Here is a 72089-nt window from a genome sequence, read left to right as displayed (position 1 = left end):
ATCTCCCACATAGGTCGGGCAGTGCAGGCGTTGAGCCCATGGAGGTTTTTTTTTCCTCAACATCATTGCATGTGGGTATTGAGCAGCACCTTGTACCTCCCCCTTCCTGGTTGCCCCCCTCGGGTCGTATGTAGCCATTTTTTATTTTTATTTTAGTTTAGTTAGTTAAGTTTCTATTTGATAGTTAGTTTAATTAGGTAATGTAGGTTTTTCATAGTTAGTGTAATTAGTTAATATAGTTTTAAAATTGCTTGTCTATTGTGCTTTTATGTGACGGTGTGGTGCTTTGTGGCTTTTGAAAGCATCCACTGTCTGTTCCAGCTGGGCCCTTCAAGCTTGTCTTGTGTATGTGTTTGCAGCTTGGGGTCCTTGACTCACATATGCCACTCCTGCTTCCCTTATCCATGGGCTCGCAAGGATGGTTCGGTGTAACAGCCTATTACACAAGGGCTTTGGACTGTCATATCTGTGGCATGACTGCTGCTGTCCAACTTGTGTTAACACCCCTAGTGGGGATGATAGGGGTGTTATTGACCACTGTTCCTCTTTCGCTAGATGTGGAGTTTCATGATTCATGTGTACATTCATTGCTATTAATTGTGTAGTATGTTTCTTATCTTTACTGTACATGTGCTTGTTGCAATTTATGCCGTAGATAGTGTGTTCCACACTTTGCCTGTGAAAGACGGACTGATGGTGTGATTTCTGATGTAAGTCTCTGACATGGTCCAGTAATGAGATGCCTGAAGAGACACACACAGATGAATTTAAAGCATTAATCATGTGTTTCATGCCCTTTCTGCAGGGGGATGAGCCTCCAGACCACCTTTGCCAGCAGACATGGGCCATTGGACATCTGGAAGCTGGACACGTTTGGTGGTGCCGACATGCGTGCGCAAGCAGAGGCACAGGGATTGCGCTCATACATCCAAAAACAGCTGACATGTTTCAAGGGACTCCAGGCAAGGTGAACAGCACAGGGTGGTCACATGACAGCAAACCTTCCACCAGGCCAGTTGCACATTAGTTGCAGCACTGACGGTGAGCTTGGACAAATATTGGTGATGAAGCGCACAATACAGCTGAGATGTGTTGGTGGACTAATGGCTAGTTGATGGGAAAGTTGTCTGGGGCACCTGCAGGGGCAGTGGCACATACCCTCTGGTCCACCATGGTCCATTGAGGCACTTGTATTAGCCATGTAGCGTTGCGAGACATGGAAAGAAGCAGATCACAGGGACAGACAACAAGGGACAGACTCGTGTGCAGTGCATTTCATTTCCATGTAGAATTTGACACATGCACTACCTACTTTATTTCGGTCATGGTGGAACACGACTTGTTCTAAAGTCATACCTTGCTATATGCGTCTGGCTGCTTACCCAGGGAACATTGCATGTTGTGTAAATCGTGGCACATTGGTCTTCGATTTGCCACGCACCCACCAGCGCCTGACTTACTGCATTGACTGTGTATGAACCATCACAGTGGTAATGTTACGTATGGGTACGAAGCATCCACACCAGATTGTTTTTTTGTAGAGTAGTTTGTTAGTTTGGGGCATATATGGTGGTGTGTTTGTGTGTTATGGGCATGCACAGATTATTAACTGTGGCTCTCTTTGCAGCATTGAACTGCTCCTGTTACCGGACCTGAGAGTGCGCAGGCAGGAAGCCAGCACTCACCCCAGAGATAAGTTTCTCTTTGTCTTCCATTTGAGTAATTTGTTACTATATGCATGATGATCAAGTTTGGTGTACTTGTGTATGTGTTTATGTGAGTAGTACAGTTTTGTGCATTTCCTACTTTACCGTGTCAATCCTACTCCCCTCTCCTGCCCCGCATTCCAGTTATCCAGTATAGCAATGCCTGTCCCGACTGCATATCCCTGACTCTCCTTCCCCACCAGGGTCTCAGAGGCCTGTGTGAGTTTGACCTTGCAGGCACCCAGACTACGGTGGGGATGGTTGGTTTGTGTCACTCCTGCGCCTGTACACAGGAGCTGTGACAGTACACATCAGTTCATGGTGCATCATTCTGTGTTATGTACCACACATGGTACACATCCTGTTGTGACATTGTTTTACTGTGCTACCTTGGTTGTTACATCATTGTGGTAGTACTTGGGCTTTGTGACGTACTGCTACTTAACACCAATGCGTCATCTACTGGAGGCTCTTCTGGTTTGTTTTGCTGCCTGCAGGTTTTTTGCTTGGCTTCTGTGTTGGCCTGCTTTGAGTTCTCTTTGATGTGGTGTTTTTGCAAGTCAAGGTGGCCTCTGAGGGTGCTGGATGCTTTTTGCACACAAGGTGGGAGATGGTGACAAAGGGGAAGGGTGATCCTGTGGCCAGGTGAAATTAAAGGATGAGGCTGAATAACCCAGGTGCAGTTGTTCAGTGGGTCGTGGTGATTTGTGAGGGAGGGGGGTGTTTTGTTGTTGACAGTTGCCTTGCCCTACAGTGTGATGCGCACCTTGACATTGTAATTGCGGTATCCTATGTACATGATGTATTCTGCTGATCAATGCCTGTTCATGTGTTGTGTTTACCTTTCAGGTGTGAGGGAATAGTTGTGGCTTGACATGCTGGGGTGTACATATGGTGAATGTTTACATGTGATGTGTAGAGGAAACTGATGGTCACTTGATTGCACATGCATATATTGAGTGCATGTCCCTACTGACCCACACACTCGCACTATGATCCAATACATGTACAACCACCCTTCCATGTCCACATGTACACTATGTTTGCCTTCTGGTGCCCACTGTGTCCCTGCAGAACATGATCTATGACCAATTGTGGATCCTGTACATGCATAATTTGCTTTTTAATGTAGTTTGTCGCTTAGATGTGATGCTCAGGGTGTGCGTCACACACAATGGCTGTTCACTATGCTGTGCGCTGAGCAATGTGTTGCAGGAGGTGGGCACGGCACACAGAAGCTGCAGTGTTGATGTAATGTAGACAGGCATTCATTGTTATGTTACAACTACAACTGTTGGAATGCAATTGGGTATGACTTCTTTTGGGTGGGAGATTGTTGGTCAGTCATTTCATCTAATTCCATGTCAGGCATCATTGTCTGATGCCACTTTACATTTTTCACATATCAATGTGTACCTTATTGGTACTGTGTTGGTGTATAGCTATTGCTTGCCATGTCATGTTGTGGTTTGGGAGGGTTTGGGTGACATATCAGTGATAGTCATGGCCTGTTTTGCAGGTCTGTGCGATTCACACCTTGCATGTGTGCCTTTTGGTCACACAGGATTGCTTATGTTTAAGTAGCTAGGGATGCACACAATGTGGCACTTCCATGGCAACATTCTCAGGGTGGTAAGGTTGTGACAGTTGACTGTCTCTTTGTCATCATCGATTGTCACCTGGTATGTGCCAGGCCTGTGTGCACTCCGCAGGGGTGGGAGTTTAGGTGAGAAATGTGGCCACAAGCTGGGTCCGGGCTTCCTCGCCACGTGCCCTGTCGCCTCCCATGGGCAGTGCCTGTGGTTGGGGATGTGGGGGCACCACCATGTCCACCAGTACACCCTGCCGTGTTGCAACATTGTGCAGGACACATGCTGCCACAATGATCCTGCACACTACTGGGGATGCATAGAGTAGCAGCCCGCCAGAGCGGTCAAGGGAGCGGAAGCGTGACTTGAGCACTCAGAATGTGCGCTCCACTATGGCCCTGGTTGCAATATGGGCTGCGTTGTATCTTACCTGGGGTGGTGTGGCGGGGTGCCGATTGGCATCATCATGTGGTTGCTCAGAGGGTAGGCACTGTCCCCTGGAGAGGTGATGATGGTTGTGATTATTGGGGTTTGTGTATTTGTGTGTGTGTGTGACATGCCTGCATGTGAACAGGCATTTGTACTCACCTAGGAGCCATGTGTCACCATGCTACCCAGCTTCCAGGGCCCGGCTCAGGGCGGACATTCTGTATATGAAACTGTCATAGGTGGAGCCAGGGTAGTTTGCATAGACAGAGATGATGATTCCCTTTGCATCGCATACGACCTGCACGTTGATGGAATGCCAGTGCTTGCGGTTTCGGTAGATGTGCTCAGTGGCCCTAGGTGGACGTAGGGCCACATGGGTGCAATCTATGGCACCGTGCACTTTGGGGAAGTGTGCCACCCTGTAAAAGTCCTGGACAACGGCCTGCCTTTCTGCGGGTGTTCTGGGCATGTATATGTGCCTGCGGACTGAGGGGCGCGCTGTCATGATTGCCAAGACTCGGTGTAGGCAGCGTGACTGCGCGGCCTATGAGACCCCCCCACTACGGCAGTAGTCCGCTGAAATGACCCAGTGGCCAGAAAATGCAGGACATTGAGCACCTTCTCCAAGGGGCTCAATGCTTGGGAGCAGAGGGTGGGGGATGTAAGGTCATCTTCCCACTCCCTGACCAGGTCTAGGATGATACGGGTGGAAACCTTTACCTGCCGTAGACCTGGTCGTTAGGCATCCCAAAAAGGCTTGTCTGGGGTATAAAAATGCATGCCCTGGCTCTTCTCCTCCTCCTGCGGTGTCCCACGATCAGTGCTGCGACAAATGGGGCATTCATCGTAGCTGTATATACGTGTTTGTTGTTTGTGCACACTTTTATACTGTGTGCGGGGACGCTTCCGCCTGCCTTCCTGCGGCAGATGCGTTGACGCCTATGCGCGTCTTTTGCCTTGCGCAGGTTTCCCGTATTCGAATCCATGAATATGGGTTGTATGCGTGCGTGTGGCCGTTCCGTGTAGTTCCCTGCAGTACTTCCCCAGTTACGCCTTCTTTTTCACGCGTTGTTCCCCATTCCGCGTGTTATGCCCACTGTTCCGCCCACTTTTGTGTGCGCTGCACTATGTGTGATTTCGCTGTGCGCGTAGCGCACGCCGTTTGATGACGTGTGCGCCCGGGTGCACAACGCACGGATCTGACGCACAACCAGTGGAAAACACGCGCAGCGCCTTCCTTGAATCGCACGTGTGCGTGTGCGCTTGCTTTCTCACGCTTTTGCCGCCTTGCGCCTGCTTGTGCTGGGATTTTCGGTGCACGTTTGTTCCATGAATCGGCCCCTCAATGACTTGCTTCCAAAGCTACTTCATAAAAATCAGACTGGGTTTGTAAGTGGAAAGAATAGTAGTGATAGTCTACGGGAATTGCTAGACGTTATTTACTTAAAGAGACATTCTGCCGAGGCGTATGCGTCAATCAGTACAGATGCAGAAAAAGCTTTTGATAGGGTAAGCTGGAATTTCTTGCGTCAGGTCTTGATTAAAGTAAATTGTGGACCACTTTTCCTTAGACTTTTTAGAGCCTTGTATGGAGGTGCAAAAGCATCCATAGCTGTTAATGGTTGTCGTTCAGCGTGTTTTCGAATTCTGAATGGAACTCGACAAGGTTGCCCTTTGTCCCCGTGCTGTTTGATTTCTTTATGGAGCCTCTTGCCATTATGCTTAGGAATCATCAGAATATAATAGTTATTCCATATGGGGAGTACGTGTCAAAAGTCCTTTTATATGCAGATGACGCTTTGGTGCTAATCTCAGACCCAGAGCGATCTTACCCAGAACTTTTAACAGCACTCCAGGAATTTGGTAAATTCTCTAATTATAAAGTTAATGTTACAAATACTTAGATTACTCCGATTTCCGCTTTACGCCATACGGGGCTATTTGATGTAGAACGGGAAATGTGGGCTGCTTCAGGTCTTAAATATTTGGGTATCCAAGTAAACAGAGATATTGAATCTTTGCTTGCATATGACATTCGCCTGAACATTACTGCTGTAAATTGGAGAAGTTAAAGTTGTCCCTATGGGGTAAATCGAATGTGGTGAAGATGTCCCTTCTTCCAAAACTTTTATACGTGTTTAGTGTGCTCCCGTTGCCACTTTCTAATAATGTATTATTGAGTAATAATAGGTCCATGAATAAATGTATGTGGGGGAAGGAGGTTGTGCACAAATTCCAAAAGAGGTTATTTATAAATCTGTGCATTTGCGTGGTTTTGGCTATCCCGACATAAAACATTATCCCACTGCATTTACGTTGCGCACACTACACCATTGGTTGACAGCTGATCAAATTAATTGTGCAGGTTGGATTGAAATTGAGAAAGAAACTGTTTCGCCCATTCCCCTAGATGTTCTTTTGTTCATGGACAAAAGGTTGTTGTTTCGTACAACTCTGCCTTTTATAAAACATGTTGTGAAAGAATGGCGTAAATGTAATGAGGTTCGGGATGAGAACTATTTAGTGGGTGCAGATTCTAGTCTATGGAAAAACCAGGCTGTGAAGCAGAATAACCATGCTTTATCATGTACTTCATGGCAAAGGGCAGGTATCTGGAGAATTGGACAGGTCCATGATGGACAGAATATGGTTGATTTTGAGTTTTTGCGCTTTAAATATAAGCTGAAAACAACTGAGATTTGTCATTATAATGCACTAAGGGAATTTTTTGATGTAATCTTTTCACCATTGAATGCTACAATTCATGCACCGCCTACTATATTAGTTCTATCCAAGAGCGTGCCCTTGTCTGCATCTACTTTGTATACATTGATTACACCTCCTACATCTCAGTTAATATCATAATTCGGTATAGGGAATTGGGATTCAGATCTGGGTTACTCGTTCTCAGATACTGATGGAACCGCATATGTACAGGTCCATTTAAATACAAAGTGAATTTAGACCTGAGGTTCATGCAACAAAGAATTAATCATTATTTATACTGGCCTCCATGGAAGATGAAGTTGTGTAATGTGGATGTTTGTTGGAACTGTTAAAGAGAGGTAGGCACCACACTTCATATGTTGTCGTTGTGTGGAAAGATACAGCTTTTCTGGGATGGTGGCTTTCAGAGAATGGACCTAGTTTTGGTTTCATCGCTGCCAAGAGTCCCGCTTCTTGGTGTGTTGGGTTACACCATTTAAATATTGCATTGTCTAATAGTAAAATGTTCTGGGTATATAGAGCTCTCTTGCTAGCTAAGAAGAACATTCAGAAATTCTGGAAAGGTGACACTTCCTCCAATGTTGATGATTTGTTGCAGAGTTTGTCCCTTCTGTCTAGGAGAGAGAAAATATCCTTTAACGCCAAGGACCAACTTGATAAATATGAAAGGACTTGGGGTGTGTTTAATGATCTTTATGCTTAATTAGTTATTCACATTCTAGGTTTCTTATAAAAAAATTGAGTTTTTTTTTGGTTTATTTTGCTTTCTTCTCTCTCTTCTTCTCTCTTTCTTTACTCTTTTGTCCATCTGGATTTCTATCTTTCTCTACATTTGAATAAGTATTATTCTGTACATTTATAATATTGTATTTTGTTTTATTGTTTATGTAAAAGGTAAAATTAATAAATAAAACTTTGAAGAAAAAAATAAATCAAATAAGTTGCAAGAATCAATCTAATTAGTGGCACTTTCATATGTAGGACAGCAGAGGAGGAACCCTCGGGCAATACTTATTTATTTATTTTAATTCTTAATAGAGCGCCAAATTGCCCGCAGGCCTCACAGCGCACACAAAACAGACAGACAGTCAGAAATAGACAGAGAAACTCCAAAATCAGAAATGAGCAAAGCTAAGGAGCGGTGAAAAGGAAGGTCTTCAGGTCCTTTTTGAAGTCACCCAAAGAAGTGGAGGACTTAAGGTGAAGTGGAATAGAGTTCCACATGACTGGGACGATGACATCAAGCTTGGTTTTCCCAAATATGGCAAGACGAAAAGGAGGCTGGCAGAGTCGACTGACCTGAGAGGTCGTGCTGGGACGTATCGCTGAATGCGTTCCATGAGGTAACTGGGTGAAATGGCGTTCAGACACTTAAGCCAAGTAGCCATTAAGGCATGTTATGTACCTCACTTTGTATACAATGCATACATCTGTACTGAGGAATCTTAGTAATGTAAGAGAAAACCCAAATTATTACAGACATATCCAAGGGTCCAGGAAAAGAAATGATATGGTCATTGCCAGGCTAAGAAACAGAAGCCTGGTAAATATTAATGCATAACTAGGACCTAGTATATACTATGCTTTGAAGTTTGAACCAAAAATATCATTTTTGAAAACTGTTCATATCATTTATTGCACATAGTCGTTTTGTTTAGAAATTGTCCCTGAGGTAGGAGGATGGTCACAAAGACCGAAATGCATTTGACCCAAATTTTACAGGCCTCTTCTTCACCTTATTTGAAATAAAGCACCTTAGAGACTTTTGCATCTATTCAAATTGCAGTATCATTTTTTCAAATGAAACAATGCAACACACCCAAATAATAAATAAAGAACTTAGAGTGGAAATCCACACAGGTCCTTCCAGCCGTCCGGGTTACCATACCCAGACAATATTTGTCAGTATACCAGTTGTACCTTTGCGTCGGCCTACCTGTCCTTTCTAGAGTTAAGCCAGAGGGTTCTGCTTCGCCACTTATCTGAAGAGAGGTTTGGCTTCCCTTTAGGGCTGTATGCTCTGCCACACCATAAGGTTAGCCACTGTATATCCCTTACCAGAGGCCAGTGCAAAGAAAAGCCTTACCACAGCAGGTTCTTTTTATTGCAAAGTGAGGGAGAGCTGCCAAATAAAACTGGGTTTAAAGTAAAATCCATACAGGCCAAGTGGGCAAAGGACACATCAGACATTTAGGCAATGTAGGACATATAAGTTAAAGGAATTGCAGATGGAAGGACACATAGGGTTTGGAGATGTAGGACATAGAGAACATGGCGGCTAAAGGAAATTTAGAACAGTTAGGGTAAAGACCAAGTAGGTCATATATGCTAAAGGACTTATAGGGCATATAGGACAAAGGACATGGAGGTGATAGGAATCATATGACACGTCGACTAGTGGATATCAAAGTCATGAAGGGCTTGTATGCTAAAGGCCATGTTGGATATGTAGGCTGAAGGCTATGCAAGACATGCAGGCAAAAGGACATACAAAGCATACAGGGCACTTATTGCATGTATCCAAAAGGACACAAACGACATGTAGGCTATAGGACACATATGATATGTAGGTTACTATGTTACTATGTACATCTATAAAGCTCCTATGGCCACAGCATCTAAGCGCTAAGACAATGCAGGATTTTCAGGCTAATCAGTATGCAGGGCATGTAGGTCAAAAGGACATGCGTTAGGTAAGATTTTCATATTTATGATAACTCTTCCTGACCTGTGTCAACCCCAGAACTCGTTGCTTAGATTTGGTAACTATTTTACCTTGTCCCTAGGTGAAAGGGAATATTTTTCACCTCTCACCTAGTCTTTTACTCTATTTCTATTTATGGGTGACCTTGTTATGTGTCTCCATAGTGTATGGTTGCAGTTATAGTTTCCTATAACTTTTGGGTTTAGGCTGGGTTGCCCCTTTGGGCTCCCCTGTTAATTTCTCTTTCATGTACTTGGGTCAGCTGCTGTTCCCAAGTAGTAAAGAGAGATTTTCATCCCCTTTACATTTAAGTGATCCAGCACCCACCACCTTATGTGGAGTGCTGGCGGGATACAATGTATCCCCTTTCTTAGTTACCTGGTAACATTTTGTTACAAGTGCGAGTTTACATGAATGGCTGGTAGCAGTGGTTTTACCTTTATGACGTTTACTCTTTATTGCTCACAGGTTGTTAATTCAGCCTCAGTTATGCACAGAAAGGCCACCATATTGCTAAAATGGTGGACTCCTCCTTCTTTCGCCACTTCTTGTTTGCTTGCAGTTTCTGAGGTCTTCCCCTTCTATTCTAGGTGCAAACGACCTGAATGGAATTTCTGTCTTCGGCAGGAATCCTTTGGAATCCCCACCCAGGCTCCAGAGTGTCTGAGAAGGCAGGAAGTGAGGGAGGAGTCCAAACCTCTGCAGCCCTTTGTCTTTCACCTTGCCTGAAAGGAACCACCTCCCATTGGGGGGCTGACTGTCCTGATTAGACAGCCAGACCACCCCTTGCTGTAAATTGCAGGGAGAGAATGCAGAAGTTTTGCTGTGGTTCCTCATAAATACTCTGACAAGTCGACCACCAGAGCTGAAACCAAAGAAGAAGATGAAGAAAAGATGATTTCCAACTACCGAGCCTGCACTGTAACAACGTCCTCGACCCAGAGCCTGGTGATATTCACTAAACTCCATAATACTGAATTTTGAGCCATCTCAAGTCATGCTACGACCTTGCAGGCCTGCAATATCCCAATACCCGGGGACCTCAAGCCACTGTGGTTCACGGTCTTCTCAATTCCAAATCGAGCTGAAACTTTGGTGGTTTTCTGCTGGAACTCCAGAGACTGGATGTGAGTCCAAAAAGTCCCCTCACCAGAGTACTGGACCCGATAAATGACGAGAATCTGACCGGCGATATTCAGTCTTCTCCTGGCTCCTGAAAAGGGCACCAAACCCACAGCCACAAATAAACTTCTTTCCTAGAGCCTTCCCCATTGACCCCTGCTGCAAATACCCGTCCAGTGTCCTGTCTTGAGTCTTCATGACAAGGAATTAATCGACCAAGTTTTGGCTGCAGATCCTGAAGATGTCCTGCAGCAAACTCTTCTTCTGTGCTGAGGTACTGTGTTGGCTGGGGTTTTACTTAACTTAAGCCTTTGTGATTCCTGTGTAGCTTTTAGGTTTTTTCATGTGATTGGGAGTCCTCTCATCCGGTTCAGCCAGGGCCACTGTTAGAATCCTTCTCGGAAGTCCCTGGGCCTTAACTAACTCTAAAGAGAACTACTTACTTGTTTTGAAGAGACTTCCCAGGAAGTCTGACTTTTTCTGCAACTGAACCCTATCTCAACCTGCCTACAGCTGGCTCCTAGACCACAAGGGTCCCTCTTCTGCCTCTGAGAACTCCTGCAATAGACTAGGGAAGGACTGGATAAGAATAGGATTCTGCCTTGAAAAGTATAACCAGTGTTTAAAAGTTACTTACTTGTGAAAGAGTTGGTTTGATAACTGTCTCTCTAAAATATGAACAGTTACCAAAGTTCATACTATCCTTTAAATGTGTTTTGTCATTCTGAAAGGTATACATAAGGATATTTTACTCACCTGTGAATTGAGTCCCCCTCTTCCTAAAGGTAATGCTGTTTGCTTCACCTAATTATTTCTTACAGAATATACGCGTCAAAGTTCCTCAACTAGGGCTTGCTTCCCATAACTTGCTATATAGCCTGGTTAGAATGAGTCTGTCTTAGGTGTTACTTACATTGAATAGCTGTGTGCAGTTCTTAATAAGTGTATTGTGGGTTTTACTAACCTTGGTCTGGCTTGTGCCATCCTAAAATAAGTTAGAGTTATTGTTACCGTACTGTGTTCCACTGATCTGAAAAGCAATTGTAATACTTTATTACACATGTAGTTGTAGGTTCATACTGTTCCATGAATTTGTGTTTGACTATTCAGAAAAGTATACTTTTAACACTGGGTTGTGCCTCCCCTGAATTTGTTTAGAATATTTAAAAAAAATAGTCACAGGGTCCATTACTTACCTTGAAATACTGCTATCTTTCTTAAAAGTGGAATAGGGTTTTTACTGTCCCTGATGTGCTGAGTGCATTCTAAAATAGTTGGTGTGTGTTAATTCTTGCCACTGAGTAGCTTAAGGCCCCGCCAGAAAGTAGAGGAGTTGATTTACTAACTCTGAACTGAGTTCTAAAAACGTTAGGCTGCAAGGAATACTTCTAATAGAGTTGGTTTGTTATGTGATTTCATAACTGAGTGTCACTGCAAGACTGACAGGGTCTACTACCCTTGAAATACTGACTGTATTCAAAAAGTATATACAACCTGGTTTTACTCCCCAAGAATAGCTTATTGCATTCTGAATGCGTCATAGGTTTGACTCACCTTGAACTGTTGATTGCTATTCTTATTAAGGTTATACTTTGGGGTGCATCCCTTAAGTATTGAGGTTTTTTTTTATATAATTGTGTGTACATATAATATTATAGTACTTATTTACCCAATAATCATCTTGGCCTACTTGTATTTAAATAACCATTTATTTTTACAATACAGTGTTTCAGTGTATCTTTGGACTATATGTATACTACAATTTCTTTGCACCAAGCTACAGCCCTCTCTCCCTCCTAAAATAAGCCTGGGTGCTCTGTCCATGCTACCTCATTCTCAGGTGGTACAGCCTTATATCAAGAGTGGAGCTTATGTACTGCCTCGGATATATGGTTTTTGTGAAGTCTTGGTAGGACTTTAGAATAATGGTCCTAACTGCATGTAGCCTAAATGCCATGTTGGGTGTTGTTAGGGAGAATTCTCAAAATGTGCTAATTCCCCTCTACCTTAGAGACCCCCAGCTCTTTTGCTGAACTTTGGCACTCTGTGCTTTTTAATTCTGTTTGTTTTCTGTGTTTATTTCTTTTGGTTATGGAGTTTCAGATAACTCCATATGCATCATCTGCCCAGCACACACTATCTTCCTATAGAGTGCTGGAGGGGTTACCTAGTATCCCCTGTGTCTCGAAACTCATATAGCAGTCAAATGCTAGCCTTTCCTATCGAAATGGCTGGTGGCAGTGGTTTTACAACAAACTGCCATGATTTTTCCCGACCGCGAACACCAGTAGCTAAAAATCGCGGGAGCCATGTTTTTCAAGAAGGTGCCTTAAATCCCTTTGTTTAAACGGGTCCCGGTCTTCTTTCTTCACCATTTCTTTTTGGAAAGGTCCTTCTAGAGTTTGTCTCTGCATGCCAAACTAGGTTTGGTCCCTTTGGTTCTATGCCTTTGGCGGGCTTCAGGACTGAAGACCGCATCTGGCGTCTGAGTGTCTGGGGTGGGCAGGAAGTGAGGGAGGTGCCTGAAACTCCCTGTGCTTAGTCTCCTAGGAGACCAAAATGCACTCTGGCGTTATTGGCTGGTTGACTGTCCGGCAAGGACAGCCACCCTGCTGGGTGAGCGACAGCTAGGCTGGAATGAAAGGGAGAGAACTGTTTAAAAGGCGAGTCACTTGGACTGGAAAGCAGAGTCGACCACTGGAAAGAAAGAACCGAAGACGAGCTGGAAGAGAACAGCTGCTGCAACTCCTGGACCGTTGGTTTGCCCGGTGAAGCCCTGCTGCAGGTCCGAATTGCCAAGTTCATCTCGACAGAGAAGCCCCTTCAAGGAATACTTCTCCCTTTGAGTTGGTGGGAACAATCAATTCGTAAGCCACCTGGATACCATTCTCGGAGCTGGTTAGGATTAACCAGGGGGAAGGACACCAGCTTGTGTGCTTGACTACAGCTACTCGAACCGAAGATCTTCCATTTTGCCAGCATTTTTTGACAAGTCCCTGTGCAGTGCAGGAGTCCCCCAACTTCCTCCCTCTTGTCCCCATGACTGAGGCTCTGGAACAGCGAGATCTGCAGGAACTGCCAGGAACCAACGTCTTCAGCTGCATCTTTTCTTCATATTAAGGTACTGTGCCAACCTGATTGAGAGAACTTACCTCTCGCGGTAAAAGTGCGTGAAACTTTCCCAACTTGCAGGCCTAATCAGCTTGTGACCCGACATATGATTCTTTGTCGTACAAACTACCTCTGAGATCTTTGGCAAAGACTTTACCGTTTACTACAACAACTGCTCTTTCCTATCCAACACACTAGCCCATTGACTTTGGCCTAGACCTATTGAACTGAATCGGGTCCTCTAGTGAACTGAAACTATTTGCACTGCCTAAGAAAGTATTTGTGATCTATTTTATTAACTTGTGCCTTTGTACTCCTATTTAAAGTGACAGAAATGCCATTTTGCTCCTATTTCAGGGGAGCCTAATTTACTCAGAAACGTATTGTTTTGGTATTGAAGTATATTTGTGTATGATAATAAGTTGCCTCCTTCTGCTGAATGTTTTCTAAATGACTGTTTAATAAATTAATAAGTGTTTTACCAAGAAACCTTGAGTGTAAGTGTCTACTTGAACCACTGTGATTGTAAGGCCTCTGTGTAACCTCTTTTACTGCTCACATTCCCTCTTGAGATAAGCCTGGCTGCTCAGCTCGCTACCACAAACTGTGTAGTACAACTTATACCAAAGGTTGGTTTTGCTAACACCTGTAGTCCTAATTGTACGTGGTGGTCCCAGAGGGTACTTTATGCAATTCTGCCTAACAGGCGTGCAGAATAAATCATGCTTTCAGAACCACAGTCCTGGCTCTGGTAATCTCCCCCATTGATGGGTGAAACAACCTACTCACAGGTGTTCCAGCGATACACCTGGCCTCACATAGGGCTGCCCAACACACTGCAGCATGACTCATAATGGGAAACAAGAAATTCAACCACATTTCTCCCATCATAAGGGAGCTGCATTGGCTTCCCTTCCCAGCCAGAATACTCTCTAAGAATGTCTACATCACCTATAAGGCAACCGCCCCTTGCACACTAACCTACTTAGCAGCAATCATACGTAGCTTAGGTGGGTCACCCTCCTCCAGGAACAAGGCCATTGCTAGACTCGAGACGAGACCGGCGCACAAGGAAAAAACAGTAAACAGGCCTTCTCTGGCTAGGACCCTGCCTACTGGAACACATAACGGGGGCAATCCGGGCCGCCCCAACACGGGTTCAGTGCATGTATAAACACAGGACTTTACACTTCAGACAATACCTTGCATTCCCGCATCACTTCCTATCCACATGCCCAGTACATCCTGTGTCACATCCACTTTCTTGCCTCATATCTTCCTCTCAGTGAAACATACAGAGGTCCATTGCTTAGTAGCTAGGAACGCGCTACACATGCTTGACATGACGGCTAAGGGGCATGAAGGCCAAAGGACAAGCACGCTAAAAGCCATAAGACATGTAGCCGACAGGGGATGTAGGATCTGTTAGATAAAAGACAGGTAAGCCATGTTGTACATGCAGGCTAAAGGATATGTAGGCTAAGGCACTTAGGCTAATGGAAACGTTGGAAAAAAGGGGATATAGGATATGCAGGCGGTTGGACACATAGGCCAAAGGATATGTAGGACAATTGACATTTTGGCTGAAAGACATAGAGGCCATGGTAGTTTAAGGGACATGTAGGGCATTTCAGGCATGCAGAACATGTAAGCTAAGTGACATGTAAGAGCTGTGGGGAATGAAGGCCATGAAGGCTATATGGCATGTAGGACATACAGGCAAGTACATTCTTTTAATGTTTCTTATTGCTGATATATAGGCTGAGGCAAATAACTTGTTTGTTGTTCTAGACAGTTTGATTAACAAATATGCTCATGATTGTATGTGTCATCATTGTATTATGTCTTTTAGTACACGCTTTGAAGGCAGTTGTTTTGCTAAATTACTTTTAAAAAGTTAATAACAAAATCGACAGCACAGAAATAAAGTGGATTTACAAACAGACAGTTTAGGATTTTTTTTCTCAATGGAAAAAAGTGAATATTTTAATGTGTAAGACAGTTATGTTGAAAAACGCTAGTAAAAGCAGGATCATTTCTATAACATTTCCGGTTAATTGCATCCAAGCAAATTAGAGTATGGGACAGTCGTCCTGTATGTGCATCGGAATCTTTCTGTATCTCCTTAAAGACTCTTTGTACCCCTTCACTAAGATAAACAACCCCCATTCCTGAATCCCCTGCTGCTAGGGAATTATTTCATGATCCGCTATCAGTATCACCTCTGTGCTGCGGATCTTCTCCCTCTCCCTCCCCCTCTTTCGAGAGTTAATGCCCTAAACCCTACACAACCCTGTACGGTTTCAACCAGTGCTCACCGGGACTCCGGTTTGTAGCACAAGTGTCATTGAGTACAGGGATGTACAGGGGGTAGGCAAAGTCATCTCAAGAATTTAGAGAGAGAGAGCTTTCCTTCCTGCCTCCGTTGGAATCCACTTGCACTCTTCTACTGTAGTGTGTAGTTAACTTGAGCTAACATTAATTTGGATCCTTTCATTTATTTCCACAGGTTGGTCCAGCCCTTTGTCAGCATGGCCATCCTCTGCAGTGTACGGTGCACAAACAACCTTCTCCTCAACACTTCTCTTGTGGTCCTGCCACTGTTCCTTTATCCTCTGATCTGGTCGTTCTGGAATCATCTCTGTCTTTTCACCATCTTTCAAGCTCCCCTCCCACTTCCATCCTTTTCTGATCACCCCTCACTTCAAGGTTGCCCTGCTTCTCACCCCTATGGAACCCACTTCCATTGTTGCACCCCTCTATCTTTATTCCAGCATCCTCTCATTTTTCCCCACCAACGCAACTCTATCTTGTATGAGCCATTTGTGTCCCTCTCTTGTTCTCAATTGTTTTCCCTCTATTTACCGAGCCATGTTAACAAATATCCCTGCCTTTTAAATGGTTTGCTTTTAGCATCCTGGTCTTTATAGTCCTTCATAAATTTGAAGGAATTAATTTGAACATGCATTATGGTGATAATCAGATGTATTGCTCTCTGGGCAATGCGGCTTGCAAATGTTCTCGTATCGCTTCCCTCGGGCTTCCATATCTTTCTGGCAACATTGGTGTCTCCTCTGGGATTTGAACGGAATGATCATCAGCCATGTGGTGTTAATGAGTGTGTTCTGTAGGAGCCTTGTCTTTCCTTTGATGATTTATTTGCTCCTATTCTAGTCCTTGTTGAGTGGTTGAAGGGCCTGGCTTTTCAGATCCTGTTTGTTGTGACTGGTAGGTGGTGTTTGTCTGTATTTTGGCTCTGTATAGTGGATAGCAGGTCTACCTTCAGTGTTGGTGGCTGTGTTCTGCGAAAGCTTTGTCTTTCCTAATTGTTCACGTTCTTGTCCTTGTTGAGTGACTGGTGGTGCTGATGATGGTGGTGGTGGTGGTGAGGCTGGCTCTTCTGCTCCTCGTTGTCTTTGGTACCTGGATGGTGGTGTTTGACTGTGTTATGGTCTTGGTGGGATTCGTGTGGAGGCCTGGGAGGCAGAGTAGCAGACAGTTGGTCTACCTTCATCCATTCAGTGCCATTTGCTTGGGAATGCAATGTTCCATTCCATGAAACCTGTGAAAGAAGATTAAAATAGGAAGTGTTACTTATTAACAGGATATGGTTCACTCAACAGTCAAACAGTCCTAGGTGCAGAGATTGTCTTGGCAGACATTAGCTGATGTCTCAAGCCCTGCTGGTGTGTGTGCTAATAGGATTTCTTGCTGCTTTTGGTTGTAGCATTACCATTTCAGACATATTTTTGTGTCATAAAGGTACAGTTATTGCACCCGCACCCAGGGTTTGTGACTTTGTACATCCTCCCTGAACCTGCCCTCGATATGTTCCAGACCCTTGAAAAGCTGAACCACGCCTATCTTGCCCCTTGCTGTGTCCCCATGCGCTTTCCAAACACTCTTCTAGGGATCCCGGTCCTGTATTCAATTGTGCTCTGCGGCGCTCAACCTTCCGCTTAGTCCTTGCTGCTGGTTGTTTCTGTAGTGTGTTCTGTCCTACACCCAGACTCGATTGCTGTTGTGTGGACTCCGCTGAGGTAGCTGTGTCCCCTGCAGTGGTGCAACCCACCTCAGTCTGTGAGCTAGCTGTTCCACAACCAAAGCCTGAAAACCAAAGCAGTCTGAGGGAAGGACCTATCGCAGTGATTTGCTCCTGCCTGCCATACACCCCCTAAATTAACTCCTTGCCGATCTTGCCCCAAGTACCATTGCGCTTGACCCAGCCAGTATTCCCCCTAAAGTATTGTTCATATTGCCCCATATGTCTCCAAAAGACAGTGGGCCTCATTATGAGGTTGGTGGTAACCCGCCGGTGCTACTGGCGGGTTGCCGGCAACCCTGTATTACCGTTACCCACGCCTTATATCCCGGTGCCACCAGAATATCACAGTTACGGTAACGGTTACTCCCCATTTCCATGGAGTCGCATAGGACAACCAGGCCGGTAGGGGCCTGAAAACGCAGCAGGTCAGGCCTGCCGGTGGATCTGTGGCCTCTACCGGCATCGTTGTAGTATGGTTGTCCGGAAAGAGTGCTGGTACGTTGCTATTGGCACCTGTCTTTCCGCGCCACCATTATTTTAATGAGGCCCAGTGTAAATATGTGAAGTGCAAACAAGCCCCATGTTCTGAACGTCAATATGCAATTTGCCAGTGATTAATAATAGGTTATTGTGGGTGGGCTCACTCGCTCCCTGTTCTTTCTGGAAAATGTGTATAGAGGGTAATCAAATGTCCTACACGGCTATTCTAGGATACATATATTTGTAAACTGTGTCTTCCCTGTGTGAAATCTATAAAGCAGTTTATGGTTACCAGTCCCACCAGGTGATCATTCTGTTTTAAGAATGATCTTGTGTATGAAGGTAAAATGCACAGTGTTTCATTTGAACAGTTCCAGTTGCCTCTGTATGCAGAATATTCCCTGCATATTGTGAACTGTCTGCATTGCTCTGCCAGTGTAGTACTGAACCTGATGTAATTGCTCCCCATTGAGCTGTGTAAGCACCCCTTTCACACCATCTCATCCATGGCAGAGTAATCCGCTATCATTCTGCCCCGCTGTATATTATTCGCATTTACTTGCTTTTTATTATGCCAATTCTCTTTACTAAAACTAAGTTCTGTCTGGCATCCCTGGTGTCAGTAATCACCGCGTTGGGTGTACAGTATTTCTTGTGTGCGAACAAAGTCTCCCATTAACTCGTGTAATTTTGAAAGTGTTTCTTTTGCTAAAGATATTTCATATTAGTACCCGACGAGAGCGAAGCAGAATGCAACACGCATTCTGATTGGCTCTTGCCGGGTCCTTACCCGGCCGGGAATCTCTCCGTCGGGATTCCATGGCCTTTGTCCCCGGTGAGAGGCGTGGCAGCCCCTCAGCCAATGAGGAGGCTCGAAGCGAGGCCATCCCCGCTCCGAGCCTCCCCGCGGCTGAGAGGCTGCCTTCGCCCTCCGCCGGGGACTCGGGTAAGTCTTTTCTTTTTTTTATTCCCTTCCCTCCCACCGCCCCCCCCCCACAACTTACCTTCTTGTTCCTACATCCCTGGCGGGGGACGAGGGAAGCCTCCAGCCGTGTGGAGCCTCATAGCGGGGCCACCCCCACTCCGTGCCTCCAAATGGCTGGAGGCTTCCCTCGTCGGGGACGCAGGTAGGTCTTTTTTTTGTTTTGTTTTCTCCACCCCCATCCCACTCCCGCCTTCCAACCCCACTTACCTTCTTTTTGATCCTTTTTCGGGAGCGGACGCGCTGCGCTCCCGATGGCCGCCATGGAAAGGGAAAACGGACTCCGTTTTCTCTTTCCATGGTGGTGGCCATTTTCTTTGGGTTCTTTTTTTCTTCCGAAACGCTGCAGCGTTTTGGGACCAAAAAAAAGCTTTTAGTGCCCCGGTCACGCTATTTTTGCGGGCCGGGGTACTAATAGCAATATAACCCAAGCGTCGTGGACATTACCGACTCAGGTAATGCCCCGGGGCCTTCAGTAAAGCCCTTGCTTCGCTCGGGGCCTTACCTATGGGCCCCGGGGCATTACCTGAGTCGGTAATGCCCCCGACACTCGGGTTACATTGCTTAATTGGTGTTTCATTGCCTGTTGTTTTACGGGTTGTGCAGAAGTTCCCTAGTCTATTTGTTCCCATCCTGCAGGTCCACCTGCATTGCTGATTTGAAGTCAGCAACATTTATCAAGTGACCCTTTTTCCATCACACGCCAATCTACGAGATTGGTCACCATCAGTGGGGTGGGCCATAGAACGCTAATTTCATGGAGGCCCTTGCTAAGAAGAACCTTTGTTGGTCCAGGCACTCACCCAGTGAGGGCCCTTCAATTAATCTGCAGCTTTTACATAAGCGTCTGTTACCCTAGAAACAAGTGAGGGATCTATGTGATGACTGCGACCCCCATAATTACGACGGACGAAAATGCCAAACCTCTTCTTTTTTTTTTTAAACCCCCTTTACACCACAGACACACTGCAGCTCCCCCATATTACTACTATATACATAACCCCCCCCATAAATATATGTGGTGTAAGGTCTAAAACAAATTCAGAATTTCGGCTGTCGTAATTATGAGGGCGACATTTTGGGCCATTACCACAAGCAAGCGATATGAGCCTATTGTAGCATGCCGGAAAGAAGAGACCTCAAGGTTATGACTACCACCTACCATCAAGACCTCAGTATTTTCAGAGTTCTCCTGAAGCCAATTAGTTAGGCATCCACCCAATAAAGGAAGTTATGGAAGTTGTCCACCACTGCACCCCTGGTCCCATCCAAATGCAGGTCGGTCTGCATGTCACATAGGGATAGAAACTAGCCAAACAAATGAATGATAGAGGCCAAATGATGGACATAAATATTAAAATGAGGGGGAAAGCGAGGAACCCTGAGGGACCCGTTAGAAATTGACGTTGGTATGACCAGATAGAAAGGACAGCAACCACTGAAGATTGGAGCCTGTTACTCCGGTCTCTTATAAATGCTGGACCAGCATTGACTTGTCATCAGTGCCTAATAAGGTGTAGGGAGGATAACTACGAGGTAACGCGCTTGTCTTGGAAGCAGAGAAAACGCAGGCTTGAATACCAGCCCTACACATCCCAGCCCTACACATAAGAGATTGGCCGCCGGTATTAAGCGTGTTATAAAAGATTAATTAATAAAAAATGTCATGTAATTAAAGGATCAGTGGTTATAGTTCACCAACAGCTGCCCTTTTGCTGGGTGACGTTGTCAATGCTTCTATAATATACCCACATGCACGTATGTGGGATGAGATTTTATCTCCGTGCATGTATAACATCCTTTAGGAGTTGGGAATTTTTAGTGATGCCATCGGAAATGTAATGTTGTGACGTGAAAGGTGTGTTTTACTTTACCAGCAAAGAAGGAATACTGTCACGTTGCAAATGCACAGTTCCTATCATTGCGAGCAGAGGTGGGTACAAGTGTGTGCAGGGGAGCGTTATGCCATTTAAGGTGAGCGGGTTTTGCGGGGGTGTTTACCCCACATCCCTTAAATGCTATAATGGGTCCGGGGGTTGCGGGGTACCCCCGCATCCTATACATGATTGTGGCACAAAAAAAAACACGTCATTTTTGCCGCAATATTTTGCACTCGCAGCCATTTTCGCTGCGATTTTAAGACATGGAACCCTCGTACCCCAACAACAGATGGACCCAGGAGCTGGAGCACCTGGAGGCCAGCGCAGTACAAGCGACCACAATACTGTAGGACTCGAGATCAAAAAGTTCAGAAAAGGAAAAGGCCAGAAGCCGCGCCCTCTGAAGCCATGACCTGAGATTCTGGAAAGAAATCCCTGCACACATCAGGCAGGTACCGTCACTCCCGAAGTAGCCGGAAATACGTCTCGCCAGGAGCACTGCATATGCCTTCTGTAAGGAATCGCCCAGTGTCTCTGAACTCATGGCCCAACAATGAAGGCCCTGTTCTCTGATGCCCATTCCTCAACTATGTACAACATCTCAAATCGGTCCTCCCACCCCTACCTTTGATGTTCAACAATAATAAATTTACTGGTTAAACAGCGTTTGGTTGCTCCCTTGAAAGGTTTTCACAATACGTAGAACATTTTTCTTGCCAAACCTTGTCTACGGTCACTTTGTGTAATCTACTGATATATTTTGTTTGGTCCCTTTACATAAAATAATCTTAAAATTCACATTCACCGGGCACCCTAGTAAAATTGGTCACACAGAGTAGCATCGTAATGACCAGAGGAATGCCTGGAAACTCACAGGGCATGTTGGGACTTCTCCATAACCCCAACCATTGACATAAAAAGAACCACCAACCAACAGTTTCTACAATAAACCCCTCAATGCCTCAAAACATGAATCAATGCCCAAATCAAATGCAATATATCTTTGGGGTGGCTGTGCCTACCCTGAGGCAAACGATTCTCGTGACTAATCTCCCTGCCCATCAACCAACCTCTGAAATCCACACTCCCCCGTACTCGATGTGCACTCGCCAAAGGCCCCCTGACAGTTTCCCCTCTCCCAACTTCACAGGACAGCCTCCTGGAGCCACATGCCTAGTGTTTGAATGGGTGCTGAAGATTGAACATATACACCCAGCACCAGTTCTGCTGCCGGCCACATCCAGAGTGGAGCAAATAGACTTTACTCAAATCCATTTTGCACAAGGACTCATGGTGCTTGCACTTTCGAAAATGTGTCCCCTGGGAAAGAGGAGCTTTACTGGGTGGGTTCGATCCACCCCTTAGGATTCTTGTGTGGTTTCTCAAGGGTCGAAACCAGATGCGGGATTCAAGGCGGATCAGCCAATCAGAAGAGCTCAGGTGCATTGTGTGGTGTCTATCCTTTGTGATGTTCCTGCTGTGTTTTGATCCCTCTATTATCCCCTTTTGTCTGGTGTGTTCTTTAGGTCCCGTCTGTAATCTTTATTTTTTACCCTTTAAAAAATGCCACCTGGTAGGGAAGAGCAGTAATGTAGAAGCAAGAGAGTGGTGCTGTTGACCTCAAGGTTAATTGGATGTGCTGCTACAAAGCACAATATCTAAATGTATTTTATTATCTAATGCATGATTCTCAATGTCCAACATCCTATCAAATCTGTCGGTGTCTCTGCCTGTTCCTCTACAAAGAAATAAACAGACTCAAGTTACCCATAGCTGCCATAAACCAAGCAGTGGGTGTTAATTCTGCTCTGACAGTGTGGTGCCTGGCCTCTGTCAGTCGGTGTGAGCTGATGAGGAGCTAGTGGTGGATGCCACGGAGAACCACATGCTCCAGGACCACGCAGTCCTCTTCATCATGGCTCAGCAAGATGGTCTTAAAAAGGGGAGCCTGGTACACTGGGAGAGTGTAGAAAAAAGGCATGAGTGGCTCCGCTGGTTGGTAGAGCCAAACATAGTCAAGATTGTGTAAAAACTAAAGATTTACTTTTGCAATGTACCCGCCCATTGCAAAGTGTACATCACTTTTCCCTATCACTGCACCTGGCTCGCACATAGATCTTTATCATGTAAGGAATCTGTTGGGCGGTCTTACGAGCGATGAGCCTGGTGCTTCCTCCAAATCTCGGGAGGGTAGCTCAGCAAAACGACAAGGGGCACCACTGGTTCGATCCCCGGGTCCGCGACTAGAAACCTCTGGGTATTAAGCGTGTTATAAATAACCCATCATATCATATGATATATTTTTCAGCATTAAAATACTCATTCATTTTTTATAAAATGAAGCTGTTTCACGCGTGTGATTGTAGAGGCTCGGATCATCGGAACCCATAGCGCCCCAGCGGCGCTAAAAACCCATTCACACTACAGCCTAGCCAGAAGGCAGCTTAGGCTTGCCACTGCTAAGTGAATAGTACAGAAAGCCAAACAGCCTTTCAAATTCCTCTTTTTACTCAAAATAATTAGGGCAGTAAATCTTTTGTCAGTGCACCAAGGTTGTCATTGCCTAGAAAGTGCTTGTTGTTTCTTTTGCGTTATTTTGTGACACGTTGAAAAGCCTCAGAAATGGTGGGCTAGCACATTGAGGAGGAAATAGGTTTTCCTCCTGCAGTGGCATCTGAAGGCGGAGGTGTTGTTATGCATCAAAATCAAAGGGAAAGTAGAGGTGTCTGAGTTTCGTTCTTGAATCAGGGGATGGCGCTTCATCTTAGTTTTAGTCTTCATGGTCATCTGTTTCCAAGGAAATCAGAGATGTGGAATTCCCTGGAATCTACTCTTCTTCCTCATCCGTGGTTTTCTCTCTGTGTTGCTTGGCTAATGTCATATCTCTCTCTCCCGTGCCTCTGTTGGTGACAGGGCAGCCTCCTCCTCTGCCTCCTGAACTTCGTCCTCTGGCAGCTGATGTGTGTGCCGTGGTGCTGCATGCACAGTTACATTTCTTCCCGATGCACCAGATTATTTTGAGACATATTCCTGTGTTCTTTGCAGAGGAAGATATCTGTGGCTACCACTTGAATGCCGTGGCCGGTGCAAAGTACCACATACTATCTGGGCTTCTCCTGCACAAAGAGCCACTGCTGTAGTAGGTGCCTTCCTCCCCATCCTAACCCTGTCCCGCACCACGTTTGGGCATGCAGTAGATGCAGTCATGTTAATTTCATGCATACTTTCCTTCAACAAATGCATGTGGGGTTCTCAGTCCTTTGGACTGTTCCTCCGCCTAATAAATGCACCCAGGGATCTCAGTGCTTTGACCTTCTAGTATGCCTACAAATGCACCCAGGATCCTCAGTGCTTTGGCCTGCTCTTCCACCTAAGAAATGCACAGAAGCTTCTCAGTGCTTCAACCTCCTCTTATACCTATACATTAAACCCAGGATTCTCAGTACTTTGACCTTCTAATATGCCTACAAATTAACCCAGGATTCTCAGTGCTTTGGCCTGCCCTTCCACCTAGGAAATGCACAGAGGGTTCTCGGTGCTTTGACCTTCTCCTATGCCTACAAATTGCACCCAGGGATCTCAGTGCTTTGACCTTCTCCTATGCCTAAAAATTGCACACAGGGATCTCAGTGCTTTGACCTTCTCCTATGCCTACAAATTGCACCCAGAATTCTTAGTGCTTTGGCCTGCTCCTCCACCTAAGAAATGCACAGAGGCTTCTCAGTGCTTCAACCTTCTCTTATACCTATACATTAAACCCAGGATTCCCAGTGCTTTGACCTTCTAGTATGCCTACAAATGCACCCAGAATTCTTAGTGCTTTGGCTTGCTCCTCCACCTAGGAAATGCACAGAGGGTTCTCAGTGCTTTGACCTTCTCCTATGCCTACAAATTGCACCCAGGGATCTCAGTGCTTTGGCCTTCTCCTATGCCTACAAATTTCACCCAGGGATCTCAGTGCTTTGACCTTCTCCTATGCCTACAAATTGCACCCAGGGATCTCAGTGCTTTGACCTTCTAGTATGCCTACAAATGCACCCAGAATTCTTAGTGCTTTGGCCTGCTCCTCCACCTAGGAAATGCACAGAGGGTTCTCAGTGCTTTGACCTTCTAGTATGCCTATAAATTAAACCCATCATTCTCAGTGCTTTGGCCTCCCCCTCCACCTCCATAAAGCATGTGGGGCTCTCATGCTTTGGCTTTCTACCACATATAGTAAATCTGCCTTCTATTCCTAAAAAGTGCACAGGAGTTGTACTGCCCCTCCACCTACAAATCACAGCCGCCCTCCACAAATCATGTGAACTCAAACCCTCTTTTCCTGAATGATTCCAACCCAATTACTATCTGTTAGGGTGAATTCTCAGAAATGTGCTAATTCCTCTCTACCTTTGAGACCACCGGATTTTAGGACTTTTAACTTTTAACCTGGAGTAAGAATGTTTTTCCCACTCTCTCGTGTATTTTAATCTGATTTTGAACACCATGTTTCTTGTGTTTGTGGAGTCTGACAAACTCCATAGGCATCATTTTTTACACTGTGACACACAGCACCTTCAGTGCAGCGGCACAGGGAAGTCTGGTAGATTTCCCAAAGGTTTAAATACCTTCTCTGGGATAAACTAAAGTTTCCAAGAGCAGTAAAGTGCAAAGGAGAAACAAGATAAATAATAATAAATAAATAATAAAGGCAACAAACAGTGGTAGTGCAGCCAGCAATTGGCAAGTTCTGGGTGTAAGGCAGCAGACAGGGTATAGGAAGAAAAAAAGGGGGGTGAACTGTAAGGGTACAGACACAGACCCCAGTGCAAGGAGTGGCCTGGAGGCAGTCCAGGAGGGTGGCAGTCGTGAGCAAGTAGCTGGGCCCAGAGGACAGAGGGTGGCCAGGTGCACGGTGCCAAGAGAGAACAGATCAGCAACTGTACTGAAACTCTGAATTCATATCGACAGTGAAGCCCCGCAAAGGACAACTTCTTGCTTTGAGTTGGTGGGACCAATCAACTCGAAAGTAAGCCACCCGGACATCCTCTTGAAGCGGGTTGAAATTTCCACTGCAGTCGCTGCTGGAACCGAATAGCCAGGGAGAGGAACACCAGATCGTGTGCGTAGCTTTTAAGCTGGCCAAGAGCTACAGAAAGATCCCCCTGACTCCCAGGAAGCATGACTGACTGAGCCTGACCAACCTCAACAGAGTGCTGGACCCCAGATGCAAGGAAAGCCCATCTCGATAGCTAGGAACCGCGGAGTTGCTATTTGCGGTAGACACGAGGAGCTGAAACACTGAAGTGCCACTTGTTTGACCATCCCATTGCAGTCCTCCCTCTTGTCCCCACAACTGAGGCACAGGAACACCAGGATATGCAGAGCTGCACAGGAACAGAAGCCATCTGGTGCACTTTTCTTCAACCTAAATGTACAATACAGTCTAAGAGAACTTACCTCTTGTTGTGCCACCTTGCTTGATCTCAGTTGAGACTTGAGGATGTTTCCAGTCTCACTGCGCCAGCACAAAAGAAAATAGACACTCCTTAAGATGCAGATTTATTTACGTGGTACAGCCTGCATTCACCAAAGTCAGTTGCTACTACAATGAATGAGACAGTGCGGTGCATGTGTGGGGATCGGACACGTCCGCTGCAGACCACCAGGGTAAGGAAAACTCCCCGGTCCCTTGGATCGCATTAACACATCGCCGCACGCTACAATTATCTATTAACATTGCGGCACGCTATAATTACTTATTTACAGTGACAGAGCTTTAGCAGTCAGCACATTAGATTCTAAATACATTTGTTTACTTCCCTCCACCCACCCTTTTTCTCTATGCCTCGTCGGAACATCTTATTCAAAGATTATCCCGTAACAGTCGGATCATTAATTCTTCACCTTCCACAATAGCGAGGATATATATTCATGTACGCTCATTATATGAGTTTAATCCACATAATGGTGACCTTTAAAGCGATGTAACACTGTTATTTGTCATGATCACCTGCAAGCTTATATATATTTTCTCTAACCTTACATTGTACTTTTTAGTACAATCCAAGTACGCATAATTTCATGTACAAGAATTCCATGAACTGAAGGTATTTTAACTGATTTTATTATTGACTTGAGTATCATTATGGGACGATTCATACATAACTTCATACTGAGAGACACATCTGTAAACGTCTGACTAACGGATTGTTGCCGATTTGTCTCTCCCCCTTGTCTTCTTCTCTCCTTTTTTTTATTTTCTTTCCCCTCTTTTATACCCCATTTACTTTTGAATCGTGAATTTACTGCACAGCCCTTTGCAAAACTACTATGAAACACGTACGGTACCACATCTTCATACAATTCCTTTGTGTACTAATACCAATCGTCATGATGACATGCAATGTGTTAAACTATGTACCCGTTTGATTGAATTAATCCATCTGATCTATGTTGACTGAAATGTTGGTTAACAATCAATGTGCTTTATCTTAAATGTGTTTCAAAAATATGGTAACCGATCTATTAAATGGGTTGGTATACCGTGCTGGCTACCCTTGTGGATATAGCTATGCATACCAATTACCTTATTTCTCATGCATCATCCAAATTTGGGGGAAAAATTCAATATCATTGACAAAAATCTCTTTTTTGTTTACCAAAAAAATACCTTTTTTACAAAATATTTTTTTTTAATATCATTTTGTTATTTTTGTTTTTTATTTTTAATTCTTCTTTACAAACCTGTTAACTTCTCAATTGTATTCTGTTTGTTTGAAATTCAATTTTAATTATCATGTACTAGCCTCAGAGGAAGAGCCAGGATTGCTCGAAACATGTGTCAGGCTGTAGCACGTTCACCTAAATAAATCTGCATCTTAAGCAGTGTCTATTTTCTTTTGTGCTGGCGCAGTGAGACTGGAAACATCCTCAAATAACCTTAATCTTACTGTGGCGTGTTTGGGCAACGTACCCACATTCTCCAGACACCTGCTGCCTCCCTCTTTCCTTATACGTTGATTGCAAGCGCAGTGTCCCACCTGGCTTAATTGCCAAGCTCCTATTGTCTCAGTTGAGATTTGTCTCGGTTGCTCTTGTAGAGTTGCTTGCATCTTCTAATACTCAAAGGCCTAACAGCTTGTGACCCTACATTTTATTCTACTTTTGCTACAAAGATTTCTAAAACATTGTGCAAGACTTTTACTTACCTGCAAGAAGTGCTTCAGTTCACCTTGACTTTTGCTAACTTAACATTGGTTGGCCTGGCTCCCTGAATGACTCTTCTCTTCTCTGCTGAGCTGATGTGTTTTGCCTTCCATCTAGGAAAGGGTTAACTCACTTTGCATTGGTTATCTTTTTAAAGTACTTACCTGGTTAAGAATAATTGTGTGAATACTTCTCTTATTCTGAAACCTCTTTTCTTTGGCACTCCTCTCAAGTATATTCTAAATGCAACAGTGATGTATTAATGTCCACAACACCCTAACTTTCAAAGTCACCTGAGGCTGTAGGAAGTGTACCTGAGCCATCCCAAATGGGTATTTGCTGATTTAGAAAACTAAGAGTGTGTATTCTTGAAGTGTATTTGTGTGTTGCTTTATATTGCTCCCTTCTGAAGAAGTCTTATTCAAACTTATTTTTCAATTAAATTAATAATTGTATAATGAAAAAAACTTGAGTGTAAGAGTTTACTTGAAGACTTGTCACTGTGAATCTCTGTGTAAATCCCCTACAGCTCACCTTGACCCCTCTTGAGATAAGCCTGGCTGCTCAACACTCTACCAACCTGTGTAGTACAGACTTATCCCAAAGGTTGGGTTCCTATTGCCAGGAGGTCAGGGTTGTTGTAGTGCACCCAAAGGGTACTGCATATAATCTTGCCTAACACTATTGATCATCTACTATCAAATTCATACTACTCTAACCTACACTATCCTAGATACAATCCCATTACCGAATAGGCCTGGCCACTCCGGTCGCTTCAAACACCAACCATTGGCTGTCCAGAGTTTCTATTTGCCTGTCTATGTACGCAAAGGGTCAATTCCAGTAGAACTTCCTATCTACAACATCAGGTAAAACATGCAGTTTAAGATGGGCAAACGCAATGAAGTTCTATGGGTACCAGATTTGCCCAATTTCTCCCGGTCATGCTTACTTCTGCACATGAGGGACATGGTTTTGCCAGCGTGATGAGGAATGGAGTAAACTGGTTTTGCTGCATGTTCATCTGGGACCCTGTCACTTCATATTTTGAATCAAAGCAAGACACCAGAGCATGCAAAAAGGTTTTTCTTGTGTACCTGTTTATGCAACAAGGAGCCAAAGCAATGTTACCCCACTTTTACTAGGTGAACGATGGGGCTCGGGTTGAGGCGGTTTGTAGGTCAGATAGCAAACACAATACACAAATCAGGCGGCCTAGATGGTTACCCATTTGAAAAATAGTTATATTAACACAACCTCTTTGGAGTGATAACTTTCTCTCAGAAAGTAATTTATATAGTTATTACAGGTATTGATAATGTGCTTTGCTCAGTAGGACAAGTGTAACATTCTTATTATGGCTACAATATATACTGGAAGTGATTAGAAATTAATATTGTGAACTTAACAGACAGTGTACAATGTTACTAACATAAAGAGAATCTTTTTATATGAATTTCTGCACTGAGAATACACACCATTTTGCAGGTGCTTTATACTACGACTCCAGTGGCCCCTCACACCTGATTATGCTGGATAGGGCTTGTAGTCCCAAGCACCAGGAGAGGCAAAGATGGCAGAACCCTGTGCCAAAGGCTGTTTGCACACTGCGGCATTCTGTGCAAACGCACATTCACTCCATCCTTTCTGGATTGTACTTGGACTTGATATTTACTAGAGAAGAAATACTTAGTTGGGAGAGAGATCAGAATAAACGGTGTCAAAAATGTGTTCAGTCCTGTGTGTTCAGATCCAATGGCCAGGAGGACCGAAATATGTGGGTTAATATTTGGGAGCAGTGCTTTGGGGTCCAATGTTCATGTAGTTTGTGCTCTAGTTAAATTCTGAAATAAACAAAAGCATAAGTCACGTTAACGTTCCTCTCTCTGTTATTTCATCTTAAAACAGAGCCTCTGGAAAGAATTATGAGCGCAGTGTTTTAGCTCTCAAGAGCTGTCTCAGGGGGATAGCTCAGCGCCACCCTGCTCGCCCTGGAAGCAAGACGACACAGAGCAACACGGGTTCGATCCCCAGGTGCGCGCTTACAAACCTCTGGGTATTAAGTGCGTTATAAACAATCCATCATATCATAAGAGCAGTCATCAGGCTGCCCTCCGCGACCAGCCTTTTGCACCCGTGTAGAGATGTCGCGAGAGCCCCGCTCTCGCGAGATCTCGCCCGCGCCATCAGCTCCGCCCCCGCGCGCTACACGCACATTACGGGACGAGCTGAGGACGCAGACAGCGGCGTCTTCCCGGCTCCTCCGAGCACGGGACAAATTTAGCGTTCAGCTGCACTCTTTGAGCTACGGCAGCCCAGCCCAAGTTGGCCACGTTGGCCCGTAAGATCCTGGACACTACTTATGCAATATCTTATCCAGAGTTATCAGGAAATAAAGCCCTGGTGAAATCCCTGCCTGGCTCCTGTCTTTCTTCAGGCATTAGTATACTGCATAAATTGGCGACGAGGATCACCACAAGAAACCGCGCAGAAACATGCAGGGAGCCACACCGCCGCCACCCTTTCTACAAATGCCAGGTAGGCCTGCCATCCCTTGGTCACAATGGCAGCCCCTGTTCACAACGTACGTGGAGGCAATGGGTGGATCAGGATTTTCAGCGGTAAGACGCAGGGCCATGCTACTCAACGCCTTAGGGGTGGAAGGGCAGAGAATATTCGAGGGCCTTACCCCGATTCCAGTAGAAGACGACAATGATGATGAGTTCAAGGAGGCGGTTAGAAGAATCATTAAGAGGTTCGCCAACAAAGAGAACACTGTACTCCATAGAATAAGGTTTTACACTCGTAAACAAGAGCAGTCCGAACCCGTCGATGACTACGTCACGAAGTTAAGGGAACTAGCAGCCCTGTGTAACTTCGGCACCAATGCGGAAAACCGCATATGTGACATGCTAGTCGTCCACACCAACAGTCGGAAGGTCCAGGATAAGTTCATCCTCGAAAAAGAGCTACAGTTAGAAAAAGCCGTCGAAATTGCCAGAGCAGTAGAGGAAACTGCAGGAAGAAGGAAAGAGTTTACAGGTGCCCAAGTTCCCACTGAAATACAAGCGGTGGGATTCCGTCCAAGAAAGGAAAAGTTTGCACCAGACACGAGAGAGGCAAGAAACAGCAAGAGAGAACCCCTCAAGTGTCATAGGTGCACCAGCACCAAACACCTGGCTTTTGACAGAGAGTGCCCGGCCAGAGACAAGGAGTGCTCAGTCTGCAAACGGATAGGACACTTCTCGATAGTGTGTCGATGGAGGAACAAGAAAGTCACAAGCCTCACCTCAGAACACACAAGGGAGAGGGAATCCTCGTCAGATGAGGAGGGTAGACCCACAGTCATAATGGTGAACAGCACCCGAGCCAGGAGAGAGAAACCCCACTGCGTGATCAAAATCGATGGAAGAGAGACAAGGGTCATGGCAGATTCCGGGTCGGACCTCACCATCCTACCCCTTCAGACATATAAAGACATGGTGGGTAAAGAGAAAGTGGAAGTACTCACCACACGACACAAGCCCACAGTGTTTGGAGGGGCCTCAGTCGAACTGTTAGGGTATATCAACGGCAAAGTCGAATTCAAAGGAAGAGAAACCATCACCAGAGTCTACTTCAGCCATGAAGGGCCTGCAGTTTTGGGCTGGGATGATCAAGACAAGCTAAAAATCAGACTGGATCCCAGCACAGAAGATCAAGTTCTATCAGTCCATACGAGGAATGAATCCGTTGTCGAGAGCGATTACCCAACACTTTTCTCGGAGGAGCCGGGGCACATTAAAAGTTTCATTCACAAGATAGTGCTCAAAAGAAATGCCGTCCCTGTCAAGCACCGGGTGAGACCAGTACCGGCCACAGCAAGGGACACCCTTAGACAACAGCTAGACAAAATGAAGAGGGAAGGAGTGATAGAAGAAATTGAAGCGTCCGAATGGCTGAGCCCAGTCGTCCTGATAAAGAAACCCCAATCACAGGAATTAAGGGTGTGCATAGACCTGCGCAGCCTCAACTTAGAGGTTATCACGGACAATTACCCGCTCCCAAGCATAAACGAACTCATATTATTAATGAAAGAGGCCAAAATATTCTCAAAACTTGATATGAGAAATGCATATCATCAGATACAGCTCCACGAAGAATCGAAACCCCTTACAGCATTTATCACGCCATTTGGCACATTTCAATTCACTAAAATGCCTTTCGGGCTATCATCAGCCGCGTCGGCCTTTCAGCGCATGATGGACGTCCTACTAAGGAAGGTCAAAAATGTGGTATATTTTCAGGACGACATATTGGTTTATGCAAGGGACAAGCAGACGCACGATACCACCCTCAAAGTGGTTCTCAACAAACTACAAGATGCAGGAGTGCGCTTACGTCACGAGAAATGCTCATTTGGAGTAAAAGAAGTTGAATATCTGGGGTACAAAATTTCGGAAAAGGGCATCAGCCCTAAACAAAATCTTATGCAAGCCATCACCAAAGCTCCTGAACCCGCCACCAAAGAAGAGGTGAGGTCTTTTCTGGGATTGGCTGAGTACTATGCGAAATTCATACCAAAGTTTTCAGAAACCACTTCACCCCTACGTGATCTACTCAAAAAAGGGATGAATTTGTGTGGAGAGAACCTCAGAAGAGGGCGATGGACACCATAAAGCAATACATCATGAAAGCTCCATGTCTGCAACCCTTTAACCCAGACTGGGATACGGTCATTACCACTGACGCCAGTGCGTACGGACTAGGAGCAGTGCTAACGCAGAGGAGAGGTGACACCGAACATGTGGTGGCCTTTGCGTCGAAGGCACTATCAGAGGCGGAACAGAACTACTCTACGATTGAAAAAGAAATGCTAGCATGCGCATGGGCAGTCGAACATTTCAGAACATATGTGTGGGGCACAAAGTTCAAGCTGGTGACAGATCACAAGCCGCTCATTCACATGCTCAGCCCAGGAGGCACCAAAACATCCACGCCCAGACTAGCTCGCATTGCAGCGAAACTACAGGAATACACATTTGAAATCCATCACATCTCAGGATGGAAAAACTCGCAAGCCGACTGCATGTCGAGACTGGCAGAGAACAAAGACAGAGCTACCACATTCCTACACGGAGAATGCATTGTCGCATCCATCTCAGACATAAGGGACCCAGACTACTTGGAACTCAGTGAGAGACACTGGGAAGAAGAAGACGGGAAGGACCCCATCATGGCCAAGATTCGCAAATGGATCAAAGAAGGCTGGCCAAATGAGAAAATTCTGCCGGAAGGCATGAGACCATATTGGAAGGTGCAAGATGAGTTGTCGGAAACAGAAGGCATAATCATGAAAATGGATCAAATCATTCCCCCCACAGGAATGAGGCGCACCATACTCTGCAGGGCCCACGCGGGACACCTAGGAAACACGATGACTCGCCGCAGGGTGAGAGAAGCTTACTGGTGGCCGTCTATGGACCAAGAAATACGCACCATGATAGAGCGCTGCCATGAATGCCTAAACAGTGACAAAAGACTGAAGGTTCGACAAGCACCTCTCATTCCCACGGAGATATCAGAAGCAGTATGGTCCAAAGTGGGCATAGCCTTCATAGGGCCCCTGGAGGCGATGGAAACGGAACACAAATACGGCATAGTGCTGGTCGACTATTTATCCAAGTGGGTCGAAGCCGAGTTTGTCCCGAACATAACCACAGAGACTGTCATAGAGGTACTCACTGAAATATTCCAAAGGGAAGGTCTCCCCAAAGAAGTTGTCACAGACAATGGAGTGCAACTAGTGTCCAAAGACATGGAAGCATTTTTGAGAAAAAACCACATCAAACAAAAGAAAGCGGCCTTATATCACCCCCAAGCGAATGGACTTGTGGAGAGGGCGAACAGGTTCATAAAAGGGGCCATCCAACTGGCAACAGCTTCGGGAATGGACCCCCTCAAAACTACCAAAGAAGCCATAGTGGCCCACAGGCTCACGCCTAATGGAATTACTCAAATATCCCTGTTCAAAATGTTGAGAGGGAGGAGTGCGGCATCCACCCTCATTCCACCATGGCTAGCGAAAGTAAGGGAAGATGAAGCAGTTGACATGACAGAAGTGGTATGGCGCATGGAGAGGAACAAGTCACGCATGAAATCGTGGAGTGATGAAAGAAGAAGGACGAAGCAAGCGCCCAGCATAGAAGAAGGGGACTGGGTCAAAATCAAACTGCCAAGAAAGGACCAAGCCACAGGATCCCGGTATAGTCGGCCCATAAAGGTAACTCACAAAGGAACCAATCACGTCCGCACAGAAGATGGGCGCACGTGGAACTTTGAAAGGGTAGCATTATACCAGCGAAGGCAAGAAGAAGAGAGGACCCAAGAGACACCCCACGTAGAAACCGAAAGAGATGACTGGAGAAACGAGGAACGAGAAACAGAAGGAAACGATGGAGTAAGAGATGCAACTGAAACTGAACGGGAAGAACCCAGTGAAAGTCCAGAACCGGAGCAGCAGAGACCATGCCCTGCAACCAGTGAGAGGCCTCGAAGGGAGCACAGAAGACCGGTGAGGTACAATGACTATGTATTACAGTGAACCCTTTCCGCCTTTGGAAAAAGGGAGGTGTGTAGAGATGTCGCGAGAGCCCCGCTCTCGCGAGATCTCGCCCGCGCCATCAGCTCCGCCCCCGCGCGCTACGCGCGCATTACGGGACGAGCTGAGGACGCAGACAGTGGCGTCTTCCCGGCTCCTCCAAGCACGGGACAAATTTAGCATTCAGCTGCACTCTTTGAGCTACGGCAGCCCAGCCCAAGTTGGCCACGTTGGCCCGTAAGATCCTGGACACTACTTATGCAATATCTTATCCAGAGTTATCAGGAAATAAAGCCCTGGTGAAATCCATGCCTGGCTCCTGTCTTTCTTCAGGCATTAGTATACTACAACCCGTGATGCTCACCTCCACAGTGGTGTTGTGTTGGTAGAAGGTACAGTTCCCACAGAAGTCCTTGCTGTGCGTAGTACGGATGGCGGCCTCCACGTATGGAAAGTGAAGAAAGCTGTATGGCAGCCGGATGTGGAACGTCAGCCGGCCGCACCTGGAAAACAAATGCACTTGTTTAGCGATACTCAACGTTTCTAAGTGTGAATGTAGCACAGATCATGCAGACGAAAAAGTTGAAAGCAGGGCAGGTTCCACCGTTCCAGGGGGTTTAATGTACTCAACGGATGTCCCCGAAAGGTCTTTCTAAACTGTGGATGATTTTGGGGTTGACGATAATGCCCTGGCGAGCGCTTACATTGTTTTACAGCAAAGGTGTGAAGGCGGGGTTGCCCGAAAGAAAAATGCCACACAGTAAGTGCTTGGTGACCCTCTGCCATGCTGTGCAGTGCAGTATGTGTAGTGGCGACGTTTATACACAGAGCTTTTTTGAGAAGGCACACTTGTGTAAAGAACCTACATGTTAGGAAACAACACATCCATTAAGTCATACAGAAATCAGATTGTATCGTAATTGCACTTATCGTGCAATTTTCCGAGCACTAGAGCACTTTGTTATCGCCACACACACAAGTGATGGGAACCTAGTACGTGGGGTGGTGAAGTACGTTTACAGAGCTTGGCTGGGAAGGCTACGTCACCACAAACTGATTAAGTTACCTATAAATCAGATTGTAACTTTATTTCCTTGTGTCACTGAGAGGTTACTGCACTTTATTCTGCACTTCTCTGAGAACTAGAACACTTTATTATTGCCCTAAGGAAGGGCTCTACTAAGCACTTTATACATGTTTTAGGAACATTATTGAATGCCATGGTTACTCAAACTAGAATCTGTGATTTGTACTTTGTTTATTTGTGATTGAGACGGCAAACCATGAAACGGGATGTTGTTTTATCCAGGGAGTTTTTTTAAAAACTTTTTGTTTACTGTCATTAGTTTTACGCAATATTTGAGCCATTGGATAAGTAGCGTTTTTTAATCAAATTTCATGCATATGGTTTTATGTTTTTCATCATGTATTACCTTAAGACATACAGTCGGATAAAGGTTTATGATTGATTGTATTTCTATAAGTGACATCTCGTGCTCAGGACATGCTTTCAAACATAACTAACACCCCTCCCCAAAATAGCAACAACAAAATGATATGTGTTTGTACAATGAGAAATTGTGATGTTCCTTTGGAATTTGCCTTGTGGACCTGCTTGGGTATCTGCATTCTCGCTGCAGGTCCCCACTCCCAGGGATCTCTCTGTTCCCATGCGAGGTGAGCTACCATTGCTGCCCTGATGCTCTGCCCCGTGACCCACAGTGTCTCGTGGCCAGGGGTGTTGCTACGTCTGGAAAAGATCAGGGGCTAAGCTAATGTCTGGACTCAGGGCTAGCTAGCCTTTTGGTTGTAGTCCCTGAGCTTCTATCCGGGGCTACAACCAGAAGACCTGCGGCTATAGTCCTTTTGCCCCCACCCTAGCAACGCCTCTGCTCGTGGCTGCTCAGGAGGCATTTCCCTGCAGGCCTCATCATCTTGCTCCTCTCTCGCTTGCTCTACCTTGCTCCTCAGCCCTGTGATCTCCTCAGCCTAGGAAACCAGCAGGAGTTACTCGTGAAGCTTTGTCTGCCATCACTATCTCTTACCACTGATGTATTTGTATTTATTTGGTGTTTATATACCGCCTCAATCCAATGCGCTTAACGTAGCAAAAGTATAAAAATGGCACGATAGTAAAGAAATAAAGATTGACATTGGGAGTCTGGGATCAACTTGCCTGGATCAGAGGAAGTTTCAGCGATTTTCGGAATAAGGAATAGGTAGTGATAGAGCGTAGAGAAAGAGGAACAGCATTCCAGTGGAGAGGAGCAAGGTCAGCAAAGGTGCGAAAGCACGATTGGGCACAGCGGTGGCTTGTACTACAAGACGAAACTGAGAACTAGAGCGAAGGGAGCGGGAGGGAGTGTAGACTGAGACCAATGAGAAAAGGTAATCGGGAGTAAGACCATAACCTGATTTAAATACCAAGCAAAGAAAGTAAAATGTAAGCCGTGCATGAAAAGGAAGTCAGCCTTTTTAATGATGCCTTTTTTTTTTCAACCAGACTTTTTATAGGCATTTTGTAAGTCAAACACGCTTCATGCAATATTCATGTCATAATGTAGAACGAGCAACAAAAAAAACCAAAAAAAACTGAACATCAATAACATGACCTCAAGTGAGGTGAAGGGATTCGGGGATGGGGGGAAATATTCGGGCCTGCGATCTGGGAGAGGGATCACTGCAGTCTTGGATGAACGCTACAGGGAATTGAGAACTGAGACTGGTGGTGGCTGTGGGCTAGGCTGCTGCAAACGAGGACTGAGGAGACTAGTCCTCCCTTGCCAACCATCGGAGGGACGGCGGCTGTCTGGTAATCCCAGGAAACTTTTGCACATAGTCTAGGAAGGGGGACCAGGTCCTACAAAACGTAGCCTTGTTACCAAAACGGAGGGATGTGATCTTCTCAGCTGCAGCAATGTCCCAACACTTTGCCCACCACAAGGAGGTCGATGAGCCCTCCGGAATCTTCCATACCCTGGTCTAATGATGCCTTTTTAATGGTCACTTTCCATTGCCGAGTTTCAAATTGCATGCATAACTTGTGGTGTGGGTGTCTGTTCTGTACCAGCAGTGCATCACCCGCCTCCACGTTTACATCCTTCATCTTGAGCTGCACTCTTTCCTTCACGTTTCTTTGTACCTTACGCCGGGGTGTATAACCGCTTCTTTTATTCTCCGAGCTTGCCTACAGCTATGTGCTGTAATGGCGGACTTAACCTTTCTGCTCCAGAAACAGATAACTCACACCCAGACAGGGATGTGAGGCTTTTCCTGATTACATGCAATTCACTGTCCTCATGAATATTCCTAAATCAAAAGTGGCCCTTGTCCAGCAGTGGGTGATGCAATTTTGGACAACTGCTTGTTAAACCAGGAAAATAGGAAACTCTTACAGTCCACCCCTTGAAATGGCATGTTGGAACAAAGGAAATTCGGCAAACCATGAAACGTGAAGATCTTGGGTATTTATAATGCGCCTATACACAGCGTGTTTCAAGGCGCTGTAATGCTGGCACAACCACCTGGGCCGATGTTGATGATATAAACTACACTACCGGGCATCGAGAATACCCATTATTCACCACCATGAATTGCTGGTCCTTTACAACGGTACCAAAATCCATGCTTAGGGATTGGTGAATCATGCTAGAGATTCAATGGGGGAAGTGTGAGCAGTTGAGTGACATCATTTACAAGTCAGCATCATGTTATTGACCTTCTCCAGCCACGGACACCTATTATTTTCCGGTAACCAGGCTTTTGTCTTGATAGCACTCTGGTAGCCTACAGACACCAGAGCAAAGACCTGGTCCACCGGGACCGATGGAATAACAATCGGAGCACCCCTCAGAAGAAGACCTTCCCCTGAAGTGGACAGTTCTTGGTGGGCAAGTCCCAAACCTTTTAACAATTGTCTTGCTTCTTCTGTGCGAAGAGTTAGGTGTGCCAAAATGTCCAACACTTGCCTGTTTTGGGATGCTTCATGAACACTTGAGATATAAAATAAGGGGTGCATCTGAACTGACGGTCAAAAGTGCATTAGTGTTCCGAGTTTGTAAGTCGATTTGTTATCACACTGTTGTTTTCAAATGAGGCTATTATTGCAAATGTTCATGCACTCATCGTTAGCATTGGCCAGCGGGATAGTATCTATTGACATGGGTGATAAAGTGGACGTGCTCTTCTGTCCACACTTCTCACACCTCTTTTGAAGCCAAGGATGCCACTACATGTCTGGTGAGATGATCCGATGCCCTATAGCACAGTGTTACTCCATATTGATTTCAACATGTGGGCAGAAGACAAACAAGACAAGCAAGCAAGGTCATTGCTAGCTGCTCTGGATGCCATTGGCTACACTCAATGGACTAGGAGTCTTACCCATGTCAGAGGACACACGCTCGACTGGGACTTGACACATCACCTGCATATCATAGGTGTTGTGGCAAAAATCCCTGTCCTAAAACTCTTAGGTCCCGATTCATGGAATTCTTTTGCACAGTGAAAAGTGACATGCTAGAAAAGTGACTTTGCGCTGCTGACACAACCCCTGATTCATGGATCAGTGCAAAGTGTATTTTTCCAGTGCAAAGTGTATTTTTCAGTGCAAAGTGACTTTGAAGGAAACATTAACCAATCCCAGTGCCTCGTCTGTTGCGCAGCTAAGAAGTTTGTCTTTAGCCTCTGAGATGACATAGAACTTGCTGAAGATTGGTGATGAATGACCATTTTAATGGCAGAGGTTAAGATCCACCATGAAGAAGAGATTTACCCTTGGTGGCATCAATGGGGGACCTGATTCGGGAGTTTCAAAGCGGGATTTGGCCCTAACATTAACCAGAGCCCCCATGTCAATAATGACTTGGATGTTCTTGGATTGGATGTGCACCTGGCACTGTGTCCATCTCCTTTTGCTGGTACTGGTGCTGCAGACTGTGAAGATAACTAAGTCACCCCAACAACCCCTTGATCCCTTGGTTAATTCAACTTGGTATTCCCTCCGATTTCCACCCTGGGCACGTTGGACTTGCGAGGGCTGGAATCAGTGGGTTTTGATGCTTTGAGTAATGGGAATGCTACCTTACACACCTTGCCATAGTGCTTTAATTTATGGAAATGACCACAAGTCTGTCCAATAGCCAGCCAGCCGGATGAAGCAGGAACCTGCTGCAGTAGTCCATGGCGTGTGTGCAAACCCCTGAGGTTGCTGTGGTGACAGATGCGGTCCTCCTCTGCTCCTTGGCTGGCCCCAGGATGCTCGGCAGTCCAGGATTCCTTTGCTTTTAACCCCACCCCCCACCATATGGAGTTATGGGCATCTTCCATCTGAACAGCCCTCATAGTATCCAGGACATGAGATCTGTCAAGTTCCAGTATGCGTGCCTGCATGACACAGTATCTGACTCCCCCAACATGCTGAAAACCAAACCTGAATCAACTGGGCACGGACTTCATCCTGTTCCTCCCCTGGGGTGCACGCAAGTGCCACGAGCCATGGCGTGCACCGTAGCCAGTCTTGTGCCTCCCTATGTGTCTGCAGTAATTGGAACCATTGATAATCCGTGAGGACACGCGGGAAAATACATTCAGTAAGGACACATTTCATGGTGTCATAGGAATCGTTACTGGATTGAAGAGTCATTTAAGATTTATGTACCAGTATCTGTTAAGATGGATTTGTAGAACCTGGTCTGGTGGACAGATTTTAGGAGGCCACCCGAGTTAACAGGGTAACTCTGAGAGGTTAGCCAAAATTTAATCAAGGTAGCAGTGGAGAGCAGTAAAGGCTATTCTCAGGAGAGTGCGATTGGTGTCAGAGGATAACAATGAGACCACACAGTGAAGCACACAATAATTCAATTAAGACAGGTAAGTACAAAAATACTATATTTATTCTAGGCCCACAACACACACTAGGTAATGAAACAAGCAGGTGATAATATTGCACAACACTCAATTATAAACATATATACAGTCACCATAGGTTCTTATGAATGGATGCAATAACTTAGTAAACAGAAAAAGGTAAGTGATGCATTAAGAGGGAACCAAGTCACAAGAAATCTGCCCTAACTAAGTCCAATTCCTATGAAGAGTGGGGCCTTGTGCCCAAAAGTCATAAAGCTTCTCCCCAGAATGTGTCTGATGTAGGTAAAGTTTTTGTATTGGTGAAAAGTTCCAGAGAATATATTCAAGTAAGGTTACTGGTAGGTAAAGATGTGTTTCTATCTTTCAGGTACAACTGATTTAAGTGCACTGATGAAAAAGCAGTGGAATGGAATACCATGGTTTTATTCTAAGGAGAACAGGACGGACAAATGGTATGCGTTTATCTACCCCACTGACTCTGATTTTCCTAGAGGACTGGATGGGTCTAGTGGGGGTCACTAGAGGTAGGTTTTCCCACTCTTGATTCCAGAGATGGGTACCCAGGAGCTGAGGGTGCAAGGATTCATCTGGTCGGGTCCATGAGCTGAGTGCAACCCTTCACAATGAAGACATGCAGAAGCACCGATACATACCTCTTCACCAGATGGGGGAAGGCGAGTTCCAGCGATGGCTACCACACAGAGGCGACGGCAGGTGTCTTTCCAGCTGTGTTTGAAGAAGACCTACTAGAGCAGGATCCCTTAAAGCTGGGAGGCTGAAATTCGTCAGGGAGATGATTTACCCCACAAGCTGGTGACCACTGAAGTTCTGACGAGGAACGCAGAAGTGTGACAGCTCTAGCGAGGTAGCCCACTTGAGAGCTGGTCAGTCCACCGGGTGGCCCAGGGACGCTTTCAAAGGCTCGGGTGTCTGGATCCTCGAGAATGTGTTGAGACTGGTTGGTCCCACCAGTCCAGGGGTTCAAGCACTGCTCAGGGCCTTCGCAGATCCGGTAGTCGAGCAGGGCTTCACTAGGCCAAACACAGGAAGAGATGCTGAGCCTCTTCGGGAGTTGTCCAAGAATCTTCAATGGGCTGCTCTTCTACAGAGGGTTCTTGCCGCCAATGCGGATCTGAAGAAATGGCTGCACAAGGCCTCTCCTTATCCAAGAATATGGCTAGAAACAAGTCCAAGCCCACCTATGGTAAGGATCTGCACCATTCAAACAGCCAGCAGAGGTACAATCAAGGACCACTTTGTGTTTCTCTCATGTCCCAAACACACACAAAAGTATCACTAGCCTGCAAAAGCAGCAGCTCTCCCGGCAAGTGCATGACCTTATATGGGATTTCCTGACCTAGGAAGGCAGGAAGAAGGCCAAACAACAATACGGCCAAAGAACAAGCGAATATGTCTTGGCCATTTTAGGGCAATAGCCACATTCAGTGGTTTTACGCAGTAAACGTGAATGTGCACAGTAGAAATAACACAAACATGGTGAAAATATGAATGCTGCCACCAGCTTGTCTCTAGTAAAAGTTACCAAAACTCCCAAGTGAAAAAGACTACGCTGATACAAAAGTATCCCCATTGCACTGCATTATAAAATGCTGTGTGCACTGATAAGATGTTACCAGAAAAGTAAAAGGTAAAAAGAAAAAAGGGAAACATGGTTTCCCAGTACTGATGTTCTTAAGGATTGATCAGTCTACCCATAACAAAATGAGCAAAAGGCCAGGGGAGAGAATCCGAAGGCTTCACATCCCTGTAAAAAGCAGGACAGGTTCAAAAAGGTTTGGGGGTCCATAGAACTATGGAGGGAAGGTTGCCATTCTCTGGATATAACGAGACCGCCAAGAAGAAAAATGAATGATGGAAAAGAGTCCAGATCATTCGAAAACCAGTCATCACAACGTAACGTAGCCGCTACCTTTGATCACGCAACCATCAATCATCCTCAGTATAAGGACAGTTTTTCTGAAGTCCAATTAAGGGCTTAGTAAAACCATTCAACTGAGACAGTATAAGACTCCACTCTTAGTATAAGGCTGTACCACCTCTGTATATGGTAGCATAGACTGAGCAGCCAGGCTTATTTTAGGAGGGAGAGAGGATTGTAGGAAGGTACCTGTAGTAAACGAAGGGTTCAATAGAAACACTGACAACCAGATGTATTATAAACAAAATAAAGGTTTATTATAAATACAAGAAGGCCAAGTTAAGTCTTGGGGTAAGTACTGGTCACAGAGTCATAAATACATTATAAATACACAACACAATGCTTTAAGGTAGACGGACCAAAGCATAAACCTTCTTCAGATTACCGAACAGTAATTCTTGGGAAGTCAGACCTTATCATACACATTTAGTGTAGGCCACACCTATTCACGAGGAGTAAAAACCATCACTTACTTTTAGATTACTTTACAGTAAGTCAAGGGTAATAGGCCCTGTCAGTTATGCAGTGACACTCAGCGAAGGAATCACATAATCAACCAACTCTGTTACCAGGATACTTTTCTGAATAGTGGAACACAGATTCAAAGAACAGTATATACCTGTAACTACTTTTAGGATTACATAGTTATACTAGGTGAGTTGCTTTTCAGCTCAGTGGAACACAGACTAAGATTAGCAAGAACCCCTTACACTAATTTAGGATTGCAGCAGGCGGACCAAGGTCAGCTACACCTACAGAACACTTTTCAAGAATGGCACGCAGCTATTCTAGGCAGGTAAAACCTAATGTTGTAGTTAATGTTGTAATACACTATTACAGTTGTTTTTCAGATTAGTGGAACACAGACTGAGGTAAGCAATAACTCTTTAACTTATTTTAGGATGGACCAAGGCAAGCCAAGGTAAGTAAAACCTATATACTTTTTAAAGGAGCTACCGGCAACTTAAATGTTAGTATAACCTAAGGCAGACTTATTCTAGACAGGCTAACAGAAAGTCAGGGGAAGCAAGACCCAATTGGGGCACTCATACATTTGTATCTTAACAGGAATAGTAAAGTGAAGCCACAGCATTACTTTAAGGGAAGAGGCACAACCAATTCACAGGTGAATAAAATAACCTTATGTATACTTTTCAGAATGCTACAACACACATTCAAGATAAGGAAGAACCTTTTCACTCTCAGAGTTACAGTTACCAACTAGCTATTTCACAAATAAGTACTTTTCAAACACGTGTTATACTTTTCAAGACAGAACTCTTTACTTATACAGTCCTTCCATAGTTCATTCAGGGGCAGAAGAGAGTGGTCTAGGAGCCAGCTGTAGGCAGGATGAGATAGGGTTCAGTTGCAGAAAGGTCAGAGTTCCTATGGAAGGCTATTCAAACAAGTATTTCACTTTAAAGCTAGATAGGGTTTATGGACCTCTGAGAAGACACCCTAGGAGGATTCCAGCAGAGGCCCCCAAAGCTATACAGGAATCAGGAGACTTAAGGTAAGTAAATACCCCAGCCAACAGAGTACCTTAGCATGGAAGGAGAGTTGCAGCAAGAAGACTTCAGGGTCTGCAGCCAAAAACCCAGTTGTTGAATTCCTTTATCATGATGACTGTAGACAGGACACTGGAAGGGGTTCTGCAGCAAGGAAGCTCCAGGCAAGAGTTTCTTCACAGTTGGAGGCGGCTCTGTGGTTTTGGCATTCTTTTCAGGAGCCAGAAGAATACAGAATATCGACGATTGGATTTCGGTTACTAATCTGGCCAGCACTCGTCTCTGGAGGTCCAACAGGATGCCACCAAAGATTCAGCTTGATTTGGGATTTGGAAGACCATGCATCGCATAATGGCTCGAGGTCCCAGGCTATTGGGGTATTGCAGCCCTGCAAGGTCGCAGCATGATGTGGGATGGCTCAAAATGCAGGTCTTCGTGAGTGTAGTGGATCACACAAGGCTCTGGGTTGGGGGTCACCGTTTTACGGAGTCCCCAGATTGCTTGGAAAGAAGGGTAACAGCAGGCTCTGGTTTCACAGCAGGCTCTCCAGTCGCTGGAAATCGCTGCAGCCACATTTTCCTCATCTTCTGCTTTGGATTCAGGTCTTGTGGTTGACTACCTCTTCAGCGTCCAGGATCAGACTTTAATGCAGGAACCCAGCCAATCAAACAGACGTGCAACATTCAAACCTGGGGGGTTGGCAGTCCTTTCAGGACAGACAGCCTCCCAGTTTGAACTGGATTCTCGGAGTCAGGCTGGAAGACAAAGGGCTGTGGAGTTTTGGACTCCTCCATCGCTTCCTGCCTTCACAGACACTCTGGAGTCTGGGCGGTCTTGACCGAGGTCTCCCACCAAAGATGGAAATCACACAAAGGACTTTCCTGCCTTGGAATGGGAGGGAAGATCCAAGAAAGGGCAGGAAATGCTAAAATGGTGACAAAAGAAGAGAAGGGCCATTTTGGTAATATGAGCACCCATGGGTGCCTTTACCGGGTCATTGGAAACAGCCCGCAGTAAAGGTGCACCGAATTAGTAAAAAGGTTCACTGCCATCAGCAATTAATAGTAAGCTTGTCCCTGTAACATAAATGTTACAGTTAAAATGAGAAAGGAGTTACATGGTATCTCCCCAGCACTCCACATAAGGTGGGCGGTGCTGGTCTCACCTAAATAAAGTTTAGAGCGGATAGAATATCCTTTCTATCCTTGGGAATTGTAGTTCTCATAGGGTTAGCCAGAGAAAGTAAAAGGGGAGCCCAAAGGGCAACCCAGCAACAATAGCCAGTATATGCCAAAAGTTATCAAAGACGATAGCATTAAAAATACACGATGGAGAGTCTTAAATATGACACCCATAGAAAGAGTAAAAGGATCTGTGAATGTGGAAAAAGATTCCCACTCAGTGAGGTATATGGAAAAATAATCCACCAGTAAACCAAAACGTTCTGGGGTTGACACAGGTCAGGAAGATTTATCATTGATATGAATATCTTACCTAACACTCAGAACACGCATGTGGATAAAGGGTTGGTGTCAAGTTGGTGATGTCAGTATAACAATGTTTATGAAATGCGATATGATTTGATATGGCAATTATAACGCGCCTGTACACAAGTGCTTCATCCGGAGTAGGCATGGCAGAGCCATGATGCAATTAACAAATTGGGAGCAATTTCTGCTTTGCTTTTTTAAGTAGCTGATTGACACCAGAGTCCATCTAAGGCACCAACCACTAGGGCCTGGAAGCGAGCTAAATATTTCTCTAAGCAGACCTAACTAGTTGCTTCTGCAATGCAAACTCCTTGGAGAGGCGCTGATGGGTGCAAGGCGAACATTATTCACCACCTCTTTTGAGTAAGCGTTGCCTAACTGTGCCTTCGTTTGAACTGCTTCTACTGCTCATGCTTGGGCTATGCCTTGGAGATTAGCATCTCCTCCCCTAGCAGGAGATCATGCATTGCTTCTGCACGTCAGCAGATGGTGGAGGGATGCAAAGAACAAACCAGAAGCAGAATCTGCCTGATTGAGCAGTTGATTGGCACCAAAGCACCTCTAGGTGCGGAGAGCTAAAGCTTGCTCTAGGGGACCTAACGGGTCGCTCCAGCTGTGCACGCTGAGACACTAGTCTCTACTCTCTGAGTTGGTTCTGTTACTCGTGGTCTGAGCAGGCCCTGGAGATTATGTAAGCATGGTTTCATGAGGTGCTTCTGCTGGATGGGAGAGGGAGGAACAATGATGCAACGGACCAATCAGAAGCCATGCATCCTTTGCTGAGCAGATGTTGGACATCACATACTCTTTTCCAGTAGTTCTGTGAGAAAGCTAAAGCTCTCTGTAGCTAGAGTTCTTTCATTTGTACTCCTGGCTACCTATCGCCTAGCCAGTAGCAAATCAGTTTCCAGAGAATATTCCTTTCCAAGACTTTTGAACTTGTTTATGTTTCTGGCGTGTGGAATGAGGGTCCACACCCATCGCCATGTCTTCATCACTCTGGCCTAACAGGTTAAAAACTGAAACGGACATGTATGAATCCCTTTCTCACTTGGGCAACCATCCTCTAATGCGTTGATGTTAAGCTATTTGACTTTTCTTCAATATTTGTCTGCGCCTTTACATTGGATTCCACTGGACTCAGGAACGTCTGACCTCAAGTACTCTCCCTTCTGTAAAGAAGGATCACATTGCCTTTTCCATAGTAGACATGCTCTTCTGACATCTGTAGGTTGGCAACATATGCATCATTTTCTAAAGTCTTACTGGAGACTGTATTAGTGAAGTGTTTATCGAGGTAAGTGTCATAACTCGGATGGAGGAGATATGGTGCGCCTGATAGTTCATTCTCCGGGACTCTGTGGTCCTTCATACATGGAAAGGAAATTCTTGTACCTGGGATTTTAGAAACACACTAGAAGTAAAATTCCAGGAGGTGCAGAGTTTCTATAGGTGACAAGACTTGCTACAGAGTCCCCATACCTGTCGTAGATAAGGAAATCGTCCTTCTCGCCTCCAAGGATCTCCCATATGTCCGGCTCGTCGAGCTTCTGCTGGTATACAGGCACCCCCTCTGGCGCCCGCCGCTTCAGCTCCGGATACAGGAGCCTGGAAAGGGCGTCCTTCTCATTGATAATGAAGTAGCTGATGTTTTCTAGTTGCTGATCAGAGAGCTTGTCACGCAGACTGCCAAGGCTGGATCAATTAGAAGGGTAACAGGAGGCACAAGAAACAAGAAAAAAAGGTGAAAACATGCAGCGCACAGGAGGCTGGATTTATGCCATGATTCCCTTTGTGATTTCGAACTAAGTGGGGAGGCTTACATGTAGGACTGGGTACACTTTCCTGTTTTGAAAAGGTCACATAATTCTGAAGTTGCAGAAAGGCCAAATGTAACACATTGCCTACCGACTTGGCGTCTTCACTGTGAGCCCCACTTGTAGCTCCTAAGTTCCTACGGCTGCATTGTCACATTAATGTCAAAGATTGTATTCATAGTTATTTACAAAGCTTCAACTTTTTGGGAGAGGAAGTCATATTTACATGCCTAGAAATGTGGGAGCCATTCCGTTTGTATCCAAGTCCAAATGCTTCAATTCTTAGAATGTTTGTGGTAAGTGACAAGGGGAAACAATGAAGGTCATCAGAAGGCATGTGGAATTCAGCCTTTTTTTCAAATCTGCGAACAAAACGGATGACAAAGTGGCAGGAGGCAAAGTCCCAATCCGTCCACAAAGCATGGAGGGAGTCGAAGTTCCAATCAGACCACAGAGAGTGGATAGAGGGAAAGTACCAATCACACCACATCAAGTGCAGCGAGAGAAAGTACCAATCATTGCAGAGCGCATGGAGGGGGCAAAGTCTCAATCAGACCACAGGGCGTGGAAAGAGGGGAAAGGTCCAATCTGTACACAGAGTGTGGATGGAGTCAAAGTTCCAATCAGGCTACAGGGAGTGGAGCGAGGGAAAGTACCAATCATACTACAGGGAGTGGAGCGAGGGAAAGTACCAATCATTACAGAGCGCATGGAGGGGGTAAAGTCCCAATCAGACCACAGGGCGTGGAAAGAGGGGAAAGGTCAAATCTGTACACAGAGTGTGGAGGGAGTCAAAATTCCAATCAGGCTGCAGGGAGTGGATGGAGAGAAAGTACCAATCATACTACAGGGAGTGGAGCAAGGGAAAGTACCAATCAGGCCACAGGGCATGGAGGGGGCACATTCCCAATCATGACACAGAACGTGGAAAGAGGGAAAGTCCCAATCTGTTCACAAAGTGTGGACCAAGTCAAAGTTCCAATCGCCCTGTTCCATCATGCTAGTTTTAGCACTATCTGGGCCCGCTCTACAGCATTAAGATCCGCTGTCTGAGTTGGTGAGTGCCCTGGCTCCCTCCCGATCCCCTTGCTCTTTCTTGCCCCCGTGTGTGTTTGCTTTAGCGTTTCTTGTTTTTTGCCACAGTGCAGTGTGCTGTGCCTTCCCCTCACCCCTCTTTTCCTCTTTCAAAGCCCTTTTGGATCCAGAGACACCAGGGTAAGGGAGTCATTCCCCCTGGATTTCGGTGTGAACTATATCGGAGCGTGTGAACCAATACCAGGAGAAGGAAGTAATTCTCCTGGTTCCGAAAGTTGACTGCTGCAAAGATTTGTTGTTGGAACCACAGGCCAGGAAAAGGGAATGATTATACCTGTCATCCTTTTAGCCAAAGAACATTTCTAGGAATACCACCCAAATACCATGAGGAGGGAGTTCTTCTCCTGGAGAATGAACTTTTCAGTTGATTTATTCTTTGGTTGTAGTGTAAGGAATAGAAGTAGGTTATGACACAGGACGATGGACTTCGATTTCGACTGACATTTTGACAGATCCCTTAGTCTTAGATTGAGGCATGGAACCCCCTCTTAGAAGATATAGATAGTGAGGGTTTCTCTTCCTAATAAATAAAAGTCTTTGCCAATCAAAATGCCACCCTTGTATCAGCATCCTTTTTCCACCCCCTCACATAAGGTCATCTACTGGGAAGAATAACTGATGCTGGGACTCTTGTAAATTGAAGATATCTGGTAAAATAGTCACTGTCTGCTTCTTCATTCTTTACAAGAACTTTCAGGATAGAATTTGATGAGTTTTGTAAACATGTGTATTTGAAGGAAAGTCTTAAAGGCCTGGGGCATTCTTTAAGCTCAAACACAGCTTTAAAAAGTATCCATCTTCTAAATAGTGGCACTCTACATGGAGAGAGAACATTTACATTGTTTTATTTGGTTTTGGATCAACTTGGACAATCAGACGCAATACGGAACCATGCATGGGATCTTCAACACACGACCAATGCTGGCCAAGGATGTTGAGTTCAAGTCTGACGATTGGGCCAAACTGGAAGTTGCAATTTATTTAGCAAATGTTTTGCGACAGGTTGCGCTGAGCCACCAGGAATCTGTATTATCTGCTTATAACAGATGATGATTCTTACAATAGGTGCAACAGCGGCAGAGTGGGCTCCATCCATGCATCTAGATCACGTCCAGTGATGTCGCGATAGTGGCATGAAATCAAGATGATGATAGAGAGGATCCTAAACATGGAAACCAAATGGACAACAGTAGAATGTTCCATGGCGACTTAAAGGGTGGCTCTTGACCAGTGGTTGCCAAGTGTGTTCCCATGACTCACGCTCGTCTACACCTGTGTGACCAAATTGGGTATTTATTGGCAGAATCTAATGATCGACCAGGACAATACCATTTAAACTTAGTACTGTGGTAAAGGGGGATGACCCATAAAGGGCCTTAAAAAGCAGGGTCAAGGCTTTAGACTTGACTCTGGCAGGAACATTGAGCCAGTGCAGCAGCAGTGTCGCTAGGGGGGATAATGGGGGTATTGCCCCGGGTCTTTTAGTTGAAGCCCCGGATAGAAGCTCAGGGGCTATTACCAAAAGGCTAGCTACCTCTGAGTCCTGACAGTCCCGACATTAGCGTAGCCCCGGATTTCTTCCAGACCTAGCTACACCCTTGCAGTGCAGCTTCCTTAGGGTGGGAGACATGGGTACATGACATACGAAGGCCCATTGGAGACACTACATTCTGTAGTGACTTGAAGTGATCAAAGAACATATGCAGGAGCTCCTGAAAAATTGATCTGTTTGAGTAACATACGATGGAAACTTGAGGAGGTTGAAGCAATTCTTTTTTGGATCAGACGGCCCCGTTAAGTAGGGATCAAGATGCAGGCCTGAGGATTTCACAGAATGTTGTAATGAAAAGCTATGAGTAGAGAAGGATAAAGGGAGGAGCAGGAAACCGTCTGCTGAGGTCATTATTACTCGGCAGTCGCAGGTTTCAATGCTGACCCATTCACTCATTTAGGAGAGTCAAAACACAGTCCATTACTGTGCTTTAAAGTTGAAAACCCTGTTCATTAAGTGCTATAACAATTCCAGGTTATTATTATAAAGGTGGGAGCACATGGGGGTGTCCGGTTACATGCGGTGTAAAAGAAGGAGGGCTGCTGGGTGTAATGTTTTGGCTCTTCGGGCCATGGACGGTACAAGGTTTATTTGAACACAAAGTCTTTGAAATTATTTCTAAAAGACAGGAGGTTGGTCATAGTCCTAATAATTGTTGGTTGTAAATTTCAGAGGCATAGGTGGTACTTTAATCCCCAGACAGTGAACTGTAAAAGGAACCCCTCTAAACCACACCCATGGGGAGATCCCTGAATCCCATGGGAAGAGATTACAAATGGCAGTGGATAGTCTAAGATTACTGGAAAATGGTAAGGAATTCTGATGAGCGGTCGGAGTCGATCCATCCAGCACTTACCTGGCTGCCTGCGTGAGACAGAACTGTCAGCTGGCCTTCAGCAGGACCACCACTGTGACCTGCCCCAAGGTGCCGTTCATTGGCTCCTGCCCATCGGTTGTCCATAGCGGAGCGGGCTGGCAGATCGAAGAGCCGGCGTCCTCTGCTGTCACCATCCCCAGGAGGACGGTGAAGGTGAGGGCCGTGAGACCCATCACCTCAGATTGACTGCAGTCTAAAAAATAAAATGAAAATGTTTCAACAGGCTGCATTACACAGCTCCACAATAAAGGAAAGCAAACATCCATTGTTGGAACACTTTTCAATCTTCGTGGAATATGTTTAACTGAATTGACAACTTTAAAGATCCCTAAATCTCTAAACCATACACAAAGAATGCAGCCGCCTTGCACACACTGTGTAATGTGGTAAAAGACTTTTGCAGGTGAGGACTCCTATAGTGGCCATGTGCCATCTGTGAACTCAGTATATTCCAGCAGAAAAAGACAGTTACAGTGCTCCTCAGCTTGTTAAATTACATTATTTACGTAATAAAATGTAAAGGGCTCTATAAATGCAAAATAATACAAAGAAATACAAAAATACAAAATAGTGCTTTCAGGTTTTTTGTGTAATCAAAAAGACATCGACACATGTTTCGCTCTATGGGGCTTCATCAGAGCTCATTACAGTAGCTATCAGTCAGTACGCGAAGGATGAAACAGCAGCAACACCGGGATACTGCGTAAAAGGTGTTTCCGTGTTTATAGGGGAATATGAAGCTCTGGCTGGCACAGGCTTCTAACCACATACACTTGGCATCAGGGATGACGCTGACATGGACCAAACCAACTGGAGACAAGCAGAGATAAAATAATAATTAATTCCAGTTGTGAATTGGGTGGTTTCCTCATTTTTCATCGCCAGGCAGCAGTTTTGGTTGTTGAAAGGAACACACATAAATGTGGTGTTCTTAACTCCCCTTTGTCTATCGAGTTAAAAGGGGTGATATTGGGTAATCTATGCCATAACTTACAATATGCCAAGGCCAGGAAGACTGGCTTGAAGACCACACAAAGCAGAGTTTAGTGAGTTTGCATTTCTGAATGGAATTTCATCAAATGCATGAGCAGGTGGCCGAAGTCTCTTACCTTGGTGTGACACATGGGTTGCTCTCCCTGCAAAGTATGGGAGTGTTCCTCCCTCCATTGCATATGATGAAGGAATGGAATTCACAGAAAAATCACTGTCTGGTCCAGTACGCGTTGAAGCGTAAGTCATCGAACCGTTACATTTCCCACCTCCAACATTCCCTGTACCACCCCTAGGATGCTGCTTGCAATCTTCAGCTCTTCCGGTTTCTTAGACTACAGCTCACATTAGTCCTTGTCAGCTTATTTGATAGTGAGGTATCCTGGGAGTCGTAGTCCAAAACATAAGGAGAGGCTCAGCTTGTAGACACCTGTCCTAGGGGTATTGTACCAAAATGTCAACCGTATTATGGCGACATAACAATTACTGCGCATTTGCGCTATTCAAAAAATGCGACTCACATTACACCAAAAAAGGGGAGTGCGGATTGCGGGGGGATCCCCTGCTCCCCTTGTTCGGTGTAATGTGGGCCGGGGGTTGCAGGGGTGTCCCCCGCTATCCATAATATTTAAAAAAAAAAAAAGAAAAAAGGTGCCTGCATCGCCAGTTCCGAGCCATGTTAGTTGAAGTGTAATGACGCCACAGGGACAGAGGGGAGTAGGCGGCACACACAGAAGTGTGCTGTCAAAAAGTAAGTAGGGAGGGGAAAGGGAGGTGTGATCGCTGCGCTGTGACATAATGGAAGTCAGCATTTTCTTAGTCGATATCATGGGCGGTGCAGTGATCACATACATCCATCCTATGACTAGATGTCCAACCAATCATAACTCAGGAAAAAGTACTACTGGGCTGCTCTTCCTCACCCTGCCCCCTTTTGCTTGTGGGCTGAGAATCACCTTTTGCACCAGGATTATGCTCTCTACCCCTACCCCAAGCAGCCAGTAACCCATTGTTCAGGTGTGCCTTGGTGTAGGATTATCCAAGCATCCCCAAGAGTTTGCAACAAGGGGCGGAACCAATGCTTGCCTCCCTTGGAGCTCTCCTCCATCCCAGCGTGCCAACCGGACGACCCCTATGCTGTTGCCTTCGCAGTCCAGCTTTCTATATTAACAAAAAACTATGCACGTGGGTTAGCTGAGCAAACAGCGTACTGCTGTCTCTATCTGCAGCCCACAGGTCGGTTGCCATTGCTAGGCAATTTGCCTCCCATGCTGCGAGTCCCACGTATTTCTGCTTCCTGCAACATGGTGATGGCATGTTGTTCATACGAGTCCTGCTGCCCCTGTATCCCGCCAGACCGTGACTGACTCAGAAGATTAAAGGTACGTTTAAAAGTGTGTTTGCGTTCATGTTTTGAATGGTATACAATGAGTGTATGTTTATAAGATTTTAAATGAGTGTGTGCATGGGGGCGTATGAGTTGTATGTCGGTGTGCTTATGTGTGTGCGCGGATGAATTTATTTTATTTTGATGTGGGGAGAGACACCCATCGGTGGCATCTCAGTCTCTGGTACACAGGCTGACACATTTTTTGCAAACACTACCTTCCCTTGTTTCAACATTCAGTTTAATAATCCCTTCTCTTTGAATCCACGTTTTTGTAAATCCATTGCACCATACTTTCGCTTGAAAATGCTGATTGTCACCAATTTGTTTCCTTCCTCTTTCTTATGAAAGGTTTGGTCTGCAGAATAGGCATAGATGTTTCTTTCTGTCCTTTTTTTTAATTGAAAATTGTTAAAATGCATGAACAAAATGTGGGGGGTAGTCAAAGGCCCCAAACCAACGGAACTGAAGGGCCCACTCGGAAACTGATTTGCCAGCATTCCGAAACCTGCATGCTGACAAATGTGTCCTATTCAGGTAGACTATGTGGATGTCTTTCTGCAAGGGAAATCCAAAGAAGGCTAAAACAAAAATGTAATCTGAGTGCATATTGCAAAAGCACATCACATTGCAGGATGAGAGATAAACACAGCAATTATTTCACTGAAACTGTCACCCATTAAAAGATGGTGCACTGTGACAATTCAGCCCCACTTTTCAGAAAACTAACAGCAAGTAATTAAATGTGTATTTTGTAAATGACTGAAAGAAACAGCCTGCACTTTCAGTGCAAAAGCAAAGCGAACTCTGATCAGTGAAACACACAGGATGGGTAAATTGCAATATGTGAGTTCCTTTAAGCCAAGGACGAATGGTGAGCCTCTGGGCAAACTTCACGAAAGGACTCCCCCCCACTGAAAGCCTGGTTTGAGCATCCCAACTGTTTACAACCGCAATAAAATGTGGCCTGCCTGAAAGGTGTTGAAAGGTTGGCTCTGGGCAGGACAATTGGCCCTGGCTGGTGCATTACCGGAATGAAGGTGGGAGGTGTGAAATTAGTGGCTACAATCAAGGGAAGCTGAAACTTTGAAAGAAAACGAATAAATAGAAGCCTTTAAGATTGGAATGATTGGAATGATGGTCCCCTTCAGATAAGAAGACAGTCCTTGTGACATCACAGGGCAGCCAACTTATTATCGGCAGTGGGAGATCTCTGTGTAGCAAATGCATTCCCCATTATGATCTGCAGCCACCAACTTCAAACAACCACTTTCAAACAACAAAGAAACTAATAAAAACTATGGTCACAGTCTGGCAGAGAGAGACAAATGGCCTGGAGGCAGAAGAGCTCGCATTTGCACAACATGAAGATTTACTATTAATTTAAAAGGACTATTATAATTTAGACCTTTTTCCCAGCAACCATAAGTCATACTGCCTTGATATATGTGTCATTTTTCAGATCATTTCCCGGCATCCACTTGTGACTTAGGGAACTGTAATGACCAGCTCAAATGGGTTCCTGGCTGATGTGAAAATGTCTCAAATTTAAGAGTTGGTGAGCTGGTGGAGGGTAAAATTAGTAAAGTAGGGAGTAAATTGCATGTTCATAATTTGTATCCATTTTGTGTAAACGGCAGAAAATTGCCACACGGCCGTGCAACATTATGCCGAAATGGCTGTTGTTTTTTATTATATTCCCCATGAGTAGCTGAAGCTGAATATATGTATATTATGGCAGTTACTAGTAAAATTATGAAGTTCTGCTACAAAACTAGGTTTTGCCCAAGAGCGGACAAAGAAACAAAAGGGGATTTCAGAGGGAAGTTGCCATATATCTGTTCCAGATTCTTAAACCAGTCCTAAGAGAGGGTCTGGAATTGGGAGGAGAGAGAAGGGTAACTGTCCAATTCAGGGTGCGAGAACTCTTGCAGGAAGCTTCCAAAAATTGTAAACTTGATGGTGTCATCACTGCTATATGAAGAGGATGCACTATGAGGAAAGGAGGAGAGCTCCTATAATTACCATTGTGAACGGAGCTGATAAAACCTACCATCTGACAGCCACAAGGAAACACCAAAGGAGATTGCTGAAATGCATCTGGTTGGAATGGTCTATTGATGGGAAGGCCTAAAAGCTGACTGGGTCCTATGGTGAAGAGCTGGGGACCATCCTTGAGAGTGGAGGGGCCAGACCCAGACCCCTGCTCTGTCCTCCAAGAGTGTCCTAAAATGCAGCTGGCTTCACTGCACTTTAAACAGAGGTTTTAAATGTAGGTAGAACTGTGCCATTTGAAACCAAAAGGTGGGGGAGTCTGATAGCCTTAAATCCTTTCCCTTTATAGTGGACAAAACTGTAGATCCTCAGCTTTTTTAACTAAAAATATTAATTTAATTAATTCCCTTTAGCAGAACACCACAGGTTGATTTTGTTAAAATGAACAAAGCTCATTCCCAGTGTGCACTGAAAACTATAGACTGCAATTTAATTGGTTGATCCTATGTGTCCAACTTCCTGAAACACAAGTCTTTAAGTGGAGGGGGTCTAAAATCCCAAATCCTCAAATCATCCCACTTTTTTCTGTCCAGCTTCCCCGCCTGCAGGCCTTTAAGTGGAGCGGGGTCTGAAATCCCAAATTCTCTAATCTTCCCAATTGTTTCTGTCTAGCTCCCCAACCCAGGCCTTTAAGTGGAGACGGGTCTGAAATCCACAATTCTTCAATTATCCCAAGTTTTGCTGTCCGGCTTCCCCAACACCGGCCTTTAAGTAGAGGTTGGTCTGCAATTCAAAATTCTTCAGTCACCCCAATTTTTCTGTCCGACTTCCCCCACAAAGACCAAAGTAGAGGGGGGGTGGGTTCTGAAAACCCCACTGCTAAATCGCCTTGTGTTTATCTTGAGCCGAGGTATGGATGAAATAGTAATTGCCATATGCATTTGTCCAAATCTGTAAACCAAACTGCTAGCCTTTTAAGTGCGCAGGAAAATCGAAATCACACAGCACTACATCTGTAAATCGATTGTGTTCGCTGAGCAGCGCTAATTATTTCTTGAAGGGAAATAGGTAGAAAGAAAAGTATTGTAATTTATGTTTTTCCCAACCCATTGGGGTGATTTATTTGTGTAACAAGAAGTTAATTGTGAGCCACCGAGAAAAGACTGTGTGTAGTTTAGTGTGATTTCTATTACCTATAATACAAATAAATACAAATATATTTCCTGTACACCGGCCTGGTTCTGTGCTTATTGGTAGCTACGGGGGAGGGATCCAAGGGGCATGATGTGAGGTTGAGATAGGGCTGAATAAAGAACTGACATTAACTGTTTATTGTGTGACACTTAGCTTGGGGGGGAAGGACCTCCCTGTGTTGAGGGTGGCCTCTCAATAAACTGCTACAAGAAGAACCTTAAATAGGACTACCTGGCACGAGACACCAGACATCTCAAAATATTGCTCTATAATTTTCACACCACAGAAGTTACAATATCACACAATCATGGTTCTGCTGTCACGGATTTTGTGCAAGCACACCTATATTTTAACATATTATCAGGTCAGCAAATTAGGCAAATCAGACTAGCCAGCATTGTTAAGATAAAAAAAGGTTTACTTGCTGCAGTTTTTTACTTTGCAGTAAGTTCAGATTGAGGAACTTTGAAATGGCAATGGGTTCTTCCCAGTACGTTGGAACGTGATAGAGAAATTGGCTATTTCCACTCTCCATTTCACATTTGAATGTATCCCACCCTAGAACTAAAAAGAAATGACACATGTTCTACTTAAAATAATCAGACTGGGGGAAAGGAGCTGGGGAGGCCTTTGAAACTCTCCTTGGGCATGACCTTCTCATTCTGTTGAAACACTTTGATCAGTGCTGCACCGGGGCAAACAAAACAGTTCTGCACTGGAGCAAACAGAAAAGCAACCATTAATTAGGAAATCATAGACAGATCTCTGTGACTTGCACTTTGTAACAACACAATTCTCTGCATTTTCCTCAATGCAGATGCGAGCAACACAATATAGTTAAGTGCCACCACCGGGAAGATGGGCAGGGTAGGGCTCACTAGCATCATGAAAGTAAAATACAGTGAAACTGCTGGCATGTATCATGGACGCAATATCTTCAGGTGATTTTCAGAAAGTTGCTCAAATACATTCTGAGCACAGCTTTATAAAGGTGATTTAAAGTAGCAGTACTTGCATCTATTGTGAGCACAACTTTAAAAAATGACTTACAGTGGCACAGCCTGCATACACTCATAAAACAGCAACATGAAACGGATTTACAGGGGCAATGATGGCATATATTGTGTGTGAGAAATCGTCAAAATGGGTTATATTGGCAAAGCTGGCAGATGTTAGAAAGTGATGTAGAATTGTAATTCTGGCATATGTAGTGGACACAGCTTCTTGAAAATCACACGCATTTTCTTTCCAACTGTTACCCTAGAGAAACTGATTGTACATTGGGGGTCATTATGACTTCGGCGGTAGTCGTGCTGGAGTCATGAATTTTCCGGCGCCCAGGAATGGCCAATTACCGGGGCATTACAGCCCTGGCGGACCCGGTAATTGCCCATTCCTGGGCTCGGGGAAAATATTACTCCCCATTCCCATTTGAATCCCATCGGACTCAATTGGAATGGGGAGGACGGATGCACCGGCACCGTTCATGAATGGTGCCGGTGCATCCGTCAAGGGCTGCGAGAGGGTGCCGTTCCGCCCGCCATTGTCAGACCTGGCGGGCTGAAAAGCACCCACTCGCAGAACTCGTAGTTTGCCGGTACGGAAAATACGTTACCAGCAAGCTTACCGGTACCGTTGTTTCCGGACCGGCAAACTTATAATAAGGCCCACTATATTGCTTTTACCCCATTTTCTCACACATTGTGCTGTAAAATACACAATTTCAAACCAATGTTTAAAAAATGTGGTGGGAACCAAGATGAGCCCCCTACAATATGTTTTGTTTCCTTGCTCTGCCTGGCTGGCAATGCTAATTTGGAGAGACACATGTACCCCTCCACTGAAAATATTAATCTGCAGCAACTGACTTTGAATCAGTTAGAATGCCGGACCCAATTTAGGAGGGCAGACTCCAAACCAAATGCTGGCCCCACCACTCGCCACCAGGGGGCATTTATTTAGTGCACTCATAGCCCGGGGAACAGATCACTTTTCAAACAATCATTGTGAGATACAACAATCCGAAGATGGGAAAGAGTCTTATTGGGAAGGGAGTGATTGCAGAGAGGGAGTGTTGGGTGATAGGGGGTTAAAATGGCGAGGCGGTGTTGGGCGGGGGGTGGAGGTGTGCAGTTTAGGAGTGAATACAAGATATCCAGGGTTGTCCTTAATCGCCTGTTCCCAAGAAGGGGAACGGGTGGTCTTCAAAGGCTTGTGGAGTGGGGGAGATCAAGAAGGGTCAGTATTGTATTTGAGAGAGAGTTCCAGTCTTGGTGCAAAGTAGGAGCATGTGCTTACTCTGATGACTGACATTATGTTGGGTGCTTTAGGTCAGACTCCCTATGCTCCTCATTTGTGCAAGCAGCTGTCCTGTGGAATTCTCTTCCTGTGTCCACGTGGTCAGTTATTGACCACCAAAAGTCATGAATCACTGCAAAACCTTTCTATTTTTAACTCAATGTTCCCTGTATTCATTGTCTGTCTCACCGTTTCCACTCCTTAGCTCCAAGATGCCATGTCAAGAGAGTAGAGCGCATTTTTAGGCAGGGAAATGGCTACCACCCCCTAGGTCCTGGATTACCTTCCTCTGTTATGCTATTAGATGTATTAGCATTGTATTATTGCAACCAGGACCTAATATGGTCAAAATCATTGCATATGGTTAATGGTTACAAACACTTTAATGTTGGGGTGAGTGTTGTGAAAAATTACATGAGCACCAAGCCCACTGTGCATTATGTACTTGTGATTCGAGCATTCAATCCTTTTACCACAGAAGTATTTGTCAAAAGCGCCCAAAATGTTCTTATATTTTTTGCAAAGCAGTCAGGAACCCCCATTGGTGCTATTTGCCCCCTCCACTTTATCATAGAAGTATTTCAAAAGAGTGCAATAGTTGTGTACCAGCCTGTCCCTCTTGGAACGATAATTTTCTATCAGAAAATAATGTTGTATTGTTATTCTAAATGTTCATTATGTACTTTGCTCAGTAAGATAAATGTATGTCATTATTATGACTACAATATATACTGGAAGTGAGCATTAGAAATTAACTATGTAAAATACCCTGCAGCATGGTTTTCTGGGCTCCTTACAAGGTCTGTCAGAACTCCAGCCCCCCAATCTGAATACCTTTCACCCCTCCTTATATGAACAAAGGGTCCCAGTGAGATGGCAACATTCCTGCAGGACAGTTGCAATAAGAACATATGATACGACACCAGGCCAGTCCCCACATCAGAAGATGCCAGTCCCTGCTGCTCTTATAATACTTTCAGCCATAGAAAACACAGCACCGACCTACTTTAAGATACCTGTGTCTTTTTCTCAGGTCAAGCCGCTTTCCGCAATCGCTGGGTGGGCTCTAGCAAACACACATGACAATGCGACTTTGGCCCACAGGGAGGGAGCTAGGAGACAGAGACATGAAGTAAGACAGAAAGAGAGGTCAGAGAGGCAGAGAGAGAGGTCAGAGAGACAGAGAGAGAGGTCAGAGAGACAGAGAGAGAAAGGTCAGAGAGACAGAGAGAGAACTGAGAGACAGAAAGAGAACTCAGAGAGCCAGAAATAGAGGTCAGAAAGACAGAAAGAGAGGTCAGAGAGACAGAGCGAGAGGTCAGAGAGAGAGGTCAGAGAGACAGAAAGAGAGGTCAGAGAACCAGAAAGAGAACTCAGAGAGCCAGAGAGAGAGGTCAGAGAGACAGAGAGAGAGGTCAGAGAGCCAGAAAGAGAGGTTAGAGAGACAGAGAGAGGGAGTGTGATTGGCGTATATCTATATAATGCATGGCAGTCTGCAATAACCATATAAAAGCCTGGAAATAATGTTCTCATTACAGGCTCGCTGTGACATCACAACTGACCTATAATAAGAAAATGACATCACCACTGCTCTGCAATCAGTTATCGACGCAACGCCTGTTGCCTGAGCGGGCACCCAGCAGAATTCCAGCTGCCACTTACAGAACTAAATTAATGCCACAACAAGCTTTCCAAATTCCTTTCTGATAAAATAACTTTCTCGGACACTTTGCAGCCATTACTAGATAAAGAACTGTTTTTGGTGGTATGTGCACGTGTGCACTGCTGGAGTTTAACACATGAGTGCAAAAATCTGCATGTTTAGTTTAAAGCAGAACATGATTTTTAGACGCATTTTTTTAAATGCTTACATTATTTGTCTGCAACACATTAGAAGCTGCATATCATTTTGTATCCTAACAGGTTCTACTCGAATATATTTATTTATTTATTTGCATTTGTATAGCGCACCTACAGCCCAGAGGCATCGTGGCTATGTGTCAGCAACTAGATCAGCTCTTGCACAACATTAAGCAGGAGGCCAGGTGTTAGAGGGGATGATAGTATTATATGGAATAAACTATCCCCTAACACTACCTTATAAGGATGTGCAACGTGACCTCCTAAAGGTACTGGCCGCAGTGACCTGCAATAGCCTTATACGGCACGCTAGTGCTAACTTTCTCTGTCGTGCATTCCGTGGGACTCAGTTTATCAACCTCGGAAGGATGAAAGGTTGAGCGGGGTTTGAACTTGCTGGTGTACAGGCAGACCCCATCGAAAAGGCGAGCACCACCCATCCACAAGACTGCACGCCTCGTTTAGTAATGCTTAGTGCTATGGGAACCACGAGCCCGGTTGCAGAACACTGCCCGCGTTCTTTACAACCCGATGTGCCCCAGCACTGTGTGATCCTGGCCCTCGTGCTGGGTGTGGCATTCTGAACCTGGCTCTCGACATTTCCACTGATTTCTTCACCAGTGCATTCAAAGGGATTCCAAAGTGGTGGAGTTTTTCGTGGTGTAAAGTTTGAGCATCAAAAGACCAGGGCCCAGATTATCAAAACCCGCCCTTGTGCAAAAAAAGTGGCAAATTCATTTAGCACCCATTTTTCTGCTTAAATACTATATTATGGAGGGAACTGGTTTGGCATCACCCGATACAATTTGGAGGGGAAAAAAAGGATTCACTGGGATAAAAACGAAGCAGACTGTTTTATTAACTATGTTTGCTGGGTAACATGAAAAGAAAGGTAGCAAACGGGTTTATTATGTCATAGTCAAGTGTTAAAAAACGGGCTCATTTTTTTCACCCTATTGTTAAAATGTGTATAGCATGCGGATTGGGACAAACCTGATTGCACGATTGCGTATTATGTGAGAATGTTATCGACTTTAAGCGCCGTGCAAATGTTAAACACGTCCCACCACATCGTGGCGACGCTTCGCTTAACAAATTGCACGGATTAGAAAAGAAAACCGTGTGGACTGCGTTTCGCAATGTGGCCGGGTCGGATGGCCCAGTCAGGTAGGCGCTTCCCCTGTGCTATTATGTGTTTGCGACCCCTCGTTCCCTCCTCATTCTGGCGCTGACACATTGGGTGATAACTACTCGGACCCGCTTGAGCACCTCTCAAGTCTATCACACCTAACTCATGCTTACAAATATGGTGGGACTCGGCATTAAATTGTTGCGGTCCCCAACAGATCAGTGGCCCCCAGTTGCAAATGGGAATTCATTCCTTTTGCGACGCTGTTTGAGTAGTACCCAATGGGGAGGTTTATGATAAAATGTGATGCAAATTGTACATTCTAAAGAATATTTATTCAGCAACACTGGTCAAAACTATTAGCAGTGTAGGGAAGTAACTCATGCAAGTGGCCTACATAGGACAAAAAAGTGTCCCACTTTGACCCAAAAAACTGGCCCACGGATGCATTTTGCGTGTTTGGTTCGGCCATGGGCCTACTGCCCTATAAGCCAGTCCGAGCCTGCTTACCAATAACTCATCACACTTGAGAAACACGTCTCTACTTCGACAACCATATCCCCTCGACCCAATTGTTTTTCCTCTTTGATTTTGGTCATTCTGCGCTCTAGTTTCTACTTCCTTCTCCTCAAACCTCCAGGCTCGGACTGGCCTATAGGGCAATAAGCCCATGGCAGAAACAACACCACAAAAAGTTGGTGGGGCAGTTTTGTGGCCAATGTGGGTCAGTTTGATGAGCTACTTCACTATGCGGCTAGTAGTTTTGACCAGCATTGCTGGATCAATATTCTTTAAAATGCAGAATTTGCATCACATTTTTTTTTAAATCTCCCCCTTGGGTACTATTCAAACAGTGTCACAAAAGTGTTAGCAATTGTGGGCCACTTTTTCATTGGCGCCCGAGACAATTTTATGACCCAGTCCGACCCTGCAAACCTCTCCTTTCTTTTCCAGAGTGACACCGGTCTGGCCACTCTGGCAAACACACAATATGCCATCTTGCGTACAGGGCCCGGCGCCTCAAGACCGCTATAGTGGTGTTGGGCGCAGGATACGTCATATGCTGTGAGAACACAACCTGTCTGGGGGACAGCCGACGTTATTTAAAAAATAATTCGCATGTGGGCCCACCAAGGCAGAAATGTGGGTGCCTAGGAAGAAAAGCCCCCCAGAACCCCAACAGGGGGTCTACCGTCACCACGCCGCTCTCACTCACCTGCTGCCCTGGCTGTGCCTGGAGGTCTCTAGCCCCTGTGTCCCTCGATGCAGCGTTTGCTTCTGAGAGAGTGTTGCCTCACACACACACACACACAAACACTGCCCTTTATTTGCTCCACAGGGGGAGGGGGTCAGTGGGAGGGTTAGGAACAATATCACCATAGTTGCCAGGACCCCCTCAACGCTCTCCCCCTGGCTCGGCCCGCCCGGGTAGTGAGGCCACCATTTGAGGCGTAAACAGAGGCGAGCGCACAATGTCATGTGAAATGGCTGCGCGTTACAGCGGCCACAGCTGTGCTAACACAGGCGCGCCATTGTGGAGGGCGGGACCCCACACGGAAGGGGACGGCGGAGCCCTCTTCCTGAACACAAACTTCAGGATGGAATAGTGCAACAGACGCCATGACGTGCACACACATATTGAAAAGGCGTGCCCCTGTGTTCCAGAGAATGAAGCCCCTCAGCGCCAAAACATAGTGGCGAGACATGGTAAAACGAGGCCCTGCTGTAAAGACGTGGGTGACAGCTTCATGTCACAGGCTCATCGTAGCTACTAGAAGTTGCCATGCCCAACTCCCACAAAACGCAAAGCCCAACCAATTCATTGGCAAGGGAAGAACATGGTTCCTACACACACCACTGAGTGTGGCGCATTAGTCACACGTGACCTACTTTCTGCCCTGCCTGAAATTCATCATCTGTGGCGTCATCACACACACGTGGCTTCACGTGGATGTAGGCCTTATCACGGAGGACCGGATGAGCCAAGTCACCAGAGCTGATTTCCTTATCGGTTAGCATCGGAGAACTCGTTCCCATAGCACCTGACCAGGCTCTCGTCATATTCAGGCTGCCTTATCCCTTAGATCTTCCCACCCTACGGTATGACATGTTATGATAGGTTATTTAAAACGCGCTTAACACCCAGAGGTTTCTAAGCGCGGGCCGGGGATCGAACCTGTGTTGCTCTGTGTTGTCTTGCTTCCAAAGCGAGCACGTTGCCGCTGAGCTATCCTCCCGAGAGGAGCTGTGTTGCTTTGTGTCGTCTTGCTTCCAAGGCGAGCATGTTGTCACTGAGCTATCCTCCCGAGACAGAATACGAACTTACCACAAACACGCAGACAACTCGCTAGCAAATCACTTTTGGAGAGTGGGCACGTGTGCACCACGCCCCACGCAACCTAAATGGGATGGAATTAATACTGCCGCACAATTGTAGCAGTCCACTGTGATTCTGCTCCTGGCTGGTGCCCAGTATCTTACTCCTGGAAGGCACCCAATGGGGCTCATTATAACTTTGCTGGGCCAGACAAAAATGCCAGTAATTCCGGCACCAGCATTTTTTCTGGAATGGCAATGTCTGCCAGTGGTGGACAAGGATCTCCTGGCAGGCCTGACCTGCGGGTAGATCAGGCCCCCACCGGCAGATAAATGACTGTATCACCGGCACCGGTAATGCCTGTGCCGGAGTTTCAGTAGCTCCCATCCCATGAGGTCCTATGGCACATAAACCCACCCACACCAGTGCCCAATCCTGGCTGGCAGAGCCGTACATGATCAGATTGTCTGCTCTCCTCTCCGGATAAACTCATACCCACGCGTCACTGCCAAACCGAGGGCCTCAGTGCCGCATTCTGGATTTAGGTGCTTGGGCCTGCTCCCCTCAGCACGCACATCTTCACACTTGTCTCTCCCTCTATCCCAATAACAACCTCTAACACCCACTTGTCTTGCAGGGACACATACACACAGGCCTCCATAATAGCAGAAAGGCCCTATACAAGACATATTTAGATTATAGTACGTTACATCACAAAGGGGGCACCTAAGTATTTGATGAACCGACGACTGGAGAAGGCATCAGCCTCGTGAACAACACATGTCGGCGCCACCATATCACGCCACAGTTCAGATATCTCCACTGGCTCGCCTTGGGAAAATGTATCCTGTTTAAAATCCTCTACGTTTTTGATAAAACTATGAACTGGCTGGATCCAAGCTTCTTTAGATCAATGCTAGACCCTTATATCCCCAATACACCCTGAACATCTGGGCTTAGCAAACATATTAAGGTCCTCTGCTTCAGATGAGTGTGGATGGGAGGCTGTTGCCATGGAGCGTCTCCTCCATGCCCTGCGGTCAGGGTCCTCAGGTGTATCTTCCTGACTCAGAAACTACTAGTGACTCCCTCAAGCTCACCAGGCTCCCCAAGAGGTAGTCACGGCAGACCAGCCCGGCTCTAACTCAAAGGAGGTGGAGTGGGCTGGCTCAAAGTTATCGTTAATACCAATGATATGATATGATAGGTTATTTATAACACGCTTAATACCCGGAGGTTTCTAGGCACGGACTAAGGTATCAAACCCGTGGTGCTCCGTGTCATCTTGCTTCCACGGCAAGCACGTTGCCCGTGAGCTATTCCCCCGAGACCTCCCGAGACCAAGTAAGCGAATGTCCACACACTATGCTTGCATAAAAGATATAAACTTGATACTAAGTAAATGTAAAGAGACAAGCATACACAGATGAGTACAACTTTGTGAAATAGGGGAAGTATAATGTAGCAGGCAAGCATCTATTCAGATTCAAAGTCCTTCCTGAAAAAGAAACAGCATAACAGGAATGTAAAATGCTTTCCAGCTCAGGCAGGCAAGTTCCCATGAGAGCAAGTGGGACCATTATTGTGAATTGGGGTAGTATTTGGGGGTAGAGAGTTACCTCTGTGTAAAAGTGCCCTCAAGGAGACGTTCCTGGAGTTCCGTTGGAGGGAGACCCTCATGAGTTTCGTGAAGATGACGAAGAGTCTAGGGGATGAAGAAAATGCGCACCTGCAGAGACAGAGTGTCAGGAGAGCAATACCCTGGGACCGGGTAGGCAGTTCTGGAGGAAGCGGATTGCGGTTTAACGAAGTGTTTGTTTCATGGGTTGTTCAGTGACCACCATAGACTCCAGAGATGGCACACCAGTAACGATGGAATCCCCACACCTTTGGGTAGGACCGTTTATCTCAATTTGGAGTTTCCTAGGTCAAGGGTCGCAGCCAGCGGAGCAGGAAGGTGACACAGCTGTGGTCAGTGGTTGCCAGTGTTGCAGGGTTCCCACGTCCTCCTAGGACACAGGATACAGATTCTGAGGAAGGGGGGCTGGCTTAGTGCGAGCCCAGCGTAGAGCGGATAGTGAAGTACATTTAGAGAAAGCACACTGCAGAGGAGCCAGTCGCCGAAAACGGAGCGGAAAGGCGAGGTCGGCGGTGCAGTTGGAGGACTTGAGGCATCAGAACCTCTGCAGCTTTCCCAGGGGTGGGGAGACAGAACCAGAGCGCTTCCCTGGGGTCCTGCAGAGAAGATTCCCAGGTCAGCTTGGCTCAAAAAAGCCTCTGGGGTCCTTGCAGCGAAGGGGCACCTGCTTCTGAGTTTGGTGATTCGGGCACGTTCAAAGCTTCAGGGAGAGGGGACTGGAGCTGTGATCCATTCGTCCCCAAGGGATCAGGGGAAAGGAGCACCGCTGTGGTCTCCTTTTGGTCTTCTTTGGAGAGGCAATGATTCTACGCCGGATTGTTCAGGATGTCAAAGGGTACTGGTGCAGAAACGTGGTCCTTCCTCACACAACCGGCCTTCCAGATTACAGGTACAGAGTTCCAGCTTTAGCCAAGGCTAGTAGAGAAGGGTGTCTGCATTTATCCCCCGGGAGCCAGTGAATGAACGCCACACACCATCACACACTAAGCATAATTCAAACAGATGGGTGGTTAGCCAATTGCAGACCAACCCCTCCAAGTACACCAATGCATTCTGGAAAGGATTGTCACACAAAGGAAGGAATCCAAACTGTCTTGTCATGCAACTGAGTATGCAGCCAGAACTGGCTTCAGGCGAACTACAGCCCCCAGTCCTTCAACACACACACCCAGTGGCCTAAGGTGGACCCCTTCTCTCACATACACAAAGAGGAACAATGCTTGTGGCGACTGGTGAATTTGTTAATTGGAGCGGTGTAAATATTTGCCACAAATATGCGAGAGCAACCAGGCCTATCGAGTGAGCCCAAACCACCAAAGTAGGGTTCAGGGGACTTCTGCCCTGTGAATATTCTTTTAGTAATGGGCTAAAATGGTGCATTATACAACACACCGTCTGGGAGAAATGAGTAGAAATCCAGGCAGTTTGCAATCAGTTTCCTAGGGAGACTTGTGAAAATATCCAATAGATACAAGTCACCAACAGTACACAGGAGCATTTCCCAATGCATCAACAGGATGCCTTAACCCACAATGCCTTCCCCACACAATATATGCCAGTATAAAACGCTGGCTGTGGCCATATATTTCCATGCTGGTTGCAACAATATATGACAGTATTCCCATTTAAGAACATACTCATGTTTGCTTTGCTCATAATGCCAGTAATGAAGCTATTTGAAAACACGTGCAAGCTGGTTCTGCCAATATATGTCAGTATCCCCACATAAGAACATACTCCTGTTGACTTTGCCCTTAAAAATACCATGCCACAATTGGAAAGCATGTTCAAACTGGCTGCAGCAATGTAGTACAGTATAGGGTCGAAATAACACTTATCATGTTTGCTTTATCATATATGCCTAGTAAACATGCCATACCGCAGTAGGAAATGGCTAGACTGGCTGCACCAAAGACAGTCTATAATTGACGGTGCATATTACGAACATGCTGGATGGCACTGGTGATGGAGATCTGGACCCCTGGTGGCATCTCAGCCTATATACAGCATCACATATTTCGACTTCACAGTTGCACGAGGAAATGCTAGGTAAGGTTGTTATGGCATTGATTGCCAATTCAAATAAGCACTGAAAAGCACAGATTAGTCTTAGACTACCATCTAGTCTGCCCCTTTACTGTACCAAAAAAGAAATAACTACACTTAGTCCAACCAGTGTTGGTCTGCATAGTCAACTCATTGCAAGAGTTTCCAGAACATTGCCATTTGGACAATCTGGAACTCTCTGATGGCCACTATAGCTCCACAGTTGCCCCACAGGAGCATGGACCCATATCCCCACACCACTTTTAATTACTGTATGGGTTATCCACCAGACTAATATGTGCTTTTCAGTCCTTATTTGAAACGGCAATCTATGCTTTTTTTCAAAAACAGTTTCCACTCTGTATTATGCCACTTTGGGCACAGAAAATTGGGAGCCCGATTTAAGTATACACTTGAGGCACACCCACGAACAGGGACCCCCATTGGTCCTGTTACCATACCCCAGCACTAATACGGAGGCACAGCAAAGCGCCCCAGTTTGGTTGCCATGGGAACGGCGAAACGCACTAAGCAATGCCGATTTCCGTGCACTAGGTTTAGCGCATCGAGCCATGCAACGAAGGCAAGACCTCTGCACGTCTCTGCAGGATACGGGTAAGCAGACAAACGCTCCCGCACCCATACGATTATAGGACACAGCTTTGCAGCTCGACTATCAAGCGCCAGCACTCGTATGCTAGCTTGTTAGGCTCCAGACGAGCAGCAACGTTAATGGGCATGCTACGGTTGGGTCCACTAGGTACGTAGAGGTTGTCGTTTGAGTAAAAGCCCACACGTTGAGGTCATAATAATACACGTATGACCATGGGCATTGATCTGCAATATAACTGACGTGACCATGCACCTTTTAAATGCACAGAGCTGGATACTAATTGAAATTAAATCATATATGGAGAGAGTGCGAGTTCTGTTATGTTTTGAGGACTTCTCCGGCCCATGCGATGCCATCAAAGCTGCAGGAGGCAAATCCAGGGTCATTACTGTGTACCTGTGAACTTTAAACCATGGGCTGTGGTACCATAGGCCACCAACCACCTTATGCCCCACGGTCATTACATAGCACAGATACAATGACTGTCTTACACCATTACATCGTGACCAACAGGCTACTGCAAAAATGTTGATCGCAAAGTGTGACTGTTCCTTCTTTTTGTCAGGTGGACATCTACAGACCAACTTGTGTGACCCGCCACAGAAACTTCTGTGACCCGCCGCATCCTCCCAAAAGATACACCTGAACCTGATTCACAATGTGACCAGTGAGCATCTCCTCCACATGTGTGTATGTATCTAATGTTGTATAATTGGCCAACGAGATGAAAACCAACCAGATGCTAGTTGAGCATTATTATCAGTGATCCTGTTCCATTTCATTTTTTTACAGGGTCAGACTTTTTTGATCTTTTGGGCGAACATTAGTTCTTCGCCAAGGATACTTGGGGCAAGAGTTTCTTTAGCAGCCGTGATGAGATGTTTAGGCCCAAACAGTGCAAGCTCTGTCTTTGATGCATTCAACTGAAGCTGATGTTTGCCCACACACAGCTAACACCCTTCATGCACTGTTTGAATTTGAAGGAAGTATCCTCAGTGTTTTCCTAGGGGCGACAGTTCAGACTAAGGTCAGCACGACTGGAAGATGGAGAAAGCCTGGACACATTCCATGGAAGGCTGCAGCACATTGCATTATACTGTGCATTGGGCAACAATGAGGACGACGAGATTAGGCAACAAGTCATCTTTTCCTGCAGCTTGACCAAATTGAGGAAGCAAGTCCTCAGAGAAGCTGGGTAACGTTAGCCAGGATCATAGAGATGGGGCAATCCCATGAACTGGCAGAAGTAAGAGAGTCAGTCTGCCATGGAAATGTCCATGCAGAGGGTGAAGCTGGAGGAAGTGTGTGCTGTAGGAAAATGGCAGGGAGGCAGGGCCTTCAAGAAAGGGCAGTGGCCTCGGAATCATGCTGGCATTGGAAATGCGGCGCTATGTCCACAGTGTGGATGGGCCTGCTGCACTCATGGGGCATGCCCGGCCAAAGGACACACGTACGGGAGGTACGCAAAGGCTGACCACTTTGTGAGGGCCTGTCTGGCTCCATCATCGGCAGCCCCAGTAGCCCTGTTACCAGCCACTGCCTCAAGGGAGGGTGCCCGACAAGCAGCAGGAAGCAAACCGCCCCTTAACATATGTGCCTCAGCTGACGTCACCAGAAGGAAGAGGGCCTGCATGGGAAGAAGAAGAGGAAGAGGATGTGTTTATGGTTGTCGTTGTTTTCTTTGATATGGAAAGGAGGAGTGTGGGGTTGTGTGGATCATGACACGGTCATGACGTGGCTCCCCAATAAAAGGAACCTCAGCCGGCACGTGCGGCAGTACGGTGGCAGACTCCTTGCGTGGTAACTGTTGTCTGTGTCATTTGTGTTGTATCTGCCGTGTGATCACGGCCTGTTTGTACTCGTGGCCCGTGTGCCCGCTGAGCCAGTGACTGTGGTCTGGATAATCCCACCTGGACCCCGGCAGTGTGATCATGAACCTGGGCTTCAAGGCAGGTTGCCCCCTGCATTTGGTGTGGCCACAGGACCAGTTAAGCACATTAACAAAAATAATGCATTTTGGGAATTGTAGTGAAGACAAACCGGAGAGACAATGAAATAACAGAACCAGTGCAGGTTGGGAATTGTGCAAAGAAAACTACAGCAAATAATTGAATGGAACAGAACCAGAGCATGCTGGCAATTGTAGTGAAGGAGACTGCAAAGACAGTTTAATTAACAACATTTTTGCATGCCGTAATTTGTAGCAAGGACTAACTATACAGTCCTGTATAACACAATACATTGGGTGCTGGAAGGCGGAGTGACAACAATGAGCATGAGAGAATCAGCTACTAAGGAAGGATGGTACTAAAAGGGAGTCCTTCCGGTTCACATGCAATCAGACCTTCCAATGACAATCCTAAACAAAGATATGGTTTAATTGCATTGTGTGATGGTCACATTCCAGGAACCTGCAAATGTCACACAGGGGACCACCAACGTTAGCCCTCAAATGCTGTTGGGTGCATTCACGTATCCACTTTTACGGAGTGGCACCTCTATCCTTTCATTTTCATCTCCATTCTGCAGAAAAAGAGTACGGCCATTTACACCGTGAGGCCTGATGTGGTCAAACATAGACAGTGCTGTGCTAGGCCTCGTCTATATATGGCCCCACTGCACAGATATAACAACCCATTCTCCCGGAAGGGTCTCGGAGCGGGCTAGCAGTGTCAGTCTTAATTTTATTCTATTCTCTACCCCCGCAGGCCTCAGGGCACTGACAAGACTAACAACAAGAAACACAGTGCTGCGAGACTCCTCATAATGCTTAGAAGATCCAATGTCTAGCCTTAGCAAAAAGGAATGCTACAGGCACTTGTTACATTGTGCCAATGATGGGATTGTTCTAAGTGAAAGAGGGTGGGCATTGATGGTGCAGGAGGAGGCAATCAAAGCTTTCAGAGAGACTTGGAATTCTGCTCTGGAAGGAATCCAATTGGTGGTAAAGTTGTGGTAAAGTTGCTGATCAAGTCCATCCTCTGAAGGTGACAGACGATCCTCCACGTGACTCAGCACTGGGGCTGGGAGTACTGTAAGGAATACCTTCTTAACCGATAAAGAGGATTGACATGAAACTATTGACCCTAAAGACTATGGGCCAGTCATTACAAGGTCTGTGGTGACCCGCTAGTGGGGCCGGCAGGTAGCCGCCGCCCGCGTAACATCGTTTCCTGCAAGTCCCAGAAACTGCCATCAAAAGTAATCAATCCATGTATTAACTTGAAATCCAGCAGAGGTGAGTTCGATAATTAGGAACACACCTCACATAGCATTTAGAGACAATGTGATAATGGCAAATCTTCAGCACTCGTCTCAGTTTTTGATATGACTTGGGAGATGGGGATAACAGGAGAGTTAAGAGAAGCTACATGTTACTGAGAGCAGTTCTGTGCCCTTTGAAAGACACAGGCGTAGTACACGTGCAGTTATCGCAGGCTAAAGGTCGCCTGCTGTAATCGAGTTACTTGTGGGTGTATGTTGTGAGCGCAGGCGGCGCCATTTTGTATTAAGCGTCTGATTATTCCAGCGCTTTAGGGCTCCCTGAGTGGCCAGTAGGAGGCCCGCCCCTCCCCTTCCTTCAATTCCTTGTGTGTGTTTACCACGGATTAAGGGTCACAGGAGGGTGAGAGCATGCAGTGCAATGTTGTCGTCGCCGGCCTTATCAGGTCTCAGGGCTCTGATAAGCAGACCAAATATTTGCAGAGAATGAACATTGGCAGCATTGGTTCGGTTTCATCACTGTTTATTTTATACAGGACAGAGCTTAGGAACAGGGGGCCCTTCTTGCTTGGACAGTTTGCCAATCTGAGCCTGGGGAGCCACGGCAGCGATCACGTGACTAGGTTGAGGGCAGCATTGCCTTACACGAGATGTATTTTTTTGCTGTTTTTACAAAAAGGAACGGGGAGCAGTTGCTAAATAGC

The 72089-nt window shown here is 45.7% G+C and overlaps 1 pseudogene; it reads right to left on the bottom strand.

Moving 5' to 3' along the window:
• Positions 1 to 15336: 15336 nt before the first annotated feature.
• Positions 15337 to 62993, bottom strand: LOC138549708 (selenoprotein Pb-like; annotated as a pseudogene).
• Positions 62994 to 72089: the final 9096 nt, after the last annotated feature.

Source organism: Ambystoma mexicanum, chromosome 1q (assembly GCF_040938575.1).
Source record: "Ambystoma mexicanum isolate Mex_15411 chromosome 1q, UKY_AmexF1_1, whole genome shotgun sequence".
NCBI lineage: Eukaryota > Metazoa > Chordata > Amphibia > Caudata > Ambystomatidae > Ambystoma > Ambystoma mexicanum.
Note: the sequence above shows the minus strand (reverse complement) of the source record. Positions and strands in the feature narration are given on the sequence as shown.